This window comes from Odocoileus virginianus, chromosome 2, assembly GCF_023699985.2.
Source record: "Odocoileus virginianus isolate 20LAN1187 ecotype Illinois chromosome 2, Ovbor_1.2, whole genome shotgun sequence".
Taxonomy (NCBI): domain Eukaryota; kingdom Metazoa; phylum Chordata; class Mammalia; order Artiodactyla; family Cervidae; genus Odocoileus; species Odocoileus virginianus.
Genome location: NC_069675.1, coordinates 45,514,566 through 45,586,654, shown reverse-complemented (window position 1 = coordinate 45,586,654; position 72,089 = coordinate 45,514,566). Strand labels below are relative to the sequence as shown.

At 43.6% G+C, this 72,089-nt stretch overlaps 1 pseudogene; it reads left to right on the top strand.

Annotated features, from left to right (window-relative positions):
• The first annotated feature begins 36,879 nt into the window (after nucleotides 1-36,879).
• Nucleotides 36,880-40,541, top strand: LOC110134803 (thioredoxin-dependent peroxide reductase, mitochondrial-like; annotated as a pseudogene).
• The last annotated feature ends 31,548 nt before the right edge of the window (nucleotides 40,542-72,089 follow it).

The window sequence follows — 72,089 nt, the reverse complement described above, 5'->3', positions numbered from 1 at the left end:
AGCTAGCTTTGGTTTCTGGCCAAGTCCACGGTGGGCTTCCCTGCTTTGATGTGGTTTTGCAAGGGAAACATCCGCAGATGAGCAACAACCAACACATTTTTTCTTTTCTCTCTTAGTCCACATTGAGTTTTTCAAAAGCAGTACTAATTAGCTTCTTGGAGCTGGTGGAAGCTGGGAGGCCACAGGCCCTCTATAGGAGAGAGAGAATGGATACAGGTCTCAGAGTCTGAATATCAGCAGAAATGTAGATTAATTTAGGATATCATGTACAGATGTGAGAGTTAGATCATAAAGAAGGCTGAGAACTGAAGAACTGATGCCTTCAAACTGTGGTGCCAGAGAAGACTCTTGAGAGTCCCTTGGACTGCAAGGAGATCAAACCAGTTAGTCCTAAAGGAAACCAACCCTGAATATTCATTGGACGGACGGATGTTGAAGCTGAAGCACCAATAATTTGGCCACCTGATGGAAAGAACTGACTCACTGGAAAAGACCCTGAGGCTAGCAAAGATTGAAGGCAGGAGAAGGGAGTGGCAGAGTATGAGATGGTTAGATAGTAACACCGGTTCAATGGACATGAATTTGAGCAAACTCTGGGAGATAGAGAAGCACAAGGAAGCCTGGTGTGCTTCAGTCCATGGGGTTGCAAAGAGTCAGACACAACTTAGCAACTGAACAACAACAAAGAATTTCCAAACAGTTATTCAAATGTATGTCATTGGTGGAAAGGGGGAAGAGGGGGAAATTTGGAATCAGGAGAACTGGGTCCTGAATCACTCATGCTCCACCTCTTAGTGAAGGTGTGTGATTTTAAGGTTTGAGCCTTTGTTTTCTCATCCATAAAACAGAGATTCTGATTGAAGGACTGATAGTCTCCAGGGAAATGATGCCTGTGGAAGTCTGTGTGATCTGTAAACTCCATGTCAAGTATTAATCAGGGAGAAATACCAGTCCCCAAAGAAAAGAATTGTTCATTGATATTAAAGGCAAAAGACATTGATGAATTATTTTTGAAAAAAGCTTTTAGTTGAATACCACATCCTTTATACTGCAATGGCACCCTTGCCTATGGAAATAGGTTTAAAAGCATATTCATAGTGTACACACACATGTACCGTGCTGCGCTTCATCACTCAGTTGTGTCCGATTCTTTGTGATCCCATGGACTGTAGCCCACCAGGCTCCTTTGTCCAGGGGATTCTCCAGGCAAGAATACTGGAGTGAGTCTCCATGACCTCCTCCAGGGGATCTTCCCCAACCCAGAGATTGAACCCAGGTCTCCCTCATTATAGGTAAATTCTTTACCATCTGAGCCACCAGGGAAAGTCCATGAATATTTGAATGAAGAGCCTATACCTTTTCCAGGGGATCTTTAACCAGGTTCTTCTGCATTGCAGGAAGATTTTTTATCAGCTGAGCTACCAGGGAAGCCCTAAAAGCATATTAACTTATCTTTTTATTTTATTATTTATTTTTGGCTGTTCTGGGTCTTTGCTGTTGCACTCAGGCTTTCTCTAGTTGCAGTGAGGGAGAACTATTCTCTATTTACAGTGCTTGGGCTTCTCATAGCAGTGGCTTGTCTTGTGGTGTAGCATGGGCTCAGGAGTTGTGGCTTAGGGGCTTAGTTGCGCCATGGCATGTGGGATCTTCCTGGAACGGGGATGGACCCATGTCGACTGCATTGGCCGGTGGATTCTTAACCATTGGACCACCAGGGAAGTCCATGTCTTTTTTTCTTAATTGTAGGGAACATATCTTATTTTGAAACAATTGTGAATTCATAGGATGTTGGGGAAAAAATGAACAGGCAGGTCTAGGCACCCTTCTCCCAGCTTCCCCCAGGGGGAACATCTTGCTTGCCTATAGTACTGTATCAAAACCAGTAAATTGATATTGGTATAGTGCACGGAATTTATTTCACCAGTTTTACAAATACTCTTCTGTGTATATGTGTAATAGTTCTGCATAATTGTATCCCACATGTAACTTTGTGTAACCACCTCCACAATCAAGATCCAGACTTGATCTTGGGACTGCCCTGGTAGTTCAGTGGCTTTGACTCTGAGCTCCCAATGCAGGGGCCCAGGGTTCGATCCCTGGTCAGAGAGCTAGAGCCCTCATGCCACAACTAAGACACAGTGCAGCCAAATAAATAAACGTAAAAAAAAATGAAGATCCAGAACTGTTCTAACACACCAGGGCTCCCTCATGCTGCCCCTTAACAGACTCACACTCTTCTCCACCCAGTTCTCATCTCCAGGCAACCACTCATCTGTTCTCCATCACTATAATTTTGATATTTCAAGTGTTATATAACTGGAATCATATGGTATGTAACCTTTGAAATTGCCTTTGTTCACTTTATTCACCCAACTTAGTTCCCCTAAGCTCCCATACTCTAGTACAATTGCCTGGAAAATCCCATGGACCGAGGAGCCTGGTAGGTTGCAGTCCATGGGGTTCTTAAGATTCGGACAAGACTGAGCGACTTCCCTTTCACTTTTCACTTTCACATATTGGAGAAGGAAATGGCAACCCACTCCAGTATTCTTGCCTAGAGAATCCCAGGGACCAGGGAGCCTGGTGGGCTGCCGTCTATGGGGTCGCACAGTCAGACATGACTGTAGCGACTTAGCAACAGTAGCAAACTCCCACGCAAGTTGTTACATGTATCAACAGTGTGTACCTTTTCTTTGCTGGGTAGTGTGGATGATGTGGGTATACCACTATTTGTTCAAGCATTCAATCTCTGAAGGACATTTGGGTTGTGGTTATTCCTGATGAGAGAAGAGAAGCATTTGTTGGTTCCCATGGGTGTGCTAAGTCTTTAAGTCATGTCTGACTCTTTGAGACCCCATGGGCTGTAGCTCACCAGGCTCCTCTGTCCGTGGGATTTTCCAGGCAAGATTACTGGAGTGGATCCCCATTTCCTTCTCCAGGGGATCTTCCCAACTCAGGTATTAAACTCATGTCTCCTGCATTGGCAGGCAGATTCTTTACCACTGAGCCACCTGGGCAACCCATTTATTGGTTCATTCAATAAATTTAGAGGAGTTGCCCCATGTGCCAGCTTCTATGGTAAGTATTGGTGATGCAGCAGTAAATTAGAGAAAGATGATCAACCTGTAAATATAGAGGATGATTGCAGGGGTGATAAAGGATGCAAAAGGAATAAACACTGGCAGCCAGAGTGCGTGTGACTCCTTTAGAAAGGAGGCTGGCAGAGGCCCCTTGGAGGAGGCAACGTTGAAGTCAAGACCTGACTGGGAGGAACCAATAATTCAAAAGCCCCAGTAAAGAGCCTGTAAGACATCAGGCAGCGGGAACAGCAGGTGCACCCTGAGGTGGGCACAGGCCTGGTTGCTAGAGGAACAAAGAGGAAGCCAGAGAGGCTGCAGCAAACGTGGAGGTTGGGGAAGGAATGGTGGGAGAAGCAGGCAGGGCCCGTGGGCTGCAGGGAAGAATTGGGGTTTTAATCTAAGGCTTTCAGGCAAGGGGAGGCAAGATCCCATTAACATTTTAAAAGAGCACTCTAGAGTTGAGACAGTGGAGATATCACTTTGCTGACAAAGGTTTGTATAGTCAAAGCTATGGTTTTCCTGGTAGTCATGTAGAGATGTGAGAGTTGGACCTAAAGAAGGCTGAGCACCAAAGAATCAATGCTTTCCAATTGTGGTGCTATAGAAGACTCTGGAGAGTTCCTTGGACTGGGAGGTAGGACATGTAGTGTCCAATTGCAGCCTCAGAAGTGGGGAGCAGTCTTTTTGTTCCTCTGAACCTAGGGTCCTCATCAGTGGCCTGTATTTTCTGGTCAAATGATACTTTCCAGTCCCAGGACAAGTCAGTTCAGGGCAAAGAAGCATTTCTCTAAGTCTGACTTCCCAGAGTAAAATTGAGGAGGGAATTTGAGGCTCAACAAATTCAGGGACTAATTACCTCCTTTAAAATAGTCTGGGGAAAGGACTTTCCTGGTGGTCCAGTGGTTAAGACTCTGCACTTCCATTGCTAGGGTCATGGTTCAATTCCTGGTCAGTGAACTAAGATCCCACAAGCTGTGAGGTGGCCCAAAAAAGAAAGAAAGAAAAAAAGAAGTGGAAGGGAAGAGATTTAAACCAAACAATCTCTAAAATCCAACAATAGGAACTGACTGTATGCAGAGAGGTTATGCAAAAGCATCTGATGCTGGAGCAACACAGATTAATAAAACTTGATATGCTCATTTTTAAATAATTCAGGAGTGGAGAGGCAGGGAATCAAAAGATGACTAGTATTTTATGACATGTGAAAGTTACCAGAAGCTCAAATTTCAGTGTTCATAAAGTTCTATTCGAACCTGTTTATTTGCTGACATCCTGTCTATGGCTGGGTTGGGAAGATCTCCTAGAGGAAGGCATGGCAACCCACTCCAATATTCTTGCCTGGAGAATCTCCATGGACAGAGGAGCCTGGCAGGTTGCAGTCCATGGAGTCTCAAAGAGTCGGACATGACTGAGGGAATAAGCATGCTTGCATGCATAGCTGATTTTGCATTATGATGGCAGAGATAAGCGGTTGTGATAGAAATGTGTACTCTCTAGGGTTTATACAGGTTTGATCACCCCTGTGGTGAACAGACTCCCTCCCCTAGCCACCCCCCACCTTGTTGGCCGCTACATGGTATTCATGCCTCTGTGGATCCCTCCCTTTGAGGGAGGGTGAACCTTATTTCTAACCAACAAATACACTGAAGGCTGTCACTCCCATGAGTGACAAGGCACTGTGACTTCCATCTTTCTAGCAGACTCTCTCTCTCCCTTTTCTCCTTTGGCAAAGCCAGCTGCTGTGTTATATGCTGTGCTATGAAGAGACCCATGAGACAAGAAACTGGGGCTATCTGGATCACTGCCAAGAGGAAACTGAAGCTTTCAGTCTGGCAACCTGTGAGGAACTAAATCCTGCCAACAACCACATGAACTTGGAAGTGGATCTTTTCCACCTGGAGCCTCAGAGACCCAGCCTTGGCAGACGCTTACTTCATTTGCAGCCCCATGAGAGACCCCACAGTAGAGAGCCCAGCTAAGCCATGTCCCATCTCCTGACCCACAGAAATTGTGAGGTAAGAAATGTGTGAGTTTTTTTCTTTTTTTAATTTGGCTGCACCAGTTCTTAGTTGAGGCATGCGGGGTCTTTGTTATGGTGTGCGAGTTTTTTTGTTTGTTTGTTTGTGTTTTTCAGATGTAGTATGTGAGCATGTGAGATCTTTTTGGTTGTGGCAAGTGGGATCTTTAGCTGCAGCATGAGAAGTCTTATTTGACACATGTGGGATCTAGTTCCTCGACCAGTGATTGAACCAAGCCTCCCTGCCTTGGGAGCTCAGAGTCTTAGCCAATGAACCACCAGGGATGTCCCTCAAATGTGTGTTGTTTTAATTGCTAAGTCTGTTGTAGTATCATTTTGCAACCATCGATGATTACAAAACTGGGATTCAGACTTCCTCAAATATGGATGGTCTATGGGATTTCTTCCACACAGAGAAGATTTCTCCATAGTTCTTCAGGAGCAAAGCAGAGGAGTGAAGCCAGGCTATGGCAGCCTTGGAGTTGTTGGAGGACCAAGTGGATGAAGATGCTTCACCAAAGACCCTAGGACAGCCAGAGATCCCAAATGCCCCCATTTAAATGAATCACCAAAAAGCCTGTTACTAAATGGAGCAACGTGAAACCCTTAGATGTGTTTAGGATCCTGGGGTTCTGTGGCCCAGAGGCACACTGGCCGCTTGAGTTAGAATGGTGAGCTGGGATGAGACTTGAGGACCCCATGTGGCCTCTTACTGTAGGTCTTAGGCTGGAGTAGGAATCATGCTGTCTACACCATGGCTGCTCACATCTGTTCCCAGTGGTCATCCCTTAATCAGGAGGAAACTCCTCCCCAGCCCACCCTCAACCAGACAGTCAATACCTCAGAACCATCTAAGGCAAGAGAACAGAGACCAGGATGGCCTAAACGGGAAGACAGTCCGTGGAAGAGGGGGTGTATGTATATGTTTAGCTGATTCGCTTTGGTGTACAGTAGAAGCTAACACAGTGCTCTAAAGTAAGTCTACTCCAGTAAAACTTTTTAAAAAAAGAAAGAAGGAAAGCAGAGCCCAGAGAAATTGAGGGCAAGACGTAGGGAGCTTCGGCCTCTACTTAGAAGTTAAAGGACATCATCCAAACATCAGGATGCAGAGAATGATTTGATTATGAAATTCAGGACATACAATGAAAGATGAAGTAGATATTCTTAAAGGAAAAGTTCTAAGTCTTCTTTAACCCTTGGCTTAGTAAACATCACCATGGAAGTGGAATCAGGACCAATCGCCAGAACATCTAGAGGAAGTCATATATGGTCATTTTTGGCACACTGTGTCCTTTTGCTTTAAAACTCCTGAGCCAGCGTCACCAGGTCAAACTGTTTATGGTGAGTGTGACTTAGAATCTAAACAGAATTTTCATTCATTTCTTCAATTGATATTTCCAAAAAAGTTCATTGACCCTCTTCTGAGCTCCAGGCACCCTTAAATGCTGGAGGGACAGAAGCAGACAGAATGGACTTGCTTCCTCACCAGCTGAGGCAGCCTCAGGGAGTTTCAAATCACACAACAGCAGGAATAATATCTTTTGTTATTAGGAGTGTTATCCTCATTATAACTAGTAGTGTAGGTCTTCAATAACTGTCTTTTCTGTTCTCTTCTTAAAATTCAAACACCTGTTAGAGTTCCCCATTAACACAATTAACCATCAGGCCTCATGAGCCCCACCTGCCACGTAGTGAGACTGCTTGTGGATCTAAGAGAGGCATCTCTGTAAACTGTAATGTACAGTCTCTGAGGATGAGATAGATACTTCAGTGAAGACCAAGTTAGCATACACTTAACTGGAACTTTGAAATGTTTGGGCTTTGAAATCAATACAATTTTCTGGTAATGCTTTGGTGTATATATATTTTTTCAAGCAAAATGTTTCTTTACTACAAAATAAAAATCTGTAATGTAAAAGTGAAAGACTCCTATGATCTTTCCAACTTTCTGCATTGTGAAAAAAAAAAAAATCAGGGAAGTGCAGAGAGTAAACCTTTCTTTTACTCATAACCCTTGACCTTCCCTACTTCTCACACACATATAAAAGATCACCTCTATTGATAAATATTTTGCGCATCTAAAACACACACACACACATATATATTTCCAAAATTAAAATAGAAAATTATATCTACCTTATAAAAAATGTATTTCACTCCCACTCAACACTACATGACTCAGCCAAACAGGATACATATGACTCCTATGAATATACATGAATCACCTACTCTGTTTTAGAAGCTGTGTAGACAGACACAGAAAATAGACTTGTGGTTGCCAAAGGGGAGTAGGGGTGGGGAGTGATGGATTGGGAATTTGGGATTAGCAGATGCAAACTAGTATTTATAGAATGGATAAACAACAAGGTCCTACTGCATAGCACAGGGGACTAACTATATCCAATATCCTGTGATAAACCATCATGGAAAATAAATTTTTAAAGAATGTGTGTATATGTATGGGCTTTCCAGGTGCTCAGTGGTAAAGAATCCACCTGCCAATGCAGGAGCAGCAGGAGACGGGTTCGATCACTGAGTCGGAAAGATCCCCTAGAAGAGGAATATCCCCCGGAGCGACCCATTCCAATATTCTTGCCTAGAAAATCTCATGAACAGAGGAGCCTGGCGGGCTATAGTCCATGGTGTTGCAAAGAATCGGACAAGCATGAGCATACACACATATCATTATTGGTATTTTTCCCTTCCACAGACCGTCAGCTTCTTGACAGTATAGACCCTGTTCATTTTCACATTCTCAGATATTCAGTGAATGAATCAAAGAATCCATCCATTCATTATCTCTATACGATCCACCTGTTAGACTTTAGGGACAAAGTTGTCTGGGACAGACTCTTAGAGTCCTCGATGAACCAAAATAAACTTGCTAAGCACGTAACTTCCAAAGCAACTCCCGAATCAGGGGCACCCCAAAACCCAGGGAATCATGCCTCAGTGTGTGCAAGTGAAATCCACTTGCCACCTTTACTGTCACTTCTTGACTCCTATAAGTTTGTAAATAGTGAGGAGTTGCTTTGAAGGAAAAGCACTAAACACGTAGGAATGGGTGGGGATGTTATTACTATTGCCCTTTAGGTGTGTGAGCTGGGTTTCATAGGGGTTATGAAATTCCCTATGTGATTTTAATTAACTTTAGTTTTTAGACTCTGCCAGAATATTCTGGGAATAAGATGATTATAGGTGCCAGGGCTGAGGACTCAAGACAAACACGAGACTTTGCTGGTAGATACTCTGGAACTTGTCTGCAAATACCCAGAGGGCTCCTGGCCTAGACTTATCCTGGGGCCTTGGAGGCCATGAGAGACCAAAGAGAAGAGTTTATCCTAAGAGGGGAGCCTCCATCACTGGAAGTACAATAAGTCTCCTACATATGAATGTGTTCTGTTTGAGAGCGCATTCATAAGTCTAGCAAAGTTAGCCTAACGACCAACACAACCAACACAATCGACTATATAACGCTGTACTGTAATAGGTTTCTAATACTTTTTACACAAATAATACAAACACAAGAAGAGGTTTTTAGCCTTAGAGCACAGTACCTTGAAAAGTACAGTAGTCGAGTACAACAGCTGGCACACAGGGGCTGGCATCGAGTGAAGAGGCAAGAAGAGTTACTGATGGAGGAGGTGGGAGATGATAGAGCTGAAGGGTCATCAGCAACAAGAGATGGAGGGCAAGCTGCAATTTCACTGATGCCTGATGCTGATGGAATGCATGTTCACATCTTTGAAAGTTCACAATTTACAGTTTGTATACAGGGGAGTTACTATATTCAAAGAGAGGCAATTGAACCCCTGTAGGGCTCACAGGAGAAGTTTCCAGTGGGAAAATTGCCACCAGGAGTCTGTGATGGAACTTCTTCTCTGAGAAGCTATCAGTCTGACTCAGAAGGTGGCCAAGGACTCTGCCAACAACGTGCTCAGCACTGCGGTACTGCCTCACTTTGGAAATTCACACTTTAATGTTTCTGAAATTTTGCAATCCATGAGGGCATTTGGCATGGTCTGTCTTCTACATTGTACTTTCTGTGGAATGATGGATCAGTCTCCATCAGTGCCCAGATGCCCCTGGCAGCCCCTCTCCACACAGAGCCCAGGGGGTCCTGAAATCAACTGGATAAACTCTGAGCACACTATTTAAAGTGGATGACCAACAAGGACCCTGTATAGCACGGGGGACTCTGCTCAATGTTATGTGGCAGCCTGGATGCGAGGGGAGCTTGGAGGAGAATGGATAAGTGTCTATGTGTGGCTGAGTCCCCTTGCTGTTCACCTCAAACTATTACAGTGTTGTTAATCAGCAATAACCAAATACAAAACAAAAAGTTAAAAAAAAAAAAAAACCTCTGAGCATATCTTCTCTTTATGGGAAACTGAGGCCCAGAGCAGGTGAGTAATGAATCGAGCATCATGCCTCCAGATTAGACATGAGCAGAGCCTCCCAGACCCAAGTCCTCTCCAGGATTCCTGAGGGAGTAAGGCTCTCATCACCGGGAATAGAGGTAGGGGTGCAGAACTCTGCTCCTTTCGGCCTTCTTAGGGGGTCAGACCTCAAGCAGTTGGAGAGGAGACCTGGGCTAGTCATCAGAACCCTGAGCAGCCACAGCGGTAACATCTGCCAACAACATGCCAGGCACGGTGCTGAGCTCCTGGCACTCAACTCTCAGAGGTAGAGACACAATCATCTCATTTTACAGAGAAGGAGTGTAAGGCTCAGATCAAGGATGTGTCTTGTCCAAGGTCACACAGCCAGGAAGTGGTGGAGTCAGGATTTGCAGCCAGTGCTTATCCCAAAATGTCATCAAAAACAAGAGGGCAACTGGGGGGAAGGATATGGAGGAGGGATAGTTAGGGAGTTTTGGATGGATGTGTACAACTCTTATATTTAAAATGGATAGCCAACAAGGTCCTACTCTATAACACATGGACCTCTGCTCAATGTTATGTGGCAGCCTGGATGGGAGGGGAGTTTGGGGGAGAATCAGTTCAGTTCAGTTATTCAGTCGTGTCCGACTCTTTGCGACCCCATGAACCACAGCACGCCAGGCCTCCCTGTCCATCACCAACTCCCAGAGTACCCCCAAACCCATGTCCATTGAGTCAGTGATGCCATCCAAACATCTCATCCTCTGTTGTCCCCTTCTCCTCCTGCCCTCAATCTTTCCCAGCATCAGGGTCTTTTCAAATGAGTTAGTTTTTCACATCAGGTGGCCAAAGTATTGGAGTTTCAGCTTCAACATCAGTCCTTCCAATGAACACCCAGGACTGATCTCCTTTAGGATGGGCTGGCTGGATCTCCTTGAAGTCCAAGGGACTCTCAAGAGTCTTCTCCAACACCACAGTTCAAAAGCATCAATTCTTTGCGCCCAGCTTTTAAAGTCCAACTCTCACATCCATACATGACCACTGGAAAAACCATAGCCTTGACTAGATGGACCTTTGTTGGCAAAGTAATGTCTCTGCTTTTTAATATGCTGTCCAGGTTGGTCATAACTTTCTTTCCAAGGAGTAAGCATCTTTTAATTTCATGGCTGCAATCACCATGTGCAGTGATTTTGGAGCCCAGAAAAATAAAGTCAGCCACTGTTTCCACTGTTTCCCCATCTATTTGCCATGAAATGTTGGGACCGGATGCCATGATCTTAGTTTTCTGAATGTTGTGCTTTAAACCGACTTTTTCACTCTCCTCCTTCACTTTCATCAAGAGGCTCTTTAGTTCTTCACTTTCTGCCGTAAGGGTGGTGTCATCTGCATATCTGAGGTTATTGATATTTCTCCCGGCAAACTTGATTCCAGCTTGTGCTTCTTCCAGCCCAGCGTTTCTCATGATGTACTCTGCATAGAAGTTAAATAAGCAGGGTGACAATATACATCCTTGATGTACTCCTTTCCCAGTTTGAAACCAGTATGTTGTTCCATGTCTAGTTCTAACTGTTGCTTCCTGACCTGCATACAGGTTTCTCAAGAGGCAGGTCAGGTGGTCTGGTATTCCCATCTTTTAGAATGGATACATGTATATGTATGGCTGAGTCCCTTCACTGGTCCCCTGAAACTATCACAACATTGTTAACTGGCTATACTCCAATACAAAATAAAAAGTTAAAAAGAAAAAAAAAGCAAGAGGGAGATGATATGCATCTTTGTGGTTGGTCAGAGGCTAAAATAGCTGAGGTCAGGAGAGGTGGTTTGTGAATGAACCATCATGAGGTGGTTTGGACTACTCATTCTGGTTAGTGTCCTGCCACTGGGCCTACACTCAGCCCTCCCAACCTGGGAGCCCCCACTCAGCCAGGGCACCCCAGCCCAGGCCTCATGGGCCACAAGCCTTAGTTAGACCCACGTTCTCTAACTCCAGCACACATCAGAACCACCTGCAGGACTCATTAACACATCGAGGCCTGGGCCCCACCCCAAGGTTTCTTTTTTACCTTCTTTCTTTTTAAAGTTATGAGAGTATGAAAACATGTTTACAGGAGACTTGGAAAATACAGAACAAAGTTACATATAGTTCCACTGTAGATTACAATTATTTTTTAAGTAGGTAAATTAAGCTTTTTTAGTTGGAGTTTCAATATTAAGCTCTCAAAAATTGCTAGAATGAGTAGAAAGAAAAGTAGGATATAGTAGACCTGAAAAGCCCTATGAACCAATTCAACATAATTAAGACTTATACAATTTTTCACACAACAGCAGGATATAGATTCTACTCAAGTTCCCGTAGACTATAAACTAGGAGACACTGGAATATAATCAGGGTGCAAAACAAGGTGCAAAAATTTCATGATCTAAAGATGTTGAAATCACATAGAGTTTGTTCTCCTATCACCGTGGAATTATGTTAGAAATCAATATCAAAAGATATTTGAAAAATAACCCACATATTTTCAAGTGCAGTGTGACATTTACCAAGAGAGATCTTTGACTAAGCCATTGATCGCCTCTATAAAGTTAAAAAAGACTGAAAAAACATAGAAGGTGATTACAGAGAAAAAAGCATTTAAATGAGAAATTAATCTCAGAATGAGAAATTAATATCAAAGGTACTTTAAAAACCCCATTTATTTGGAAATTAAATGTCCACTTCTAAGTCCCATCCCAAGTCTCTGACTCAGGAGGTTGGTGTGGTGGGGGGGGGGGGCGGTGGTGCCTGAGACTCTGCATTTCTAGCCAGGTCCCAGGTGATGCCGAGGCTGCCAATTTTGGACCACACTTTGAGAACGACTGTGATACATCATGCTTCTCCCCCTCCGCCCCCCACCTAAGCCCCATCTGGGCTAAAAGAGGGAGATTTAACCAACAGCAACCTCTGGGATTGAGATGAGAAACGACTTTCAAGTCACACTAACTGGGTTTTGATTTTCCTATTGGCTTTTTAGCCCCTGTGTGAACTTTGTTAAGTTACCTAACTCCTCTGAGCCTCTGAGAAGTCCCTAGAAAATGCGGATGCTAAGACCAGCTTCATAGAGATGCTGAGACTGTAACTATCAACCCACTTGGCACATAGCAGGAGTGCAGCTAATAACAGTTATACTGAGTCTGGCACACAGGAGTTTCTTTCTTGTTTCTGCTTCTCCATCAGGCCTCTGGCCTCCTGGGTCAGGATGTTCAAAACCCTGGAGGCTGACTGTGTTCATTAGAAATGAATCCTAAAGGTATCACCAGCCCGATGAAAAGGCCGTAGCAATCCCAGAGCCTCCAATGGACCAACCAGCCAGGGAGAGCAGGAAGGCAGCAGACAAAAAGGCAGAGGAGACAGCTGGGTGCAGAAGAAGGAAACTGCCTGGAGTTTAACCCCTTAGTGCCCCAAGGCAGTGCACCCTAATCCCTGACAGCTGTAGGCTCTGGGCTCTGTCACATGGGAGGAAGCACCTGGCTCCTGGGTCCCTACTTGTCGCAGCAGGGCCAGCTGCCTGGCGCACAGGTGCTGGGGCTGGGGTTTGATCTTGCATGGAGCCTGGCAGCTTGCAGATGGGGCCACCAGCATCTGTTCAATGGACTGGGTACATGCCCATTTCAATCTACTCACGTGACCTCTGCCGATGTTCCCTCTCTCTTGGGGGGCTGCCAGAGGGTCCCTAATGGCAGGCTGGCTCCTTCCTGCCCAAACTCCAGAGAGAGACTCATGGGCATGTCCCAGTGTGCCCACATCCTTAGCCACTGTATGTCTTTAACTTGGCTTGGAGTTTCACTCCTTCAGGGTCCATCCCATAGACCTGTGCAAGAACCTCTCCAATTCTGAACCAGTCCATTGTTCCATGTCTGGTTCTAACTGCTGCTTCCTGACCTGCATACAGGTTTCTCAGGAGGCAGGTAAGCTGTGCAAATATTAAAGTGCTTGTTCTGAAACTGGATTTCTAATAGCTGGTATTCATAATTCTCTTCTTCCACTGTCCATTCCATATCCATCCACCCTGGGCAAATACCTTGGGTGGTTGAGGCTCCTTGCTTAGGAGGCTATTGCTGCTGTTGTCGCTCAGTTGCTCAGTCGTGTTTGACTCTGTGCGGCCCTATGGACTGTAGCCTGCCAGGCTCCTCTGTGCATGGGGTTCTCCAGCCAAGAATACTGGAGTGGGTTGCCATTTCCTACTCTAGGGGATCTTCCTGACCCAGGAATGAACCTGGGTCTTCTGTGTCTCCTACATTGGCAGGTGGATTCTTTACCACTGAAACACCTGGGAAAACCCTGGGAGGGTGACCTGAACATTTTTCTTCCTGAAGGGCCTGGGTGGATAGCAAATCTGCCTGCTCTGGGCTGTTGTTGTTTTCTGCTGAATTTTATCACAGCCTATAGGAGGCCTAAGAGGACCCCAGGGAAACCCCTGCATTCCATACATATTCCCCCTGACCTCCACTATGTGGCTGCAGCCTGATTACCTCTTGAAGAGTCAGGATCAGTCACTCCAGAGAGTACAGTGACCTCCTTTCCTGTTGATTCACTGGAGGGAGGAGGCAACGTGGCCAGGTGGCCATCCTGGCTTCCTCTCCAGTGGCCCCTGTGCCATGTATCCTATGGGACATCTCCCCCTGGGGACTGACACCTCTTCACCAGCAAGGCCCAGAGACGTGGAGGTGGGAAGCCAAATGCTGGCTATGGATCAGCAGAGTTAATAATGAGAGGAGCCACTCCCATCCCCTGCCCCGTGGTCCCCTGACTGAGGATCCCGGAGGAACTGCAGTGTAGTGGGCCACTGATTTTTGCCACAGCTACAGGGTTTGAGAACCAGCCCATCATCTGCCTTTCATCTCTGGGCTGTCTGGAAGGGAGATCTCTCGCCTGTCTGTCTGTTTCTCCCTCTCTCTGGATGGAAATCTTTACTCAAATATTGGGCAAAACTCCAGGGGCTCATAGGCCTCCCCTCACAGCTGAGAATCACTTCCCTTCCTTAGTTTACTCTCATGGTCACCCTCTGATGGAGGAAAGAAGGAAACTCAGTTCTTTTATTTTGTTTGTTTTTGTTTTTTGTTGTTGTTTGTTTTTCTTTTGTTTTGTTTCTTAATTTGTTACTTTGTTTTATAAACAAAAGAGTGCTCTTGTCTCTTACATCTCCTGCATTGGCAGGCAGGTTCTTTACCTCTAGTGCCACCTGGGAAGCCCAATCAAGCAACAGGTTCGCTGATGTACTTGAGGTTACCTAGCCAGCTGGCGGGCAGCAGGGGTGTGGCTGTGCAGGGGAGGGGGGAGCGGTGTCTTGCTTGCAGGGCTTCTGACCCCTAACTCGGCAGTATCTTTCTAGACAACAAAGGACTTCACTGCTTCTGGAACTTTTGCCATCAATAACAATAATAACATTTGCTGACAATATGTGGTTCAGGACCCCATAGTCTCTCTCTCTCTCTCTCTCTCATTTTCTTTGGCTCTGCTAGGTCTTTTTTTCATGCGCAGGCTTAGTTGCACAGCATGTGGGATCTTATTTACCCAGGGACCGAACCTTCTTCTCTCTCCTTGGAAGACAGATTCTTAACCACTGAACCACCAGGGAAGTCCTTGGATTGCATAGTCTGATTTTGCACAACCAGGTGTCTCCTTTTTCTGACACCTCCCTCAGTTGGTGAGTCATGAACTAGATTTTCTTCCCAGCCTGGCCTTGTAGTGTAGCCAGAAGAGTGAGAGATTTGAAGTCAGAGTCTCCCCCAACTTTCCGTGGGTGAACTTTGGGGAATCTCTTTTCTTCTCTGAGAGTGGATATTTGTCCATAAAAATGGCAGAGATGGTGCCGTCTGCATTAAAAGGATTTGGAAAAACTGAAGAGAAATGGTGGATGTGAGAGGGTTTTGTAAATTTATAACTCTTGTATCAGTTATTGCTTATTGCCAGCATGAAATGCTTATGTTGTGAGGAGCCAGTAAGTCTGCTCTGAGCTGCATGCGGGGTTTGCAGAATGGAGTCATGTGGGTTGGCAGTCTCTTGGAAAGGGGCATCTTTGGTGATGTGATGATCAAGTTGTTTGGGGCCAATGGGCTCCAAGTTCATGTGTGCTGCTAACAATGAGAGAAAAGGGCGGGGGCAGGGGTGTTTACAGAACACCCAAGGTATACCAGGACCCTTCTGTGGTTTCTAACATTTTTCTCATAACATCCCCTATTCAGACATTCCTTCAACAAAACATGATTTTGTTGGGCACCTGCCCCAGGTGGGGGTCAGTACCAGTTCAAATACATCACGGATGCTAGGAACAAAACAACAAGCTTTACAGACACCATCCCAAGTCCCAAGGAATGCAGACCCTAGTGAGGAAGATGGGCTTTACACAGCATGGCTGGCTCCATTCAGGTCTCTCTTGCTGCCTTCGTAAGGGCACCGCAAGCCCTCTCCCTAAGTCCCCACCTCTCCCTTCTCCAGAGACGTCTTTCTCTTGACTATCACTTTCCTTCATAAACTTATCATTATCTGAAGTGACATTTTTTATTTGATTAACATGCTTGGAAGCTTTTGTCTCCCTTGAGCCAGGGGAACCCAAGCTCCCTGAAAGTAGGAGTATTGTTTGTCTTGTTCAATGATGTATCCTTTGGGCTTAAAACAATACTTGGCCAGAAACAGGTGATCAAAAACTAGTTTGGGAAGGAATGAATGGCAGAAGAAAGGGAGGCATTTTCCCTGCCCTCCTCACAAAGCCTCTGCTGTGTCCCCTGTGGAAGCGACCCCCTTGACTAGTGGAGGAGACGGATAAGTGAGTGAGGCAAGCACAGTTGGGGTTTGGTTGGCAAGGTGGTGCAGGGGAAGGCTCCCCAGGGGGAGTTGTATGCTTGGCTCTGAAGGAGGAGTCTGTCAGTTTCCAGGGGTTGCTATAACCAAATACCACAAACTGGGCTGCTTAAGAGAACTACATTCCCTTATAATTCTGGAGACTAGAAGCCTGAAGTCAAGATTTCCACATGGCCCTGCTTTGGGTTAATGTTTGCATGGTATTTTGGAGGTATCCCTTTTTTGTTTTTGTTTTGTTTTTAACCATAACTAGTGGTTGTAGGATCTTAGTTCCCCAACCAGGGATCAAACCTTCACCCTCGACAGAGAAAGCAAGGAGTCCTAACCATTGGGCTGCCAAAGAATTCCCAGGGCATTGTTCTATATTCGACCTACCTATATCATTATATTTGAAGTGAGCTTCTTGTAGACAGCATAAAGTTGGGTCATATATATTTTTAATCCCCTGGATCAATCTCTTTTTTAACTGGTATATTCAGACCACTTATGTTTATTGTAATTATTGATATATTAGAGCTTATGAATCATTTTTTGTTTTTGGCTTATTCCCTCTGTTTTCCATTCTTCTGTGTCCTTTTTCCTGCCCCTCTATGGATTATGCATATATATTTTTTAAATTTCATTTTCATATATCACCAGTGTTTTTGGATGTATCTTTATGTATAGTTTTTTTTTAGTAGTTGCTTTTCATATTACACACACACACATATACATATATATGTAATATTGCAGTCTACTAGTGTAAGCATTTTATTGCTTTGTTTGTGCGAAATATAGAAATCTTATGTCCATTTAGGTCCCTTTACCTTCTTGCATGTATAATTGTTTTAGATATTTACTATATATACTTTGAGAAACAGATCACACAATGTTATAATTTTGTTTCAACCATGAAATAATTCAGAAAACTCAAGGAGGGAAGAAAATCTTCTGTATTTATTCACATTTTACTTTTCCCATATTCTTTCATCTTTCTTGGTGTTCTAAGAGTCCTTTCTTTGTAGAGAACATAGGTAAGCTATCTCCTAAGGTAGGTCTGCTGGTGACAAATTCTCTTAGTTTTTCTCCATCTGAGAATGTCTTAATATCCCTTTTATTATTGAATGATATTTCTGTGGACATAGAATTCTGAGTTTTCTTTCATCATTGTAGATGAGAAATCTGTTGTTGAACGTGCCATTTCTCACTTGATACTTTCAATATTGCTTCTTTGCTTTTAGTTTTCAAAAGTTTAACTATGATGAGTCTTGGCATTAACTTCTTTGGGTTTGTACTGTTTGGGGTTTAATCAGTTTCTTGAATCTGTTTATGTCTTTTGCCAAATTTGGGACAACTTCAGACATTATTTTGTAGAATATTTTTCAGCCCCCTACTCTTTCTCGTCTTGTGGTACTCCAATGACATCAAATGCTAAATCTTTTGTTATTGTCTTAGGGACTCCTGAAATTCTGTTCTTTTTCAGTCTATTTTCTCTGTGTTGTTCGTATTGGATAATTCATTCTATCTTGAAGTTTACTGATTTTTTTTTCCTTTGTCACAACATTATGCTATTGAGTCCATCTAGTGATTTTTTCCTTTAGTTATTTTATTTTGTTTTTAAATTTCCATTTGGTTCTTCATTTTATACATTTTCTATTTCTTTGCTGAGGTGTTTTTCATTTGCTTCAAGTATGTTCCCAACTGTGTGTTAACACAAACACATGTGTGCTTAGTCACATCTGACTCTTTGTGACTCCGTGGACTGTAGTCCGCCAGGCTCCTCTGTCCATGGAATTTTCCAGGCAAGAATACTGAAGTGGGTTGCCATTTCTTCCTCCAGGGGATCTTCCCCTACCCAGGGGTTAAACCTACATCTCCTGCATCTCCTGCATTGGCGGGCAGATTCTTTATCATTGAGCCACCAGGGAAGCCCAATTTGTATAATTAAACCCAGGGTTTTTAGCTATATGGGAAAGAGGAAGAATCAGTCTATTCCATCTTTACTGAAACCAGAAATCTCTGTATCATAACCTTAAAGAGTTACTGTCAGTTTTTTTCCACCTTTAGTGAGATATAATTGATATAGGTTAGTTTTCATTAAGTGTAATAATGAAACTATTTTAAAAAATAGTCATTTTAGAGGTGCATACTGAAATATATACATATGAATAATATTTGGAACTTATTGCAAAATAATTCAGTGGGCTGGAGGTTGGTAGGGATATAGATGAAACAGTAGTGTTCAGAAATTGGTCATTGTTGAAGTTGAATGATTCATTCAAAATTGGAATTTATTCTACATCAGCTTGAATCAATAGAAATTTAAGGTGAGCCATATACATAATTTAAAATATTTTAGCTACATTTAAAAAGGAATGGAGGTAGGATTTCTATTGTGGTTCAGTGGCTAAGACTCTGTGCTCCCAATGAAAGGGCCCAGATTCAATCCCTGGTCAGGGAAGGTGATCCCACATGCTACAACTAAGCATCCGCATGCTGCAACTAAGACCTCGTACAGAAAAATAAATATTTAGGGGGAAAAAAAGAAAGGAATGGGGCTTCTCTGGTGGCTCAGTGATAAGGAATCCACCTGCCAACACAGGAAACACAGGTAAGATCCCTGACCAAGGAAGATCCCATAGGCCTTGGAGCAACCAAGGCCATATACCACAACTATTAAGCCTGTGCTCTAGAGTCAGGGAATCGCAACTACTGAGTCCCTGTGCTGAAACTACTGAAGCTCACATGCTCTAGAGCCCATGTTCTGCAGCAGACAAGCCACCACAATAGAATCCTGTGCACCGCAATGAAGAGTAGCACCTGCTCACCAAAACTAGAGAAAAGTCTGCACAACAAAAAAGACCAGCGCAGCCAAAAATAAATACATTAAAAAAAATATTTTAAAAATAAAAAGGAATGAAATGTGTTATTAGTTATAGAAATACAGGTTATTTGCTCCACCATACCAAATGTGGTTAATATAAAAAATTATTAATGAGATATTTTATGTTTTTTAAAAACTAATTCTTTGAAATTGGTGGGTATTTTACACTTACAGAACATCTCATTTCTGACTAGTCATGTTTCAAGTGCTCCATAGACACATGTGGTTAGTGGCTGTGGAATCAAACAACACAGTTTTATATTCTCTTCTTTTGTTAATATTTGGAATTTTCATAATGAAAAGTTTTTTTAAAAAAATCTAGGTCTGAATTCAAACCTCATTTTCTTGACACCTACTCTCTCCCATTCCTGGCAGCCTTGCCCTGTAATTCAGGGGTCTCTTGGGCCTTGCCTAGTAAAGGGTGACAGACATAGTTCTTGGAGGAAGCATCTCCACCCTCTGGTTTCTCTGCTGCTGCTCCTTGCATGATCCATCACCCAGCGCTGTCCTCGCTGTGTTTTTGAAGGTCAGATAAGGCAGATCCAGGTGCTGGTTACCCTTCAGCACCTAATACAATACTCGACACATAGTTCATGCTCCATAGATATTTGCTAAGTAAATAAGTGTCAAGAGGTGATAAGAGATCCTACATATCGTAAAGTGGGTGACAGTAGAAGGATATTGAACACTTGGAATGTGTTAGGCAGAGTCACAGGTGTTGTCTTATTGAACTCTTGCTAAAAATATGTGCCTCAAGTATTACTGTTGTCACTCTGAAGATGAAAAGATAACTCAGTGTCTGAGTAACTAATCAGTAAGTGTTAAACCCACACTTCTAATTCAGATCTGCTTGATACCAAACCACATCACACCATCTTCCAGGAATTTGCCCAACAGCTAGAATGAAATGCGGGAACTGACCAATTTTCCATATTGATGGGCCCTCTTATGCCTTAGTTTCCCCCAAGGAGACTTCTACATGCTTGTGGTGGGCAGAATAAGTGTTAGTCGCTCAGTCGTGCCCGACTCTTTGCGACCCCAAGGACTGCAGCCCACCAGGCTCCTCTGTCCATGAGATTTTCTAGGCAATGATACTGGAGTGGGTTGCCATTTCCTTCTCCAGGGGATCTTCTCAACTCAGGGATCAAACCTGGGGTTCTCCTGCACTGCAGGCAGATTCTTTACTGACTGAGCTACAAGGGAAGCTGAGTGGGCAGAATATTGGGTCCCAAAGACATCCATATGCTAATCCCCCAGAACCTGTGACTATGTTAGGTTAGATGATCAAACAGAATTAAGCACAGATGGAATTAAGGTTGCTCATCGACTGACCTTTAAATAGTGGGATTGTGCTGTGCTTAGTCACTCAGTCACGGCCGGCTCTTTGCAACCCCATGGGCTGTAGCCCGCTAGGCTCCTCTGCCCATGGGGATTCTCCAGGCAAGAATGCTGGAATGGGTTGCCATGCCCTCCTCCAGGGGATCGTCCCAACTCAGGGATCGAACCCAGGTGAACCACGTTGCAGGCAGATTCTTCACCATCTGAGCCCCCAGGGAAGCCCTAAAATAGAGAAATTATCCTGCATTATCCAAAGTCATTCAGTCATGTCCAACTCTTTGGGACCCCATGGACTGTAACCTGCCAGGCTCTTCTGTCCCTGGGATTCTCCAGGCAATAATACTGAAGTGGGTTGCCATTTCCTTCTCCAGGGGATCTTCCCCACCCAGGGATTGAACCTGGGTCTCCTGCATTGCAGGCAGATACTTCACCATCTGAGCCACCAAGGAAGTCCTTGTTAACAAGTGTTCAGTTTGAATTCCCGCAACGATCTGACATGTATACCACCATTGTGTCTACTTGGCACAACACAGGGCTGTCTGCCTCCTCTTGGGACAGAACCATTCCTTCCCCTGTAGAACTGTGTAGGGCGGGAGAAAGGATTTGATAACCAGTGTCAGGAGACCTGGTCTCATGTTCTAGAATCACGTGACCCAACCACCTCTCCATTATCCTCCCTCAGGTAAAATGGGGATGATTATAATAGCATTCTTCTCACACGATTCCAAGTTTATTTCTAACTCACAAACACTTAGAGTTAGTATAACAGTGATTGATTATTACTGAGCGCCTAATGCTCCAGATAGAGTGCTAAGCATTTGACCTATTGTTTAACTTAAGTATGTTATATAGTTAAGGAAATCAGACAAGCAGGAATTTTTTTGAAGATAGGAATACTATGAGCTGACTATGCCCATGCATCCTCTACAATTTTGTTCTGATGTACTTTGCTTCAATTAAGAAACCATGCAAAGAGTTGATCTGTGTACAATTAATTCACTTATTGAATTGATTACTGGTAGAATTTACCTATACAAGTTATAACCAAGAAATAAATCTGACATCGACTAAAATAGAACACATGTGTGCCCAGCTGTGTCCGACTCTTTGCAACCCCATAGACTGTAGCCCATCAGGCTCCGTGCAAGAATACTGGAGTGGGTTGCCATTTCCTCCTCCAGGGTCTATTCCTGACTCAGGGATCGAACCTTAGTTCCTGTATCGGAAGGTGGATTCTTTACCACTAGCGCCACCTGGCAAGCCCCAAAACAGTGAACTCTAAAAACTGAATCATGACACTGGGAAAAAAAAAAAAAAAAAACTCCTCTGTTTTCTTCTACTGCAACACACTTCACAGAATGCTTCATTTCTGGGCACCGCATAAGTGGATTTTCCACCAAGCAATTCTGTAACCCCTACAAAATAAGGATCTGCAACACCTACAACTCAGTGTTCTACAGTTCAATTTAATATTGATGCTAACTGGAATTAGTGCAGACTCCCCAGGTTAAGGGCTCAGTCCCACAGGCCTGCCTCCTTCCAACTTCAAACACTAGTCACAAAGTGGTGGGTCCCCATGTCTCCCATAACTTGCAAGACAAGGTCCAGAAGGATTCTAAGCACAGGGGCATCTGTCCCCATGGAGTCAAGGTTCACCCCTCTTGTGTCACATGGATGTTTCTTGTTCACCAACCCAGAAGTTTGCCAAACTCTATCTTTTGGAGTTTTTATAGAGGATTTAAAAAAAATTAATTATTTATTTTTGGCTGTGCTGGGTGTTCATTGTTGCATGTAGGCTTTCTCTAGTTGCAACAAGTGGGGGCTACTCTCTAGTTGCAGGGCTGAGGCTTGTGTCTTCCCTTATTGTAGGCACAGGCTCTAGGGAGCGGGCTCACTAGCTGTGGCACACAGTCTTACTTGTCCTGTGGCATGTGGAATCTTCCTGGATCAGGAATCAAGCCCATGTCCCCAGCACTGGTAGGCAGACTCTTAACCATTAGACCATCAGGGACGTCTCTATAAAGGCTTTATTATTTAGGCATGGTTACTTAAATCACTGGCCACTGATGATTAATTCAACAACTGGCTTCTTTCCTCTCTCAGAGATAGGAGGAGAGGCTGAACTTGCAACCCTGTAATCACTCGATTGGCTCCTCTGGCAACCAGCCCCCATCTGCGGTTATCTAGGGGCTTTCTAAAAATTATCTTATTAACATAAACTCAGGTGTGGTTGAAGGGCGGTTGTTATCACAAATAAAAGACATCTATTTATCTTTAGCTCTCTGAAGCTATTTTAGGAACTGAGGACAAAACCCAAGTATTAAAACAAAAGACGCTCTTAATCACCCTAATAACTTAGGAAATTACAAGGGTACGATGACTAAATATATTTTAGTCTTATTGCTTATGTTGCTTATTATATCACAAAGTCACACATATGTTGTGGGTAAACATCAGAACTGCAAAAATTTGATCCAAGAAAAATTAGTCTATGTAAGAATGTTCAACATGTGCTTAAACTGTCAACAGATAAAGCCATATATGGTGAAATTTGTTATGGATTAAAAACTGACAGGAGAATTAAACTTTCCTGGCAAAATTGAAAAATTTAGACTCTCACTAGGAAAATTAGATTTGGTAAAAATAAAATCACAAAACAAAGATGATAATATTAGAAGATTTGGTCAGTATGATTCAATCTGACTAAAATAAATTCCTGATTGATAAGCAAGTCATCTTTCATTGTTAAATTTTATAGTATAAACAGAAAAAAACATGATCCTGATTAATTTTTTTCAGTAAAATAAAAACAGAAATAAGAAGGAAAACCATATACCTGTGTTGTAAGCAGATAGGGTAGGGAGTCCCTAGAGAAAGAGAACCAGGAGCACTTTCTTTAATTTTTATTCATTTATTTACTTATTTTTGACCGTGCTGGGTCTTTGTCGCTGTGTGCAGGTTTTCTCTAGTTGTGGTGCACAGGCCTCCTACTGCGGAGCACGGGCTCTAGGGTGCAAGGACTCAGCAGTCGTGGCGCATAGGCTTAGTTGCCCTGTGGCATGTGGGATCTTCCTGGACCAGGGATTGAATCCATGTCCCCTGCACTGGCAGGCAGACTCTTAACCACTGAACCGCCAGGGAAGTCAAAAGCATGGCTTTCTTGACATTTGTTGTTCAGTTGCTAAGTCGTGTCCGACTCTTTGTGACCCCATGGACTGCAGCATGCCAGGCTTCTCTGTCCTTCACTATTTCCCCGAATTTGCTGAAACTCATGTCGATTGAGTCAGTGATGCCATCCAAACCGTCTCACCCTCTGTCACCTCCTTCTCCTTGACACAGGAGAAGCCATTTTTGGCTTAAGGCATTTTGTGACCTAAGCCTGGCCACAGTGTTTGCCCTTGAACAGGTCTCAGTAATTAGGGATCTTAGGGGAAGAGAGACAATGCAGGAACAAAGGAAAAGCCTTGAAGAAACAATAGTTCAGTGATAAAAGAGTCCTAGTTCCTCCTCAAGGGACATACATTACAATCTGATACTTATCTTTGAGTTCTCCAGGGAAACTCCACCCAGGTGGAGAATGGAATGATGATGTTGATCTTTTCTGATCCTCGTGACTTCAGTCAACTACAGTTTGGACTCTGGCAACCTTTGCTCCAATTCTGTGCTAAATTCTCTTCTGCTCAAGCCCCTTCATGAATATGCACGTACCCTTAGCTTAAAACTTCCCCAATTTAGATGTTCTGGGAGACACTGCTTTGGGAAAGATCCCACAGCAAGTCCTCCTTACTTGCTGTGAGTGATGAATCCTTTCTTCTCCTGATCTTTGGCTTGGTTATGTCTTGGCCTGACACCTACATAGAGATGAGCCCAGTTTTCAGGTGACAGCAGCAGGTCCCTGTAGCTTTCTGACCTCTGGATTGTGACCTGCAGAGGCAGCCCGACCAAAACATAGATGCTGGCCCCAGGCTTTACTCCTCACTTCAAGTACCTCATTCTCTGCAATAAACCCATCTTTCTTGAATTCTCTAAAGTGTTTTTATTTTCCATTTTGCACTGAACCTCAGATGAAATATCATTGTATTGACCTGAAGTTATTTGGACTCTGGATCTAGATATATAAAATTTAAAAAATAGAATCATACCAACATTAATACACCTCAAGAGCATTTTCAGGAGCAAATTTCATTAAGCTAAGTTAATGAATCAATTTTCTAGATCGATTTTCTATACAATGCTGTTAGTGTTGGTTGCTCAGTCATGTCCCACTCTATGTGACCCCATTGACAGTAGACTGTCAGGCTCCTCTGTCCATGGAATTCTTCAGGCAAGAATATTGGAGTGGGTTGCCATTTCCTTCTCCAGGGGGTCTTCCTGACCCAGGGATTGAACCTGCGTTTCCTCTGTCTCCTGCTTTGGCAGGTGGGTTCTTTACCACTATCACCTGAAAACTGGGTTCACCTCTTTGTAGGCATCAGGCCAAGACACAACCAAGCCAAAGATGGGGAGAAGGAAGGATTTATTATTCACAGCAAGTAAGGAGAACTTGCTTGCTGTGGGATCTTTCCCAAAGCAGTGTCTCCCAGAACATCTAAATTGGGGAAGTTTTAAGCTAAGAGTATCTGTATATTCATGAAGGGGCTTGAGCAGAGGAGATTTCAGCATAGAATTGGGACAAAGATTGACAGAGTTCAAGCTGTAGTTGACTGAAGTCATGAGTATCAAAAAAGGTCAACATCATCATTCCATCCTCCATTGAATTCCTGCAGAACTCAAAAGTAAGTATCAGACTGTGATGTATGTTCTTCCAGGAGGAACTAGGACTCTGTTTTTTCACTCAACTATTGTTTCTTGACTGCTTTTCCTTTGCTCCTGCATTCTTTTGTTCCCTTAAAATTGTTAATCACTGAGACTTGTTCAAGGACAAGCATTAAGACCAGGATTCGGTTCAGTTCAGTTCAGTTGCTCAGTCCCGTCTGACTCTTTGTGACCCCATGAATGCAGCACGCCAGGCTTCCCTGTCCATCACCAACTCCCAGAGCTTACTCAAACTCATGTCCATTGAGTTGGTGATGCCATTCAACCATCTCATCCTGTGCTCGCTTTGGCAGCACATATACTAAAATTGGAACAACCATCTCATCCTCTGTCGTCCCCTTCTCCTCCTGCCTTCAATCTTTCCCAGCATCAGGGTCTTTTCCTATGAGTGAATTCTTCACACCATGTGGCCAAAGTATTGGAGTTTCAGGCTTCAGCATCAATCCTTCTAAATAATATTCAGGACTGATTTCCTTTAGGATGGACTGGTTGGATCTCCTTGCAGTCCAAGGGACTCTCAAGAGTCTGCTCCAACACCACAGTTCAAAAGCATCAATTCTTTGGTGCTCAGCTTTCTTTATAGTCCAACTCTCACATCCATACATGACTACTGGAAAAACCACAGCTTTGACTAGACGGACCTTTGTTGCCAAAGCAATGTCTCTGCTTTATAATATACTGTCTAGGCTGGTCATAGCTTTTCTTCCAAGGAGCAAGCACCTTTTAATTTCATGGCTGCAGTCACCATCTGAAGTGATTTTGGAGCCCCCCAAAAATAAAGTCTCTCTCTCACTGTTTCCATTGTTGCCATTGTGGAGAAGCAACATTTAGAACTGGACATGGAACTGTTTTGCCCGATGTCCGAATCCCCGAGTGGGAAGAGAGAAGGCTTCCAAGACAATGCAACTCACAAAAAATAAAGGGAAGTTTATTACTGACTCGAGCCAGGGCTCCTGCTGCATCCAACGCAGTGGTGCAGGGTCAGAAAAGCCCCGAGCCCCAGCTGTTACATAAATTTATAGGGTGAACATAAGCAGTTGGTAGCTGGCTTAAGCGGATTGGTTACATGTTTGCAAAGCAATTTTATTGGTACAAACTTCCGCAGGCTTTTGTTCAAACTTAGGTGTTCGAGGGCTTTTCCACTTTCCCTCATGTTCCCTTTGTTCCCTTTTGGGCACCTGTTGATTGGCTGGCTCCAGGCGGCCTGATGGGGGTGGGGAATCTTACCAATTCAGGGGAAACTGAAACTTAGGCCCGGGCTGCCTGTTAGCCCTGGCAGCCTCACAGGAACAACAGACTGGTTCCAAATTGGGAAAGGAGTACATGAAGGCTGTATATTGTCACCCTGCTTATTTAACTTATATGCAGAGTACATCATGAGAAATGCTGGGCTGGATGAAGCACAAGCTGGAATCGAGATTGCAGGGAGAAATATCAATAACCTCAAATATGCAGATGATACCACTCTCATGACAGAAAGCAAATAACAACTAAAGACCATCTTGATGAAAGTGAAAGAGGAGAGTGAAAAAGTTGGCTTAAAACTCAACATTTGGAAAACTAAGATCATGGCATCCAGTCCCATCACTTCATGGCAAATAGATGGGGAAACAATGGAGACAGTGAGAGGCTAGGATTAGATCATGAAATGCCTTAAGCCAAAAATGCCTTTTCTTCTGTCAAGAAAGCCATGTCTGGTTCTCTTTCACAGGGGCCCTCACCTCTATCTGCTTACAGTGCTGCCAGGACAGCTGACATAAGAGGTTGGGAATCTAGCAGCCACTGTAAAACTCACATCTGCAGAAGTTTATTCTTCTGTCCCTGGTGTTGGAGGGAGGATGTCTCTGCCTTGCTTCCAGATCTCTTGCAGTTTGATCCATTGGCAGAACCTGAACCTTAATAATATCCTTGCTGGCACAGGAGTCTGGGAAACACAGCTCTCAGGTTTGAGTCTGCAGTGTACTTAAGAGGCTAGAAGTGGGAGGGAATGGATGCTGATTACCTTTGAACAATATCCAGCTTTGCAGGAGAGTTGTGATGGTTCATTTCATGTGTCAACTTCTCTGGGTCATGTGTCACCCTTGTCTTTATATTCAGTTCTTGTTTAGTTGCTAGGTCATGTCCAACTTTTCTTACAAGCCCATGGACTGTAACCTGCCAGGTTCCTCTGTCCATGGGATTTCCCAGGCAAGAATACTGGAGTGGGTTGCCATTTTCTTCTCCAGGGTATCTTCCTGACTCTGAGATTGAACCTGCAACTCCTGCATTGTAGGCAGACTATTGATGAGCCACAAGGGAAGCTTTACATCTCTATACCTAATGAATATATTTGTTCTGTTTCTCTGCAGAACCGTAACTAATAGGAGAGTCAAAGCACCTTGTGTCCTGAGAAGAGTCTTAAAGGGGTTAACTTGACTCCCACTGGGTGAGTCACTAAAAATGCAAAGCTGGGTGGGGACAGCACCTCCCCTCCCAGAGCTCACAGGATGGAGGGGACACACACAGAGACAGTTTCCTCTGTTGGAAGAGTGTACAGCTTCCTCAGTTCAGTCTCACTGCAGCAAAGATTTGAAATGACAGATCAATGCTACAGCTCAGTTACAGCTCAGAGTTTTATTTGGTAAACAGAGGATAGTACACCCTCCAAGGCATGAGGGCAGTCTGACCCTGGAGGAGAGGCCTCAACTCATCTTGTCTCCTTCTTTTTATACTTTTTGTCTCCTCCCCCGACCCCAGCTTGCCCTATGCAAATTAGGGCTAGCCCCCATCATCAATCAGGAAGGGTGCATGTTTGTTTCACCTGAGGTTCCCACTCAGGTCCATGGATTTTTCCTTTGTTCCCTTTTCTCATGCTTTATCTCACTGTTTGTCTTTTAGCTGCTGCCAATGTGGATTCCTTTTCCTATACTAACTACCTAACACCCCTAAAGTATGACCCTGTTTGCAAAGAAAACTAAACTCATGGTGAAGTAGCAGGGGAGGAATGATTCACATGGCCTGGAGAGTTGGAGTCAAGAAAAGGTTTGAAGATCAATAACCTTTATTTTTGGTGTTGAAAGGTAGCTGCAGTGACTTCCCTGGTGGTCCAGTGGCTAAGATTCCGAGTTCCCAATGCAGGGGGCCTGGATTCAACCCCTAATCAGGGAACTAGATCTCACATGCTGCAACTATGAATTCACAGGCCATGACTATAGATCCCATGTGCCACCAAGTAAGACCCAGCACAGCCAAACAAATTAAAAAAATATATATATTTTTTAAAGGTGACTGCATTCAGATGGTGGGGAAAACCAGGACTTGTTCAGAAGAGAAAACAGCCTAAACAAGGCCTGGCAATACCTTCTGTATTTGGAAACACCTGTGGCTCTGAGTACAGGGGTACCTTGTTTTATTGCACTTTGTAGATATCATTCTTTTTAAAAAATGGAAGGTTTGTGGTGACCCTGTGTTGAGCAAGTCTATTGGCACCATTTTTATAATAGCATTTTGTCACTTTGGATATTTATCATGTTTTGGTAATTCTCACAGTATTTCTAACACATTTTTAGGGTTTCCCTGGTGGCTCAGATAGTAAAGAATCTGCCTGCAATGTGAGAGACCTGGATTCAATCCCTGGGTTTAGAAGATCTCCTGGAAAGGGAATGGCTACCCACTGCAGTATTCTTGCCTGGAGAATATCATGGACAGAGAGGGGTCTGGGGGTGGTGCAGTCCATGGGGTTGCAAAGATTTGGACAAGACTGGGCAATTAAACACTTACACTTTCAAACTTTTTCATTGTTATTACACTTGTGAGGGTGATCTGTGATATTGATCTTTGATGTGACTATTGTAATTGTTTTGAAGCCATGAACCACGTCCATATAAGGAGTGAACTTAATGGATGGATGTTGTGTGTGTGTGTGTGTGTTCTGACTGTTCCATTGGCCAGTCATTGTCCCTTTCTCTCCCTCTGTCTGGGTCTTTCTGTTCCCTGAGACACAACAGTATTTAAATTAGGCCAATTCATAACCCTTTAAAGGCCTTTAAGTTTTCAAGTGAAAGGAAGAGTCATACACCTCTCACTTCAAAGCAAAAGCTAGCAATGACTAAGCTTAGTGAGGAGGGTATGTTGAAAGCCATGATAGTTCAAAAGCTAGGCCTCATGGGCCAAAGGAAAAGTTATTCAAGGAAATGAAAAGCATTGCTCCAGTGACCACACAAATGATAAGAAAGTAAAATAGCCTTATTGCTGATGTGGAAGAAGTTTTAGTGGTCTGGACAGAAGATCAAACCAGCTCTAATATTCCCTTAAGTCAAGGCCAAAGCCAGAGCAAGGCCCTATTGCTCTTCAATTCTCTGAAGGCTGAGAGTGGTGAGGAAGCTGCAGAAGAAAAGTGTGAAACTAGCAGAGGTTGGTCCATGAGGTTTAAGGAGAGATGACATCTCTGTAATGTAAAAGTACAAAGTGAAGCAACCAGTGCTGATATAGAAGCTGCAGCAAGTTATCCATAAGATCTAGCTCAGATCATTAATGAAGGTGGCTATGCCAAAAAACAGATATTCTGCGTAGATGAAACAGCCTTCTGTTGGAAGAAGATGCCATCTAGGACTGTCATAGCTAGAGAGCCGTCAATGAGCTAGAGAGTCTATGCCTGGCTTCAATGCTTCAAAGGGGCTGACTCTCTTATTAGGGAATAATGCAGGTGGTGACTTGAGGCTAAAGCTCATTTATTGATTTTCCAAAATCCTAGGGCCCTTAATAATTATGCTAAATCTGCTAAATAGAACAAAACTCAGTACATCTGTTTGAAACATGGTTTATTGAATATTTTAAGCCCACTGTTGAAATCTACTGCTCAGAAAAAAAAAAAAAAAGATTCCTTTCAAAATATTCCGGCTCATTGACAATGCACCTGATCAGCCAAGAGCTCTTACGGAAATGCATAATAAGATAAATTTTGTTTTTCTACCTGCTAATACAACATCCATTCTGCAAGGAGTTATTTCTACTTCTGAGTCTTATTAGTTACGAAATACATTTCATAATGCTGTGGATGCCAGAGATAATGATGGATCTGGGCATAATCATTGGAAAACTTACTGGACCTGGAGAAGGTAATGGCAACCCACTCCAGTATTCTTGCCTGGGAATTCCCACAGACAGAGGAGCCTGGTGGGCTACAATCCATGGGGTCAAAAATCCATGGGGACATGACTTAGCAACTAAACAACAATAGCAATATTTATTATTTTATTCATGTGGAATAAGTTCTTAAAACCAGAGTTGATAGGTTAAGGAGCCTATGTACTGGTTATTTTGGTAGATATTATGAAATTTATTTTCCATTTGAAGTTGTTTATTTTTGGCATTTTGATAGAGGAAAATACATCTTGGTGCTTTTTCTCTTATCATGAATATTTTAATCTTTATCTTATTATGCATGAATTGATATATATTAATATGTTTAAGAGTGAAAAAAAAAAGCCTACTGGAAAGGATGAACTGTTCTTGACTCTATTAAGAACATTTGTAATTCTTGGGAAGAGGTCAAAATATCAACACGAATAGGAGTTTGGAAGAAGTTGATTCCAATCCTTATGGATGACTTTGAGGGATTCAAGACTTCAGTAGAGGAAGTAATTGCAGCTATGATGGAAATAGTAAGAGAATTAGAAGTGGAAACAGAAAATGTGACTAAATTACTGCAATCTCATAATAACACTTGAACAGATGAAGAACTGCTTCTAAAAAATGAGAAAAGAAAGTGGTTTCTTGAGGTGGAATCGACTCCCAATGAAGATGCTGTGAAGCCTGTTGAAATGATAACAAAGGATTTGGAACATTTCATTTACTTATTGATGAAAAAGTGGCAGAGTTTGCGAGGACTGACTTCAACTTTGAGAGGAGTTCTCCTGTGGGTTAAACACTATTGGAAAGCAATGCATGCTACAGAGAAATCATTCATGAAAATAAAAGTCAATTGATGTGGCAAATTTATTATTGTCTTATTCTAAGAAGTTGCCACAGCCACCCCAGCCTTCAGCAACCACCATCCTGATCAGTCAGCAGCCACCAACATCAAGACAAGACCCTCCACCAGCAAAAAAATTATGATTTGCTGAAGGCTCAGATGATGGCTAACATTTTTTAGCAATAAAGATTTTTTCAATTAAGGTATATACCTTAGTTTTTAGACATAATGCTTTTGTACTCATCATACAAGAGTCTACTAACAGAACTTTAAAAGAATAACTTTATTTTTGGCTGTGCTGAGTCTTCACTGCTGCGTGGGCTTTTCTCTAGTTTCAGCGAGTGGAGGCTACCCCACTAGCCCTGTAGTGCTAGGGCTTCTCATTGTGGTGGCTTCTCTCGTTGCAGAGCAGGAGCTCCAGGGCACGCAGGCTGCACTAGTTCTGGCACGTGAGCTCAGTAGTTGTGGTTCCCGGGCTCTAGAGCACAGGCTCAGTAGTTGTGGCACACGGGCTTGGCTGGTCCGAGGCATGTGGGGTCTCCCTGGTTCAGGGATTGAAGCCTTGTCTCCTGCATTGACGGGCAGATTCTTTACCACTGAAGAACAGGGAAAGTGTGTTAGTCACTCAGTAGTGTCCTCTTTGCGACCCCATGGACTGTGGCCCACCAGGCTCCTCTGTCCATGGAATTCTCTAGGCAAGAATACTGGAGCTATTCCCTTCTCCAGGGGATCTTCCTGACACAGGGATCCAACCTGTGTCTCCTGCATTACAGGCAGATTCTTTACATCTGAGCCACCAGGGAAGCAGAAACCCAATATAACTTTGAAATGCACTGGGAAACCAGAAAATCAGCGGGACTTGCTTGATTACAGTATCTGTTTTATTGCGGTGGTCTCAGAGGTGTGTTTGTAGTCATGGCCTTAGGTGCTCAGTAGCTGTGTGGTCAGAAAAGATGCAGCATAGTTGGCAGGCCAGATCGTGACTGACAGGTGTCCCTGTCAACCACCAGCAGTGGAAGGGAGCAGTAGAGTGGCCCCTGGGGGCCCCTTTGGAACTCAGTAATGTAGGGCTTGGGGAGCAGTGCTGCGCTCAGGAAACAGGCTGGAGAGCAGCTTCTAAGCCAGGCTCTCCAGGGGAATGACTTCACAGGGTTTACTACAGTATCTTCCTCCCCGACAGACGTTCGGTCCTTCAGTGTAGTTAATCCACTTCCTCATACCACTTTCTGCTTATTGCCTCTCATATTCTAAACTTCCAACAAGTAAATGATTTTTCTCATTTTCCAGATTTTCCAAATCCATCCACCAAATTAGCAGTTCCTAGGATGTGGCTGTCCTAGCTGGCACAGCACTGAAACATGGATTGGATTTTTTTCCCAGGGATCATTTACAGTTCTGAGCAGATCCTATCGGTGACCAGGCCCTGACCCTGGCTGACTCAAAGTCCCCACTGATTTCATGTGACCAGAAGTTCAAAAATCCTGAAGAAAAACAGGCTCAATTGTAACTGAAAAATGAAGGTAAAACAGATTGTTCAAGGTGATGACTGCAGAGAACAGAGCCCACTAAGGCCATTCACCGTGAAAAACCCTGGGAAGTGGGTATGATCATGCCCATTTTACAGATGACACTTCCGAGTCCTACTTAGGTAGAAAGTGATCTGACCCTATTTGCTTCCAAGTCTAATGCTCTTCCCAGTGATCTACATGGCAACCCCCACATGTGGTGGCCCTTGTTCTCTGTCTTCTTTGATGCTTATTCTTGGAAGAAAATCCAAATAGGGACACTTTTGATGGTGACCAGGGCTTCTCTGATGGCTCAGCTGGTTAAGAATCTACCTGCAATGTGGGAGATCTGGGTTCGATCCCTGGGTTGGGGAGATCCCCTGGAGAAGGGAATGGCTACCCACTCTAGTATTCTGGCCTAGAGAATTTCATGGACTGTATAGTCCATGGGGTCACAAAAAGTCAGACATGACTGAGTGACTTTCACCTTCACTTTGATGGTGACAGATAGTAAAATGTCAGGATCGTAGATGTAAACCTGACTGTCTCAGTCAAACTGGGCTGTAGGGTCACTCTGTAGTAAGCGGAGTTTGATATGCATGGGGAAAAAGAAGATATTTGCCTGTCAATTACCTAAAAAAGTATGAGATTTGTCCTAGGAACAACCTGGGGAGAGGAAATAGACTAGCTCTAGACACCCCAGGGAAGGGCCCCCCTGCATCACATACTATTTCCAAATAAGTGGTTCCAGATCATGTATGGAAAGATCCCACCAGGATGCCAAGCTTCCTGCCCAGCAGCCCCCTCCCTCTCTCAGATCACTTCTTCTCCCTGCTGTAATCTCCATTAATATTCTGGTCTGAACTGTGTCCTGAAAGGAGGCAGCAGAAAGCTCTGCCTGGATTAGCCAGGCGGAGTGAGACTCTCAGGGGACAAAAGACATCCAAATCTCACAGGTGTGGGCTGAATCCCAAGTCTGCTTGGCAGGAGCAGAGCTCTAGAGGTTTCCAGGGATACCTACATCCTCTCTCTCTCACACACACACACACACATACACAGTCACACACTCAAGCACAAAATTTCCCCTTTAAGTTTGAGAAGTCAGTTGCACAAGAACATAATGGAGAATATCAAACCTCATTGGAAAACACATGGAGATTCCCATCTCGTTCCTTGTATAACCTGAGCTGTCTGGGTGATATGTTTGCTAAAAACAGTAATGACAGGATGTTCCCTAATGGTCAATGGTTGAGAATCTATCTTCCAATGCAGTGGATATGGGTTTGGTCCCTGGCCTGGGGAATTAAGATCCCATAGACTGCCGGGCATCTAAGTCTGTTTGCTGGATCCCAGGTGCCAAAACTAGAGAGCCTGCGTGCTACAGCTAGAGAAGCCTGCACCACAATGAAGAGCCATGGACCACAACTAAGGCTGGATGCAGCCACACTAAAAAATAAAAAATAAAAAAAAACACTCCCCCAAAAAAACCTCAAAACAGTAGTGTCATCAAAGGAACCGTCCTAAGATTTGTCATCAGGAAACCTAGGTTAGGTTTCTGTCTTTGATGCCTCTATCTGTGCCAGTCTGAGAAAGTCAGCTTAGTTCTCTGAGATGCAGTTTCATCATTTATAAAATGAGAAAAATATTTAGTTCACTAATTGTTGAAGGATCTACTGGCCACACCTGTAAGAATACATGATAAATTCTAGTATTAACTCATGTGTGTGATGCAGTGATGAGGATGATAATGATAAAAGATGATAATGATGGGGTATTCCCTGGTAGTCCGGTGGTGAGAACTCCCAGCTTTCACTGCTGAGGGCTCAGGCTCAATCCCTGTTTGGGGAGCTAAACTTCCCTCATAGCTCAGTTGGTAAAGAATCCGTCTGCAATGTAGGAGACCCTGGTTTAATTCCTGGGTTGGGAAGATCCACTGGAGAAGGGATAGGCTACCTACTCCAGTATTCTTGGGCTTCCCTGTGGCTCAGCTGGTAGAGAATCCTCCTGCAATGTGGGAGATCTGGGTTCGATCCCTGTTGGGAAGATCCCTTGGAGAAGGGAAAGGCTACCCACTCCAGTATTCTGGAATGGAGAGTTCCGTGGACTGTATAGTAGATTGAATGGCAAAGAGTTGGACCCAACTGAGTGACTTTCACTTTCACTTTGGGGAGCTAAGATCTTACAAGCCAAATAGTACAATAAAAAAAAAAAAAAAGAGTTGATGACTAAAGATGATGGTGAGGAAGCTGTTGCTGATGATGATAATAAAAGATAATGGTGTTGGTGGCAATGATGAGGAGGATGATGGAGAGAAAGGTGAAAATGCTAAGGGTTGAGGAACCACTTGAGAGTCATTTTCAGACAGTTGAAGAACTTTCAGAAGTATAAAGAGTAGGTCAATCTGTTTGACTCTAGATGAACACAAGGGAAGGAAAGCCTACATTTCTTGAGCACTTGCCGTGTTCCAGGGTTGCCGAGAGCTGTCACAAGCTTCCCTTGCTTCACCCTCACTGTGACTCTGCAAAGTCTCCACATCAGTCTTAGCAAAGGCAAAGTGATTTGCCCAAAGTCATACAGGCTAAAAAACATGGCAGAACCTAGCTTGACTTCGAATTGGTTTTGTCAACTCTTAATCTTTATGTTTGGGCTTCCCAGGTAGCAGTAGTGATAAAGAATCCACCTACCAATACAGGAAACATAAAAGAAATGGGTTTGACCCCTGGGTCAGGAAGATCCCCTGGAGGAGAAAATGACACCTTACTCCAGTATCCTGCCTGGGAAATTCCATGGACAGAGGAGCCTGGTGGGCTACAGTCCATGGAGTCACAAGGAGTCGGACATGACTGAGCGACTGAGCATAATCTTTATATTCATCACTTCCTCATATAAGGAAGACTGTCTTCCATGCCATTAGAATGAGTATCCTCAAGAGGAATAAGGAAAACATCACTGGAGTATCTAGAAGCTATTCCAACATCCACTTAGGAGGGCTATCACCTGGCAGGTTGAGCCAGATCACCTTCTGATGCTGTCTGCTCTGTGACTTTAGAACATAAATGTATGCATATGTACATAATGCCCTACTGACACTCTGTACTCTGAACTGACCAGTTGCTTTCATCTGTTTTGGAAGTATAAAATGATGGTTAAGATCAGAGGTTCTGGAGTCACAGAGATCTGGGTGCAGGTTCCAGCTTCGTAATGTATAGATAGATATGGAAAGGCCCAGAGAGGGTAAGAGACTTACCCAAGGATGCATAGTGAGTCAGGCAGCAACACCTGGTGCAGAATCCAGGTGTCCTGATTCATCACTTTCTTCCCTAAGAGACCAAACCCTCCTTCACTGATGTCAATAGATGCCGTCTGCACTGCCTCTCAAAGGACACACTGACTCACGTTTACCCAGCTCCTCCCTCCTCACCTAGCCAGTGGGTTCATGGTCACATGGGTGCCCAGACACCCTTATCGATTCCATCTGCTTCAAATAGCACATCATTGGCTTGGCTCCTTTCTCCGAATCAACCAGAATCCTGGGAAACTGACAAGGGTGCTCTGAAGGCAGACAGTAGTGTGTGTGTGTGTGTGTGTGTGTGTGTGTGTGTGTGTGTGCTGAGATTGTGGTGGCAACTGGTCTACCCAGGTGATCTTATTGACATGTCAACCACAGCTGGGCAGAGCAAGTCGGGTGGGGATAATTATCTCTTGTTGACAGATGAAGTCACTGAGGTTCTCTGGGGTTATGTGTCTGTCCCTCCCCTTTGTGGGCCTCGGTTTCTTCCCCTGGTCCTAAGGTCTTTTTCAGCTCTAACAATCAATTCCTCTATAATTTGCCCAAGTTTACAAAACTATTTAGAAGCAAAGTCAAAACTAGGAAAGAAGTCTTGGGTCTCCTAGACCAGCAATCTTTTTAATGCTAATTGTAGTAGTTTTGTTGTTGTTTAGTCACTAAGTCATGTCTGATTCTTTTTGTGACCCTGTGGATTTTAGCCTGCCAGGCTTCTCTGTCCATGGGATTTTCCAGGCAAGAATACTGGAGTGGGTTGCCATTTCCTTCTCTGAAAGATCTTCCTGATCCAGGAATTGAACCCATGTCTCCTGCATTGGTAGGTGGATTCTTTACCACTGAGCTGCCTGGGCTTTGTTTAGGGTTGCTGTGAAAAAGTCGCAAAATGGGCAGCTTAAAATAAGAGAAAGTTATCTTCTTATAATTCTAAAGGCTAGAAGGTTGAAATCAAGATGTTAGCAGGGCCATGCTTCTTCTTCAACCTCAAGACAAAATTCCTTCTTGCCTCTTCCAGCTTCTGGTAGCTCCAGAGTTTCATTGGCTTGTGCCAGCATCACTCCAATTACTCTCTTTGTCTTTGTATGGCCACCTTCCCTCTAGGTTTGTGTCTTCACACAGGGTTCTTCACGCTGTGTCACATCCATGTCCAAATTTCTACTTTTCATAAGGACACCTGCCATATTGAATTAGGGTCCATGCAAATGCCCTCATCTTAGATTGATTACATCTACAAAGACCCTATTTCCAAATAATTTCACATTCATGGGTATCGGGAGTTAGGACTCCAGCATAACTTTGAGGGGCCTCAATTCAATCCATGACACTAATAATAGCTCACCTTGAAAAAAAGACTTTCCCTTTTGCAAGGCTTTTCTACATGGGTTATCTCACTTAATATAAAACAGGCATTTCTGACACTGAAGATGGTGGCCATGCGGGAAGGTAGCTCTGGGTTTTGATTGTCAGACCTGTGGGTGCCATTCCTTGGGGCATTTCTGCTTCTGCAGACATTATACCATGCTCCTGCTGTCACCCAGCATGCATCCTACTGTAGGGGTACAGCTGTTATCAATGGAGCATTCAAAGAACTAAGCCTTGATGACTTTAAATTTTTTTAATAAATTAATTAATCAACTTTTGGCTGTGCTGGGTCTTCATTGCTGCTCATGTGCTTTCTCTAGTTGTAGCAGCAGGGCCTACTGTTCATTTTGGTGCATGAGATTTAGTTGACCAGCAGCAGGTGGAATCTTCCCAGAGCAGGGATTGAACCCATGTCCCTTGCATTTGCAGGCAGATTCCTAACCACTGGACCACCAGGGAAGTCCAAGCCTTGATGACTTTAAGGGGAAATATTTGGTGCTCTTCTTCAATCCTTCGGATTTCACCTTTGTGTGTTCTATAGAAATTACTGCTTTTAGTGACAAAGCCAATGAATTTCATAATGTAGAATCATTGCAGTGTCAGGTAGATTCCTACTTAAGCCACCTGGCCCAGATAAATACACTGAGGAAGAATGGTAGTTTGGGCCACATGAACATCATGCTCTTGTCAGATATGACTAAACAAACTTCCCAAGACCAGGGTGTGCTATTTGTTAGAAGGTCCTGTCCTTGCACTAAGAGGTCTCTTCATAATTGACCCCAATGGAGTCATCAAGCCTTTGAGTGTCAGTGATCTCCCAGTGGTTCCAAGCATGGGAGAGACCCTCAGCTTGGTGAAGGCATTCCAGTTTGTGGAATCCCATTGAGAAGTCTGCCTAGCCAGCTGGACACTGGATTCTCCCATAATCCAACTCCATCCGATTGCTTCCAAGAAATACTTTGAGAAAGTTAATCAGTATACCATCCCATGTATGCCTGTAGCTTGTCACACCAGAAAAGAACTTAAAGCATTTCAAAGAATATTATTTATAGAAGGCAAGAGTCAAATCACACTTGTAGTCACAAATATTACTCTATATGTTCTGTTTTGATAACATGACCTAGGTTTTTTTTTGATGGGGCTTCCCAGGTGGTGCTAGTGGTAAAGAGCAAACCTGCCAATGCAGGAGACATAAGAGATTTAGGTTCCATCCTTGAGTTAAGAAGATCCTTTGGAGGCGGGTGTGACAACCCACTCCAGTATTCTTGCCTGGAGAATCTCACGGACTGAGGAGCCTGATGGGCTGCAGTCCATAGGGTTGCAAAGAGTTAGACACAACTGAATTGACTTAGCGTGCATGCATATAGGTTTTTAAAATGTGGTTATTTATTAAGGCAAGGAGTGCCTTATTGGCAATGTATAGATTTCTGGCTGGTTTCCATAGAATGTGTAGTTCACCTATTTCTTGGATCATGCCTTCCTTGGGAAAAAGAATCAAGTCTTTTTTCTCAACCTTACTTGAATCTTTGTGTATACCGAGAGGTACAACTGGTGTGGAATACTTCTGATCAGGGTCTTGACATTTTCTTCTTAAATTTCTTTGTATTAAATTAGATTTTCTTTTAAGATCATAGGTTTAAATTGTTGGCATCAGTGGTCTAATTTAATACCTGAAATGAATGTGTGTGTGATTGAAGCAAATGTGAATCATGCTTCTTAAAAAAAAAACACAGTGGCAAAACAACTTAACTGATCATTCATGTTTCTCATTGTTGAGATTTACAGTATATAGAGTTACTTTACTTATTTTGTTAGCTGAGTTGTTGTCTACATACATTTTTACTATTGATTAGATGTAATTACAAAGGTTTTTTTTAAAATTTGAATCATTTATGCACTTGAATCATTGCAATTACTTCCTTTCCTGAACTGCCCAATGTAAAAAATATAATAATTTTAAAAATTACTAAAAAGAAAAAGAGAGGACTTTTCTGGTGGTCCAGTGGTTAAGAATCCACCTGCCATTGCAGGGGACATGGGTTTGGTCCCTGGACCAGGAAGATTCCACGTGCCATGTGGCGCCCTTGTGTTGAAGCTACTGAAGCCTGTGTGCCTAGAGCCTGTGCTCTGAAACAAGAAAAGCCACCACAGTGAGAAGCCCAAGTAACCCAATGAAGAGCAGCCCCCACTTGCCACAACTAGAGACAGTCCATGTGCAGCAATGAAGACCCATCAAAGCTAAGAAATTAATAAATAAATTAACTATAAAAAAGAGTTTTAAAAGAAGTAGTCATTATTATTATTTCCCTTTTACATGTGAGGAGACGGAGCAGAGAAGCTGAGAGACATGGTCAAGGTCAAATAGGTGCTGAGGGGCAGGGCTGGGGCCTGACCCTGCCTTGGCTGAAGGCCTCTGAACCCTCCTCCACCAGGCCAGTTCACCTCTCTGTCTTCTGAGGCCCTGTGGCCCCTGAGCTTGTGGTTTCATGTGGGGGTGGCTGGAGAGAAGCCTGTGTCTGTGAGGTAAAGAGGACCAAACATGGCGGGCCTGGTAATTTTGTTTTCTCAGCTGAAAACGCCAACACACAGTGAGTGAGTCGCTATTGAGTCTGGCGTCTACCCCTCCATCCCCTGAGTCGCTGTGGTTTCCCAGGGCCTGAGGTGAAGTCCCACAGAGGGAGTGAGCATGACGTGAGTCCCAGGGAGACTGGAACCCTGGGAACTTTACCTCAGCTTCTGACTTGGGTGCTGGAGGGGGTGTAGAATGCAGTCCCAGCTGAGCAGCCCAGGGCGGCTCAGCCTGAGTGGGGAGGGGAGGTTGGGGCAGGGCCTGTGGGTTTAGATGGCCCCAGAGTGAGATCCACACTATGAGCTGTGTGACCTCAGGCAACTCACTTACACCCTTTGGGCCTGACTTTCCTCAACTGTTAAAGCAGGTCTGAGCTGTCTCTACTTCAGACAGTGATGAAGACACATGGGGATAATCCACGTTCAGAGCTCAGCCAGAACCTGGCCCAGAGGAAGTGTAGCCAACGCCTATACATGGTAGCTGGTATGACAGATTTTGGGATGTGCCAGGAGATGGGAAAGAAAGAGGAGTATTGATCTGTTCAATGAATTTACAGACAAGAAATTGGCCTTACTACATTGAAAGAAAACTCAGATTAAATTAAAGTTAATACTTGGTGTTGATAGGGAATCAATAGAGAGGGTCCATAGAGAAACGGAATCCTCAGAAGGATTGAAGGAAGGCAGGAGGGAAGACTGGAACAGGGGGCCCTATAGAGTTCAATGGCTAATGGTTCTAGAACCTTCTGCCATCAGAACTGGCCCTGGGTGATATGCATCTCTTATGGAGACCTTGTCCCAGATGTTTCCTAGGATATCCAAGCTATTCCCTCCCCATCTCCCTTCTTATAAATCACACAGTATGTCACCCACAACAGAAGAACACATGTGCATGCACACACACACATACACACACACCACCTCTCCACACCACTTTTTATTTGAAGAACCACCAAGCTTGGATTTTCCCTGAGAAGGGCTTGTCAGTCAAGAAGTGTGTTACCCAGAGCTAATGAGTAACTCAAGAGAGATCAAAAGATAGAAGTGATGCCTTTTATTAAGCTCACAGATTTATTATAAGTGAGTCGGCAGGACCACACAGGCCTCTGGTCCCAGAGCAAGAAAACTGAGTGTGTGTGTGGTCTGCAGCAGTTGAGAGGCAGGGAGACGGCGGTGTGAGCCTAATAAAGGCTGTAATTGGCACTTCTTTCCCCTGAAAAACCAAGCAACCACCTTCTCCCATTGCCAGGTTCCCTCCTTGTGTGGAAGGGTATACATGGTGAGGGGAGAAAGGTGGGGTGGGGGGATGGAGTTTAGCCAGCGGAGGAGTGGGAGATGGGTAGGCAAAGCTTGGCTGGGTGGCCATGGCTTGGAATACACAGGTAACAGAGCAGGGGTCCTTCTTACTGGGAGACTCTCCAATGGGCAATCAGGAGGTGGGTTTTGAAGGGCCCTCCATCCCCCCTGGCTAACCACAGGCATTTAATTCTTACCCTTTTTATGGAAGGATCATTTCCACAGATTGGTGTCTGGTTCATTATTAGTCCCTGGAGAAGGTAATGGCAATCCACTCCAGTATTCTTGCCTGGAGAATCCCATGGACAGAGGAAGCCTGGAAGGCTACCGTCCATGGGCTCAAGAAGAGTCGGACACGACTGAATGACTAACACACTCATTATTAGTATTACTATTTCATTATAATAAATACTGTAAATATTTGTTGCAATAGCAACAAATTGTTTTTAAAAAACTCTAACAGTTGACTTCAGCTCTCATAACCCAAAAGAAAGCAATAGTGAGTGAGTGTGGGTGTGTTGGGGGGCCCTCTCTGCCCAAGGGTGATGGACAAGCAGGTAATGTTGCCTTGGACATTTACAAGATGAACTGAGCAGTTTCTGGACATCTGTTTCTATTTTGGCCAGGCCAAGACACTGGACGGTATACCCTCTTTGAATGACCCTTATGATGTATGAATGGTTGCTCAGTCTTATCTGACTCTATGCGACCCCACGGACTGTAGTCCTCCAGGCTGCTCTGTCTGTGCTGTTCCCCAGGCAAGAATACTGGAGTGGGTAGCCATTCCCTTCTCCAGGGGATCATCCCAATCCAGGGATCAAACCAGAGTCTCTTGCATTGCAAGAGGACCATGTCTGAACCACCAGGGAAGCCGTGAATGACCCTAGGAAGAGCCATATTCAAGGAGGCTCTTCCTTCACAGAACATGGACAGGTCTGGACACGTCTGCACCACACCTTTGTCATCTGTACAGTGAGAGGGCAGAACCACCTGATGGTGAGGCTCTTCTCGCTTCAACAACTGAATCAGGGCTGTACAGCAAGGCCTCTCTGTAACTCAGGTACACAGTTCTGGGCTCAGCACCCTTCCCCTCCCCATCACGACCCCAGCCTATATTTGCTGCAGTTCTTCCAAGCCTCCCCTGTAGCCCCCACCCACTCCCTGACTCCTTCCTCGCTCTCAGCCGTCTCCCCATCTGCCCGGCGCCCACCACATGCATCAGAGCCTGGCTAATTCTGCTTTGGCAAACCATCACCCCTGATAATTCCCCCCAAGCATTCCTTGGCAGGCTCCTCTTCTCCTCAGCAGACTTAAGAGCCAAGAGCAGCCGTGAGCTCATGTTCTGCTTGGCTTTATTACTTCTAGAAAGCCGGCTTCATGGACTAATGTGCTATTAATTATTGCTGCAAGTAATTGAATCCAAGTTGAATATTCTGAGACAGCTTGAAAAAAAAAAACCTTCAATGCAGGAGATTGACTTTGAATGCTTTTTTATTGCTTGCTCTGCCTTCAGGTAAAAAATAGAAGGTTGTTGCTGATTATTAAACAAGGGGGCTTGGTAGACCAGCAGGGCGTTAGGAAAGCCTCCAGTGATGGAAGGGATGAAGAACACTAACGTGAACTAGGACTTCATATTTGTTAGCTCATTTAAACATCAGAACAATTGACTTTTATTATTTCCAGCTTCCAGGGGATGGGACTGAAGCTTTAAGAAGGTAAGTCCTGGATATCACTGTTGCTTCAGTGGCTAAGACTCTGCACACCCAAAGCAGAGGACCCGGGTTCCATCCCTGGCCAGGGAATTAAAATTCTGCATGCCACAACTAAGACCCGGTATAGCCAGATAAATAAAAATAAATATTTTTTTAAAAAGAAGAAGAAGGAGATGGTAAGTCCTACAATTAGTGGCAGAACTAGGTTTGGAACCAAGTCTGTCTCACTTCAGACACTGTGTTCTTCCCTGATGCCTATGACCTTTATGTTATGCAAATATAAGGACGAGGACATCAGCTGACAGTAAGTACACCTACGAAGGCTTTTTCCTGATTGTGAGTGGCAGTACTGACCATTTGTTTCATCCAAAAGTAGGGATGGCTGAACATTTTGAGGCTTTAGAGAAAATCACTTAACATTCTGCATAGGTAAGAAAAATTAAAAATCAAATCTAAGTATTATAGTTAGCAAGAAATGATTTTTACTTAGTAATACAGTGATAGAGAAAAATGTGGGAGGGCACATACTTTATGGAGCTGCATTTTTAAAGAAACGTTTTATTTTTAATTTTAAGACCCAATTTTATTTTATTTTATTTATACTTTTTGGCCACATGACATGTGGGACCTTAGATCCTTTGTCTGGGATTAAAGCCAAGCCCTTTGCATTATTGGAAGTGCAGTCTTAACCACTGGACCACTAGGTAAGTCCCAACAGAGCTGACTTTTAGAAGTCATTTATTCTCCCATAAGTCCTATTGCCTCTGCTATCTCTTTTTCTTAAGAATCTTACTCTAGAGAAAGCTCTGAATGTTCCTTAATCCTTCAGTTACAGGAATGTGAACATGTGGTTAAGGACCAATTTCTAGAATGCAAATGCAAATGTAAGTATTTGTTTGAGAACAGAAGGAAATGGCAGCCCACTCCAGTATTTTTGCCTGAAAAATCCCATACATAGGGGAACCTGGCAGGCTACAGTCCATGGAGTAGCAAGTGTTAGATACAACTTAGCAACTAAACCACTATCAAGGTAGAAACTAAGAGGAACAGTATGAATGTTACAGGATAACATTTGAACTTTGTAGGGGTAAAAGGAGGAGTGTAGAGAGAAAGAGAAGACAGGAGGGAAGGGAAACTTAGAGACTTGCTTCTTTTGGTAGTTTCAACTCACACTTTAGATTCAGTTCAGTTACTCAGTTCAGTACTGACTCTTTGTGACCCTATGAATAGCAGCATGCCAGTCCTCCCTGTCCGTCACCAATTCCCGGAGCTTACTCAAACTCATGTCCATCGAGTCAGTGATGCCATCCAGCCATCTCATCCTCTGTCATCCCCTTCTCCTCCTGCCCCCAACCCCTCCCAGCATCAGGGTCTTTTCCAATGAGTCAACTCTTCACATGAGGTGGCCAAAGTATTGGAGTTTCAGTTTCAGCATCAGTCCTTCCAATGAATACCCAGGACTGATCTCATTTAGGATGGACTGGTTGGATCTCCTTGCAGTCCAAGGAACTCTCAAGAGTCTTCTCCAACACCACAATTCAAAAGCATCAATTTTCCAGCGTTCAGCTTTCTTCACAGTCCAACTCTCACATCCATACATGACCACTGAAAAAACCATAGCCTTGACTAGACGGACCTTTGCTGGCAAAGTAATGTCTCTGCTTTTTAATATGCTGTCTAGTTTGGTCATAACTTTCCTTCCAAGGAGTAAGCGTCTTTTAATTTCATGGCTGCATTCACCATGTGCAGTGATTTTGGAGCCCAAAGAAATAAAGTCTGACACTGCTTCCACTGTTTCCCCATCTATTTGCCATGAAGTGATGGGACCAGATGCCATGATCTTAGTTTTCTGAATGTTGTGCTTTAAGCCAACTTTTTCACTCTCCTCTTTCACTTTCATCAAGAGGCTTTTTAGTTCCTCTTCACTTTCTGCCATAAGGGTGGTGTCATCTGCATATCTGAGGTTATTGATCCACACTTTAGATTAGGCATCAGCAAACTTCAGCCTGTGGACCAAATCCCACCCTCTACTTGTAATTGTTTAGTGTATAAGCTGAGAAGGGCTCGCCAGGTAGTACAAGTGGTAAACAACATGCCTGCCAAGACTGGAGGAATAAGGGAAGTGTGTTCGTTCGCTGGGTTTGAAAGATCCCCTGGAGGAGGGCATGACAACCCACTGTAGTATTCTTGCCTGGAGAATCCCATGGACAGAGGAGCCTGGTGGGCTACAGTCAGACATGATTGAAGCGAATAGGCACACACATAAACTAAAAATTGTTACTGTAATTATTGGAAAAAAAAAATCAACCATTGAATGAACAACTCCAAGAATAAATCATACTGTATGTCAGCTATGGACTCTGTATGATAGTGATGTGTCAGTGTAGGTGCATCAGTTGTAACACATGGACCACACTTGTGGGGGATGTTGATGATAGAGGAGGCTGTGCATATGTGGGTAGTGGGGTATATGGGAACTCTCTGTACTTTCTTCTCCATTTTGCTGTGAACCTAAAACTGCTTTAGACAAAAGGAAAAAAAAAAAAGAAAATCTTATAAAAAATCAAAAGTAGACGATTTTGTGACACATGAAAATCATGTGAAATTCAAATGTCAGTGTCCATAAATGAAGTTTTATTGGAACACAGCTGTGCACATTTGGTTGTGTATTGCCTGTGGCTGATTTTATACCGCAATGTCAGAAGTGAGAAGTTTCTACAGAGACTGAAATATTTACTATCCAGCCCTTTAAAGCAAAACGTTTGCTGACACCTGCTTCAGAGGGTTTCTGCTCTTAACCATGTCCCCCTTTCCCTTTCTCTCTCTATCTTGCTCATCCTTCTACTTCCCTACCATCCCCTTTACCATTAGGAAAGAAAAAGAAGGAAGGAGCTGCAGATTGCATTCAAAGTGAGAGGGTGTTGAACTTGATAATGCTTGATTTCTTTTTTTTTTTTTTTAATTTTTTGTTCCTTAAGCAGAAAATTTTAGTCATCTGGAAATTTCATATTCTGATTCAAACTCTTAGCTTAGATAGACACTGTGTTCATCAGATCCACATTCATCCCTCACATGGTCATGCCAGATAGATGATGTTGTAATGAATATGTAGATTTCAGACTCACCTAGATGTACGAGCCAAAGACTGAACAAAAAAGTCAAGGTAAAATAATCGTCAAAATAATTTGAGCTCCTGTCTCAAATCTTAAGAAAAGAGAAAAAGAGAAGGAAGAGGCAGGGCCGAATAATCTGCAGAGATGTCAGATTACATCATCATTCTATGACCCTTCTGGGGTTGGCAGAGCCTTCCCTGGGGGACACTGATGGACACTGCAACTTGAATCTGTGCTGGAAGAGAATCTCTTTTCATTTACAATGTACTGTGGTTGTCACTGCTTTCAAAGAACTATAGCTCTGTGTGTATATGTGCCTGTGTGTGCTCAGTCCTGCCTGACTCTTTGCAACCCCATGGACCGTGACCCATCAGAGTGTGGCTCCTCTGTCCATGGAATTTTCCAGGCCAGAATACTGGAGTGGGTTGCCATTTCCTCCTCCAGGGAATCTTTTTGAACCAGAGATCAAACCCATGTCTCTTGAATCTCCTACATAGGTAGGCAGATTCTTTACCACTAGGCCACCTGGGAAGCTCATCCATGTGCTACAGTTCTACTGCCTGTCTTATTCCTGTCACTGGGCAGGGGTACCGGGACAAGTGTGAGGAGCGAGAAGACCATTCTGGTCCACTAACTCTAGGAGAAGAGCCACTCATATGTCCTTCTCAGGGCCCAACACTCTGAGCTGCTTTTCTGCATGATGATGGTTGGATGGCATCATTGACTCAATGGACATGAGTTTGAGCAAACTCCAAGCTTCCCTGCTGGAGTCCATGCTGCATGGACTTGGCATGCTGCAGTCCATGGGGTCGCAAAGAGCTGGACACGACAGTGACTGAACAGCAATGACAACCCAGTTCGGTTTTCACCGTGTCTCCTTAGCTTGGTTGGCACTCCAAGAGTCCCACCTCTTATTGCTTCTCAAGGACTTGAGTTCCTTCTGATGGTTAAATGACTTTGGCATTTTAGACTTTCTCCCTCATCACCTGTGGACCTACTCTACTGGGGCTTCTTTCCTCCCCAACCTCCACACGATAAAAATCCTCAGGTTTCATCTTCACTCTCACAGAGTTTTCCTGGGAGACTCCCTTCTTCCAAGAGTGAAAATATTTATTTTATTCCGATGACTCCAAAAACTATCCTACTTAGTCCTGGTCCTTCTTCTCTAGGGCAACCAGTATATGTTTCCAAAGCTCTTATATATTCACTTATTAGTTATTCATTGAGAACTTGCCCTGTTCTATCACTATATTGAACACCTTGGCCCAGTGTTACCCTATGTAACTATGTGGCTATGAGTAGCTACAGTAGCTATAAGCCCTGTCCTCAGGGAGAAAGAAGACAAGAGATACCCAAAGGATGACACAAAACATAATGATCACGGTGATAAATGCCTGGAAAAAGGTACATGGTGCTGTGAAGGTGCATAGCAAGAGGACATAATATTGGACTGTCCTGGTGGTCCAGTGGTTAAGAATCTGCCTGTTAATGCAGGGGACATGAGCTTGATCCCTGCTCTGGGAAGACTCCATATACTATGGGGCAACTAGGCCCATGTGCCACAATTACTGAGCCTGTGCTCCAGAGCCTGAGAGCCACAACTACTGAGCCCACATGCTACAACTACTGAATCTGTGCTCCCTACAACAAGAGGAGCCACTGCAATGAGAAGCTTGTGACCTCAACTAGAGAGTAGCCCCTACTCGCCCCAGCTAGAGAAAGACCTCACACAGCAAGGGAGATCCAGTGCAGCCAAAACCAAAATAGGTAAACAAGAGGCATGATATTATTTGGAGGGGGTTATGGGACTTACTCCTTGGAAGGAAAGTTATGACCAACCTAGATAGCATATTAAAAAGCAGAGACATTACTTTGCCAGCAAAGGTCTGTCTAGTCAAGGCTATGGTTTTTCCAGTGGTCATGTATGGATGTGAGAGTTGGACTGTGAAGAAAACTGAGCACTGAAGAATTGATGCTTTTGAATTGTGGTGTTGGAGAAGACTCTTGAGAGTCCCTTGGACTGCAAGGAGATCCAACCAGTTCATCCTAAAGGAGATCAGTCCTGGGTATTCTTTGGAAGGACTGATGCTGAAGCTGAAACTCCAATACTTTGGCCACCTCATGTGAAGAGTTGACTCATTGGAAAAGACCCTGATGCTGGGAGGGATTGGGGGCAGGAGGAGAAGGGGATGACAGAGGATGAGATGGCTGGATGGCATCAAACTGACTTGATGGACATGGGTTTGAGTAAGCTCCGGGAATTGGTGATGGACAGGGAGGACTGGTGTGCTGTGATTCATGGGGTTGCAAAGAGTCAGACACAACTGAACAACTAAATCAAACTGAACTGAGGGGACTTTACCGGAAAATGAATTATAAGCTAAAATCTTAAAAACTAAAAAGAGTTAACAAGATAAAGTGGAGAATGTTTGGGCTAGTAGGAATAAAGTGAGTAAAAACCCAGAAGATGGGAAGGAGCATGATGGACTCAGGGAATTAAAAGAAATCCATGGTGGCTGGTAGCTGGAGAACTTTGAAAAACGGGAAAGAGTTTTCAGTTGCTGCCAGAAAGACAGGCTACAGAAAGATAATATGCAGTCTTCCTTTGATCAATTAGATCAGCTTTGATCAATTAGATCAATTTTGATTGGCTACGCATAACAGAAACATCTTAAATTGGCATAATAAAAAAGAAAATGTACTGTCTTATGTAACTGGAAGCCATATGCACAAACAGGCTTGAGAATTGACTTCATCTAATGGCTGTGTTAGTTAACAATTGCTGTATACCAAATTATCCCTGAAATTAGGCAGCTGAGAACAGCATTTATTATCTCACAGTTTATCTGGGTTAAGAATCTAAGAGTGGCTTGGTTGGATGCCTCTGACCTTTCATGGGGCTGCAGCCAGGGTACCAACCAGGGCTCCAGTCATCCCAAGACATGACTAGGACTGAAAGATCTTCCAAGATCAACCGAGTGGCTTTGGCAGTGGTTATTCAGGTCTCCAAGGCAGTTAGACTGAGAAACTTAGTTCTTCACCATCTGGGCCTCTCCATAGGTTTGCTATTATTGTTCAGTTGCTCATTCTGACTCTTTGCAACCCCATGGACTGCAGTTTACCAGGCTTCCCTGTCCTTCTCCATCTCCTGAAGTTTGCTCAAACTCATGTCCGTTGTGTTGGTGATGCCATCCAACTGTCTCATCTTCTGTCATCCCCTTCTCCTCCTGTCCTCAGTCTTTCTCAATATCAGGGTCTTTTCCAGTTATTCAACTCTTCACATCAGGTGGCCAAAGTATTGGAGCTTCAACATCAGTCCTTCCAATGAATATTCAGGACTGATTTCCTTTAGGATTGACTAGTTTGATCTCCTTGCTATCCAAGGGACACTCAAGAGTCTTCTCCAACACCATAGTTCTAAAGCATCAATTCTTCAGCACTCAACCTTCTTCATGGTCCAGCTCTCACATCTGTACATGACTACTGGAAGAACCATAGCTTTGACCATATGGACCTTTGTCAGCAAAGCAATATCTCTGCTTTTTAATATGCTGTCTAGTTTTGTCATAGCTTTTCTTCCAAGGAACAAGAGTCTTTTAATATTGTGGCTGCAATCACCATCTGCAGTGATTTTGGAGCCCAAGAGATTTGTGTGTAGCATGAAAGCTTGCTTCATCTGGTGGAAGTGAGAGTGAAAACCTGAGGTAGAAGTTACAGTCTTTTTATCATCTAATATCAGAAATGATACACCAGCACTTCCACCCTATTCTGTGCATTAGAAGAGAGTCTCTAGGTTCTGCCCATACACAAGGGGAGGAGATTACCCAATGGCATGAATCCAGGAGGCAGGGACCATGGAAGGGGTGCAGCTCAGAGGGCTACCCACCACAGGCTCCATCTATGCTTTTAGTTCTGCTTCTACACTTTGCATCACTGCTTATCAGGGTGGAAACAAGATGGCTATATGATTGAAGAGCTTTATGTCCATGCAAGACTGCATCCTAAGGAAGAGAACAAGATCACTTGCAGATGCTGCCCAAGAAAATAATCACTTTCCTAGAAGTCTCCTCCAAACTTCCCTCCATGTCCCAGTGGTTCACTTGATGAATCATGACTGATTTAAGTTAGTCATAGTAAGGCCATTTTCCTTTGCCATATTTTCACATTACCAGGTTCTACTGTACTTATAAAGGGCCCAGTGATGCAGTATCGATGTGTGACATGTAAGAGAAAGTCTGCTGGGAGGCTTTGGGGGGATATTTATTTGCTTATAAAAGGAGATGATCAGACTTCTCTGGTGGCCCAGTGAATGAGAGTTTGCCTGCCAATGCAGGGGACATGAGCTTGATCCCTGGTCTGGGAAGATTTCACCTGCCGAGGGGCAACTAAGCCTGTGGACCACTATTGAAGCCCGAGTGCTCTAGAGCCTGTGCTCCGTAACAAGAGAAGGCTGCACACAGCAACAAAGAGTAGCCCCTGCTTGCCACAAGTAGAGAATGTCATACAAAACAATGAAGACCTAGCACAGCCAAAAATAATATAAATAATTATTTTAAAAAAGAAGAAGACTATCATTTGAAGCAATGCCCCACTCACCAACTTCCCCAGGCTTCCTACTTTTAAATATGGTTGTAACATCTGATGCTATAGCAGCTTTCCTGTGCTCATGAGGAGACAGATGGGAGGGCCAATAGCCAATATGCTGAAGATGAGAGCAGAAGGATCATGGGTCTTTGACAACACTGTAGAGCAACTACATTAAACAAGGAACATGTATGAGTTGATTAAGGTTCTTTATTGTTTAGGCTACTATGAGTCAGGTGCTCTATTGCTTGAATCTCAACATAGCCTGTGTGTGTGCCTAGTTGCTCCTTTGTGACAGTTTGGACGGTAGCCTGCCAGGCTCCTTTGTCCATGGGATTCTCCAGGCAAGAATACTGGAGTGGGTTGTCATGCCTTCCTCCAGGGGATCTTCCTGACCCAGGAATTGAACTCATGTCTCCTGCATTGCAGACAGATTGTTTACCTGCTGAGACATAGAGGAAACCTTCATTTCTCATAGGTGTGAGGTAGAGGGTTGCTAAGCAACCAAGAATATCCTTCAGAGACCATGTTAAGAACTGAGGTCTTTATTCTAGAAACAGTCAGATTCATGCTTTTGAAAGATTAGAGGGTAATTGGAGAGGAGGGCAATGGAACAGAAGCAGAGAAAGGGTAGAAGGTGATTAGAGTATCCAGGAGAAAGGTCCTTGTCTAATGTTTGGGGCAAATGAAAGCAGGACTTGCATTGGAGGCAGAAAAGGGATGGAGGTAAATGACTGGGGTTAAGAGGAGTGGTTAAGAGGAGTTTCCATGTGGGAAACTTTAGGAAAGTCCTAATCTTGCTGTAATGATTCAGGATCTGTTTCTTCTTTTTTCTGAAAATATTTGAAACATACACATCCCGTAACTTTTTGCTTTTGAGAAGTTCTATTTAGAAGCTTTCAAATACTTAGTTTCACTTTGTTTTTGGCAAATTCTATGTGTCTCTAGTGATTTCCCTATGAAGGCAGGAGTGGATGAATTGGGAGGTGAGTTGAGGATAAATTCTTCTTCATCATTAAATTTGTACCTTTGTTGTCATGTGATGGTAATAAATTATCATTTAGAAATTAAACACATAATGTATTTCAAAAGAGCCTCTTGATTTTTAAAGTACTTGTAGGGCATGACGTGCTTACTTCTGAATGGAATATCTCAACTTTGAAGAAGCTCTAACTCTTGCCTGTGCTTAGATTTGCTTAGATTTTAAGAATTGCTTAGATTTTTAGGAAAAGCAATTAAGCTATAGATGGTTCAAGATGCCCATTCTGCCTTATTATAAAACAACACTGAATGGACTGAATCTGCTTGTCTGATTCATTCTTGAAGTGTGAGTAGAAGCAGGATTAGTTTAGTGATGGAGGCCCCTGGTTTGGAGTTAGCCCATCTGGGTTCCCAATTCTGACTGTTACTAGTTCTATGACTTTAAGAAAGTTCTTTAATGTTTCTGAGTCTCAGAGAAATTTCCTGAAACACTGGTGGTATTAGTGTGTGTGTGTGTGCGTGTGAGTCTGGGTGGGGCATCCTTCCAAGGGTTTCAGGGAGAAGAGCACATGGCAAGGTGCCTGGAGCCTTGTGGCTGATAGGACACCATACGATAAATGGTAGTTGATTATTAAAATTTTTAATAAAATCACCATGGGAACATCTTATTAAATCTCCTCTGCTCCAGGCTAAACACATTAAACATTTCATGTGGATAATTCAAAGAGCCCACCGTGTTTACACTAGGTTTTCTTTGACTTCAGAGAAGAAATGAGTCTGGCAATTCTTCCCTCTCCCCATGGGAGACTCAATGCCTTTGGTGGGTGTATGGGGCTGGCGGGCCTCCCTTTAGCTGAGAACTGAGCCCACCGAGTTGGCTGTCCTGCTCATCCACCAAGCATCTGCTGAGAGGTCCTGTGGCCCCTAGCAGGGCCCCCTGCAAGGGGAGAGCTAGAGAGAGCTAGAGAGGATTCTCGCAGAAGAGACCTTCCGGGACTACCCCCTGCATCTCCCCACCCATCGCCCCAAGGTCCTGGCCATCTTGCTTTGCTCCTTCAATCTCCACCCTCGACTAGTTCCCTGACCTGTGCAGTCCCCTCCTTCTTCTCTGCCACCTGTTGCCTCTGATAGATTTTCTCTCCTCCTGTTTTACTACAGAAGAGATGGCAGGGGGCCTTAGAAGAGGCTCCATGCATCATGGCCCCAAGCAAAACCCCAGTCCTTTGAGAGTTCCTAAGGCTGGTGATGGCCGGTTATAGAGATGGTAACCCTGTGGGCTGCCAAGGCTAAGTTCTCCCATTTCCTCTCTTCTCCTTCTCTCCCCATCCCTCCTGCTTTCTTTCCTTCTTCCCCCCCTCTCTCTCCATTTCCTCATTCTCCTTCTCTTCCTTCTTCCTTCCTTCCCTCCTTCCCTTCCTCTCTCTTTCCTCCCTCTGCCTCTGTGAGGAAAGGCAGATGTGTATCTTGGTGGTGATGATGGAGAGATGGCTGAAAGATTCACTGGAGAGAAAAAACAGATACTTGCATCTCTCAATATCTTTAGCCCGGGAGCTGGGAAGGGAGCCTGGGAGTGAGAACAAGGGTGGGTCTCTCCGAAGGTGGGAAGCAAGAAGGGGTGGTGGATGTCATCCATGGAGTCTCCTTGGCAGTGATGTGGCCATGAGAGAAGGTAGGAGAATGACCCTAAAGTTTATGTTCCTGCCTCTGTCTTCCATCCAGTCACCAGAGGCCCCCACAGCCCCCAGCCCTGCAGTGACAACCTAAGAGAAGAGAGACAAGGTTGTTCCCATGGTGGTGGGCCTGCAGTTACAAGCAGGAGGGGAGGGACGTGCCCAAGCTGGTGGGGAAGGAGTCGTGGAGGGGCGGTGTTGTCAGTCAGCTGGATGGACAGTCATGGGGTCCAGGCTGCACCCACAGTGGGGTTGTTGGGGACCCCATCTACCCAACACCTTCATATGCATATGCATTTACATATATGGGGGTGTCTACTTTGCACCCCAAACTGGATCTACACACAGAATGGATGAGTGGGTTTTGTTATTGCCACTACCAAGTTGCGGCTGGCAACAGAAAATCAATCTCACAACAAGCTTCTGCTTAAGTGTTAAATGTTAGTTGCTCAGTCATACCCGACTCTTTGTGACCCCATGGACTGTAGCCTGACAGGCTCCTCTGTCCATGGGGATTCTCCAGGCAAGAATACTGGAGTGAGTTGCCATTCCCTTCTCCAGGGGATGTTTCTGACCCAGGGATCGAATCCATGTCTCCTGTGTCTCTGGCATGGCAGGCAGATTCTTTACCATCTGAGCCACCTGGCTTACCTTTTCAACGAGTTCGTCCCTCACAAACCTCCTTAAAATGCCCCCTCTCCCAACTTCTGAGTCCCTGCCCATCTCCCTTCTTTAGTTGTTTCCCCACAGTCCTAATTAGTATCTACTCTGCTTCTTTCTCTCTCTCCCCCAGATAGAATTTAAGGCCCCAGAGGGTAGAGACATTGTTTCATTCACTGCTACATCCTCAGCTCTAAAAAGAAGGCCTGGGGAATTCCCTAGGTGGTCCACTGGTTAGGATTCAGCACCTTCAATCACAGGGCTTAGGTTCAATTCCTGGTTGGGGAACTAAAATCCCTCAAGCTGCGTGGTGTGGCCAAAAAAAAGCGGGGGATGGGGGGTAAATAAAAATTAAAATGATGTCTCACTTGCAGTAGATGCTCAGTAAATATTTTTTGAAAGAAGGAAGGAAGAAGGGAGGAACAGGGGAAAGAAGAGGCAAAAGGAGAGGAAGAGAATATGAGGGGGCAGGAGAGATGGAAGAAAAGAAATACAGACTGTGGTCCAAGCCCAGGAGTGTCTGTCTGGCCCTGGGCTATCTTTTATGATTCCCAGCACATAATTCTGCATTGAGGACAGCTCAGATTATCCCCTAGCAGAGGCATGCAGGACCCTGAGTACTGGTCTTGGACTGATCAGGAGCCCCATGGAGGCAGGCTTTTCTGACACTACCAGATGATGCCTCCTCCATGGCCTGGAAATGTGGTCCATACATTATTGAATGTAAGCTTCATAGCATCCCTGTGAGAAGAGTGTTGTTAATATCCCACTGTTATAGAAAAGTAAGGTCAGTAGAGGTCAGATGACTTATCTGTGCGAAGTCACAGAGGTGGTTGGTGGGGACTCTGAGCTTTGACCCACATTTGATGGATCCCAAGGCTTCTCCCTTCCTGCCATGCCACGGGTGCGCTCACTTGGCCTCCTGGGAAGCAGCCCATCCTGCAAACCTCTGCCTCTTCCCTGCCAAATGTAAATTACTCTGTCCTCTGGTTTCTGATCAACCCATTCCCACAAAGGCGCCAGCTGCTGCTAACAGCTGAGCTGTTGCTCTGAGGGCAGTGAATAAGACAGCCCTGTAGTGCTTTTGCTGGCCTGCTTCAAGTGGGAAACAGATGGAAGCTAATAATCCGTCTGCCAATGCAGGAGACACGAAAGATGTGGGTTCAGTCCCTGGGTCAGGAAGATCCCCTGGCGAGGGGGCACGGCGACCTATTCCAGTACTCTTGCCCGGAGCATTCCACGGACAGAGGAGTCTGCGGGCTATAGTCCATGGGGTCACATGCTTGAGTGACTGAGCACACACACACAGTAATCATAGTAGAGCCCAGCATGTAGTAGGAATCCAAGAAGTTTCTGAGGCTGTTGTAACTGATTCTGAGTGGTGTAGGAAACCAGGGCCCTGTATATATATATTTTTTTAATTTTAATTTTTAAAAATTGAAGTATAGCTGATTTACAGTGTTTCAGGTGTAGAGCAGAGTGATTTAGTCATACATGTGTGTTCACGCTAAGTCACTTCAGTCTTGTCTGACTCTTTGCAACTCCATGAACCATAGCCTGCCAGGCTCCACTGTCCATGGGATTCCCCAGGCAAGAATACTGGAGTGAGTTGCTATTTCCTTCTCCAGGGGATCTTCCTGATCCTGGATTCCAACCTGCGTCTCTTACATCTCCTGCAGTGGCAGCTGGGAAGCAACTCAGCCACGTCTGTGTATGTGTGTGTGTGTGTGTGTGTATGTGTGTGTGTGTGTGTGTGTGTGTGTGTGTGTATTCTCTTTCAGATTCTTTTCCATTATAGGTTATTACAAGATAGTTGAACATAGTTCCCTGTGCTGTGTGGTTTGTCTATCAAAATCCTGCATTCTCCACCTCTTCTCTCTTTAATTCAGATATACTTATTGCCTCCCAGCTTTGAACAATCTTTCACAGTTGAAAAATTTCTCTCACACCCACCCAGGATCTCCTTTGGGCTTTGCAATAAAGCCCATGAGGTGGCTCAATAGCCCTATTTTTCAGATGAAGATACTGAGCTTCCCAGGCTAGGGTTGTTCCTACAGCATTACAGCCCCACTTTCTTTCTCCTCCTTTCCTCAGTCCAAAAAGAGTCATCAAACACTCTTTTGGATACAGAGAAGAGGAACTATGAAATATGCCTCTGTCCTTTCTGTTTTCCTTTGTGTTTCTGAGGTGCCAGGTGTGGTTTCCAGGTCATGTATGACAAGAATCATATTATTTGCACAAAACAGGAAAATCTCTGCCAAGCACCCTGGCAGATTTCTAACTTTCACTCTGAAGATAGTGGAAGATGTCACAGTCCAGCCATGTGTTTCAGGACTTGACTTGAAGTCCCATTTTTTTTTTTTTCCCAGGAAACTCATCCAGGGGATGGGGGTGAAGATGGGAGCAGAGGGTCAGAGGGGTGTGTTGGCATGACTGGGGGCTTTGCACTTGATGTCTGTGTTGTTTGAACTTTGATCTACTTTTTAATCTTATGATGTGATTGGTCCTGGAGCATGATGCACATTTGTTATTCTGTAGTGATTTGTGGACCCAAGAGCTGGCAGAGAAGTAGAGTAATTGCCTTGTACAATTACTCACAGTTAATACGCTGTGGCAGCTGAGAGTTGCAGGGAAGGACAAGGTATTAACAATACGTGGCAACTGACTTTAACATGTACAGAACATGTTAGGGCTCCATGTATGCAACAAGCTGCTGGACTGCTTGCTCCTCCCAGAAATCCAACCCGACAGAACTTATCTTCTCTCCCTTAACACCTTCTCTTCTTTTATTATTTTTTAAAATATGTATTTATTTGTAATGCAGACTAGTATTTGCCGGGGGTTAGGCAGTTATTGGTGGTGGACTGATGGACAGTGACTACTCAGTGGGTACAGGGTTCCCTTTTGGGGTGATGGTCATTTTTAGACTAGATGGAGGTAATGGTTGTCCCACATTTTGAATGTACTAAGTCCCACTGAATTGTACACTCTAAAATGGTTAATTTCTTACTGTGACAATCATCTCACAATATATACATCCTCTGAATCATCACATGCATACCTTAAATGTGTACAATGTTGTATTTATATTAATAAAGCTGGGAAAACAATAAAATGTTTAATTAAAAAAAATACGTATTTATTTATTTGACTGTGCTGGGTTCTAGCTGCAGCTCTCAAGATCTTCGATCTTCATTGCAGTGTTTAGAAGCCTTCAGTTGTGGCATGTGAACTCCTAGTCATGGCATGTGGGAGCTAGTTCTCTGATCAGGGATCAAACCCAGACCCCTTGCATTGGGAGCATGGGGAATTAGCCACCCACCTGGGTAGCTCCACTTTCTCTCCTTTCTGATTCCTCTTGCACCCTCCACCCAGGAAATCAGCCTAGGAACCTGGGCATCATTTCATCTCTCGATCCCACTCACTCCATTCAAGCTATTACCAAGTCCTGTAATTTCACCTCCTAAATATTTCACAAATCCACCATAACCTCTCTCTGTCACCTGAGTTCAGGCCACCACCCTGCTGTAGATATATGCAATATTCTTTCTTTCGTGTTTATGGAAGAATTGTTGATTTACGATATCGTGTTAGTTTCAGGTGTAACACATAGCGATTAAGTTATACACACTATCTATACTTTAGATTCTCTTCCCCTATAGTCTATTACAAAAATATTGAGTATAATTCCTTGTGCTATGCAGTTACAGCAATCTTCTTATCTCACTACTTCTGCAAGCGTCCTTTCAGCCAATCCGTCACACAATTGCCATTAACCAAAACCTAGAGGTGATGCTCTGATGTTCTTGCTCAAAGCCTCGCAAAGTTACCCTGTTGTCTAGATAAAAAACTTCAGCACATCATGGTAGACAAGGCCTTCCAGAAGCTGCTTCCTGTTAACAACTCTTCTTTCATCGCTTCTTGCCATTACTCAATGCCTGAGAACCATGAAACTGAGCTGCCATGGTTTCCATTTTTCGGTTCACAACACTTTTGGGAGCAGGAATGTCCCCATCTGATGCCATTCTCTTCATCTGGCTACTTTTAATGTGTCTTTTAAGACTCAACCCGTGTTCCATCATCTTCCTTTCCTGAGGATGGGGCTATCCATGGTTACCCTGGGTAACCATGGGTTCTCTTGGATGGCTTCACCACTGCTTTCATCACACAGTTGTATAACCGTTTTGTGTGTGTCTCCTCTACCAGAAGGCAGGGGCCCTATCTTATTCATCTTGGTATTCCAAATGTGTGATATATATAGTAGATGCTCAATAAATGTTCCTTCTATAACTGACCAAAAAGTTTGAGTTGGTACAACAGATCTGTATGCCACCATTGGCATGCAGTGTTGCAGCATAAAATAGTTTCATTTATTTCCCTTCATTTTATCATCGCATGGACGGGGGATGAGCAGGCCACACAATGCCCATTATAGATGAGAGATTGAGTTTCAGGGGACCTAAGTGGTATACCCAGTGTCAAATGTCTTTTATACGGTAGAGCTCTCTCTCTCAAACCTATATCTTTTGGCTTGTGATCCAGGCATTTATCTCTGATAGATATCCATCTTTATTTTGGTTGGTTGTTTGGCCAAGTGTTGGAGGTGCACTTCATGGACAGCAGATATTTTGTTCACTGTCATTCCAATGCATAGAACCCATGGTAGGTACTTTATACACGTTTGTTGAATTAACTAACTAATCAGAATTAATTAATTCATTTGTTTAATTAATTAATCAGACAGTCTCAAGTCAGTTTTTGTTGGTTGAGGTGAAGAAGCCAGGCATTTGAGAGTTCGATAACAGTGTATAAAAGAAATATCAAAGTGTCCCTCAGTTCTAGATTTAGGAGGTAGAGAGAGATCACTTTCTCTCCTAAACTCAGATAATAGGATGTCTTTAGGGTCTCTCAGGGCTGAAACCCCTGACATTTCAGTCTCCCTGAGCAGGTGAAAGGAAACATTATCAGTCAGGCCGCTTCTACCACCCCAGGTTCTTGGAAAGGAATTATCCCCCGTGACTGTCAGGACTGGGCTGGAGCTTACTGCCTTCCAAGAATGTGACTGATGGCAAATTCAAGTTCAAAAGAAGATTGGATTTCAAGGCAACTGGAAGCTATTCAGTCAAAGCCAAGTTTTACAGGGAGAGTTTCCTCCTGTCTCTTCTCTTCTCCTCCTCCCTACAGGGCAGCACAGGGCTTGTCGAGACCTGAAAAAAAGAACTGACAGTGCTCGACTGTTTCCCTAATTGAGAAAAGGAGAGACAGAAAACCAGGCTCTGGACTCATTCAGAAATCCAGGGAAGATGCAAGTAATATGTCTCCCCGGGTGCCCTGGTGAGATGGCTGCATGTACGCTCAGTCACTTCAAGTGTCTGACTCTTTGCGACCCCACAGACTGCAGCCCACCAGGCTCCTATGTCCATGTCTCTTGGCAAGAATACTGGAGTGGGTTGCCATACCCTCCTCCAGGGGATCTTCCCAACCCATGGATCAAACCTGTGTCTCCTGCGTCTTTTGCATCTGATTCTTTACTGCTGAGCCACCACTGAAGCCCTGAGATAGCTACTTGGATTGAGTCCACCATGGTGGCCAGTGGGTGCCTAGGCTGGACTTGAGAACCCTGTCCAGCATTCAGCATCCTCTCTCAGGAAGAGAAAACTTCCCCATGTTCTCTGTTGAGTATAATGGGAAAAGAAGGGGGCAGTAAGGACACATTGAAATCTTACTTGTGTTCAGAACTTTTCCAGTCTCCTATCCCAACAACTTGGCAAAGCAATTACACAGGATGCCACCAACATTTTGCAGATAAGAAATCTGGGACCAGGAGAGGTGAAAGGACTCAGTTATGGTCCCACAGCCAGCAGATGGTGGTGCAGGCTTAAAACCAGACCCTTGATGGAGACAGCCACCAATGCCTGAGCACCTCCTCTGTACCTGGCACACATCTTAGCACATTCATGTATTATGCATTTCATCCTCACAGCAACACTATGAAGTAGATGTTATTTTTATTCTCATTTCATAGAAAAGGAAACAGAAACACGGAAACATTAAATGAATTGCCATTAATAGTGGAACCAGAATCTATTTTTTCGAGCATGGGCAGTCTGGCTCTAGCATCAGTTATGTGACCACTTGTTGTTGTTGTTTAGTCATGAAGTCATGTCCAACTCTTTTAAGACACCATGCACTGTACCCTGCCAGGCTCCTCTGTCCATGGGATTGAATTCACATGTTCTGCGTTGGCAGGGGGGTTCTTTACCACTGAGCCACCTGGGGAGCCCCTATATAACCCCTGGTGGTTCAGTGGTAAGGAATCCACCGGCAATGCAGGAGTCACAGGAGATGCGGGTTCTAGCCCTGGGCTGGGTAGATCCCCTGGAGGAGGAAATGCAGCCCATTCCAGTATTCTTGCCTGGGAAATCGCCCTGGCAGGGGACAGTCCATGGGGTAGCAAAAGAGTTGGACACAATTTAGCAACTAAACAACAATATAATCACTACTTGATTGTGAATTTCCAAGTTCAGAAGACAATCTGGCTTTGAGGGAGATTCCCATGTTTGAATGTTCTCTGAAGATGTTGTCACAATCATAGCCTTCTTGATCCTCAGCAAATCCTCACCAAGGCGGCTGCCACACTTGCTGGGGGAGGGTCCCACACAGAAGGTACCAAACAGACAAATGCAAGACCCGGGGCATAAAGGTCAGAAGGCAGGTTGACAAGTAGAAATCAAAGGAATAGAGTTACTGGAGAGCAGAGCAACGAAGGACGTACAAAGCTCACATGGCCAGTCAACCACCAAGAAGTCTGGAGGAGAAAAAGACACAAGTCAGGGGCAATGGAAACACACATTCAATTGTCTTGTTGATTTCAGATGGAACTTTACTGAATGTTTATTTTGTGCACCATCCTGTCACACAACTTCAAGTAAACCTCACAGCAATGCTATGAAGACCCTGAGCTCTGAGAGACTGAGTTACCATCCACTGTTTCTGCTGGAGTGTTACTTGACCTCCTTGCTGTCAAGAAAAGATGATCTAAATTCTAAACCATCCTTATAACTTCCCAAGTTTTCCCCTATTCGTGGCCCTCATGAGTCCATTCCATGAAGAATCTATAGTGGTTTAGCATTCGAGACTCTGCAAGGAGTGAAAGGAACATAGCATATGGCATCCCTGTTTACTGGGAGCTGGCAAATTCATCCAGGCAAGACTCCCCTCAAGTTCATCTTTACATCCAGCTGTCAACAGTGGGGAAAATGGTGCTTTGTTTAAATAGCAAAGAAGAATGTTCTAGGCATGGAAAACTCTAGATATGAAGCACAAAAACAAAACAAAACACAACAAACAAATAAACAAATGAAAGTCACTTTTCATTCCCTCATTAGCACTGACTTTAAAACATCTATTAATAGTAATAAAACAAGTTTACTTAAAATGTATCCCTCATTATGAAATAAGGAAAAGCATACACTGTTCAAGAGCCTAGCAGAGAAGTGGGGACATGCCTTTGCATAAAAGTGATACCATCCTCTAACCGCTGAGTTAATTAAACTTAATTTTATTTATGAATTCTTCCTGGCCTTTCTCTTGTTTGGGTTCTCGTCCTGTCTAAACTCATCCAGTTCTCTCCCATATACTTGGTCAGTTTTTCTCCTTTCTCGAAGCTCCTTTGGATCTTCCAGAGAAAATATTCTCTTATTCTTCTCAAGCCCAGTCCCAGCAGTAACTGCTTAAACAAGCAAACAAAACCCATCCTACTCATCTTGTTTCCCAAGATGTTACATGATGAGATAAAACAAGAACTCATAGCGGACTTCCCTGGTGGTCCAATGGTTAAGACTCCGGCTTCCACTGCAGGGGGCTCAGGTTTGAGCCTTGGTTGGGGAAGTTTTGCATGCCACGTGGTGTGGCAAAAAAAAGAAAAGAAAGAATTCACACAGTAAATGCTGTTCTACACCTGAGCTTCTATAGCTTTCTCTGTTCACAGAACCCTCAGTGTCTCAGCCATTTTTTCAAGGTGCCCTTAAGCCAGAAGAAATACCAACAATTCCATTTACTAAGTAATTAAGCAATTAGGTCCAGACAACTTAATAAGTACTTATGGCTTAATAACTTAGTAGCCACTTGCAAAATTAACACTCAAAAGACAGAAAGAAAAAATATTTGTATTTCATTACTAAATAATTACAATCCTCTGCACAACCTTTCAGACCTTGGAATCAGGTTGGTTGAAAACAATACTGCCACCCTTATTTCCTGTTCGGAACTGATTGTCATGTGGAACACTGTAAAAAAAAAAAAAAAATCACAGCAACTGTAAAAATAGATCATCCAAAGGATTGCAGCACAATCTAACACGGACACTGCACTAACTTGAGCTAGCATTTTGCATGTATTTGGACAGATGGTTCTCTGAGAAAATCTAAAATATCAGCAGCACCCTATGAACTTGCTGCCGTGCCCTGGGTCCCTCGGCACACAGTTTGGGAACCACATGCCTGCATGCTCAATCAGTTGTGAACCACTGTTTGTGACCCCATGGACTATAGCCCTCCAGGCTCCTCTGTTCATGAGATTTCCCAGGCAAGAATACTGGAGTGGGTTGCCATTTCCTTTTCCAGAGGATCTTCCCAACCCAGGGATTGAGCCCACATCTCCTGCATTGGCAGGTGGATTCTTTACCACTAAGCTGCCTGGGAAGACGAGTTATGGACAATAAATGCCATGAGAATTCAAAGGAGGAATAGTACATGTCCCACAAAAATGGTTCACAGACTGCAAGTCACAGTCCAAGGATTAGGGCCTGGCTCACCCTCCCTGGCTGGGGACCATCCTTCATCTTCCTCCCCTGACTGAATTCTTACCAATTTATCCTCTCAACCAGATTGACAGCTCTGAGGGCAGGGACTGTCTCTATTTTCATCTTCCATACCAAGGAGCACAGAGCTTTCTGCAGAGTGTTCTTCCTGTTAAGTATTGGCATATTGACATAGCCCCTTGCTGGAAGGCTAATCTCTGGGCTTTTGCAGACCAATGGCATAACCAAAGTGATAAAGGGAGTGTCCAGGGTTTCAGTGCCAGGCCAGCTGCTGAGTAAGTGTGTAGCATTCATTCTGGCTACATACTTCCAGGGGCTTCCCAGGTAGCTCAACAGTAAATAATCTGCCTGCCTATGCAGGAGACTTGTGTTCAATCCTGGGTTGGAAAAATACTATGGAGAAGGGAATGGCAACCCACTCCAGTATTCTTGCCTGAAGAATCCCATGGACAGAGGAGCCTGGAAGGCTACAGTCTATGGGGTCACAAAGAGTCGGACAGGACTTAGTGACTAAACAACAACATACCCCCAGATGGCTAGTTTGGCAGAAAGATTTGATGAGGGAATTCAGCCCTGTGTTGTTTTCGAGAACAGCCTTCTGGAGAGTGCCAAGAGGGCTCCTGTCCAGATCTCTTATCAACTGCATCTCCAAAGTTTTACCAGGAGGGCTGATCTTAGGGGAATGCAGCTGCTACCAGCCAAGCCTCCCGAACACGCCTATGTTCCCATGAGGCAGCCCAGATGTGACAGTAGCTCATCAGAGAGCTGTTTATGTCTTTCTTATTTACAGTGTAAACAGCAGTTAGGCTACAGCTTTGGAAGGCCTCCGACTATTTGTTTGGGTAAATCCACAGCCCTGGATGTGGTTTCCATGCAAGATCTCAGGCCATTAAGACACAGGAGGTTTTGCACAGTGGCTTCTGGATTGTTCCTCTTGGCCTGCCATCACAAGAAGAAGCCTCCATTGCTCCTGAATCGAATCTGTCTATTTACATTGCTCCTAAACAGATTCTCCCAGGAAGAAAGATGGGGCTTGCTTTCTGTACCTTCTCATACACCACACAACTTCAAATAACAAATCTCTCAAGACATCGCTTTATAACAGATTTCACTGGATAAAAAGCAAAGTTTTCTATAACAAAAGAACTCTTCGTCACCAAGGGCTGCAGCACTATCTACACCTGCAGCATGCAACCAAAACATCACTGTTCCTGATAAATAAATGTATCACTGGAATTTACTGGCTTCAGTATAAATAGCGGTAGGTTTGTAATTGGTGCTATCTTTTCCTTTGAGGAAGAGCTGAATTCTAGCAAAATGAACACACAGAGGATTCTGTCTCAAGAGAAGCCTATTGTCTTCCTGTTAATTCCCTTCGTAAGACTGAAAATGATTTCTCTGCTTCTCACCATCTATTAAAGTTCTGGGTTTATAAAGTAGCAATCAAGAGACATTTCAATTCCTTCTAGGTATTTTGTACTCAATTAGAGTAAATTACCACCAGTAGGATAGTCATGCTTCATGATTCAACCACCCAGGTTTCTTGCAGGGTCCTTGCCCCAGAAAAAAACTCATACTTTTCCTTTAAATGTACCTTTGCTAGTAAAAACTAAAACATTGATTGTGATGACTAGGAAACAGTCCCAAAGAGGTTAGTAAGAAAGTAAGTCCAGGTAAAATTTGGAAGTTTTCTCCAAATTCTTTTTGCTATTAACCAATACTGAAGCAAATTCTGACTTTTGTTTTCCTCCGGGGAGGAGTAAGTGTCTCTTAACTCACCCTTGACATTAACACTTCCTTAAATCAAAGCCTTTTCTATGACTGTTTCTGGTGACTGATGTCTTCATCCAAGTCGGGCATTAAAAACAAATATCTAGGGGCTTCCTTGGTGGCTCAGTGATAAAGAATCCACCTGCCAATGCAAAAGACATGAGTTTGATCCCTGGTCCAGGATGATCCCACTTGCTACAGAACAACTAAACCTTTGCGCCGTAACTATTGGGCCTGTGCTCTAGAGCCCAGGAGCTGCAACTACTGAGCTCATGTGCCACAACTACTGAAGCCCAAACACTCTAGAGCCCATGCTCTGCAACAAGAGAAGCCACTGTAATGAGAAGCCCATGCATTACAACTAGACAGCAGCCACCTGCTCGCCATAACTAAAGAAAGCCTATGCAGAAACAAAGACCCAGCACAGTCAAAAATAAATGAATAAAATAAAATGTTCAAAAATCTGAAAATTATTTTTGAAACAACAACAACAAACACTCTGGTTTTTGTTTCATATTCTAGTTTTCTGCTTTCAATGAACTCCTCCCTCCTCCCCACTGGAACATGGACTCCATGAAGGCAGAGGTGTTACCTATGTCCCTCTGGTTTATCCCAAGTGCCTCAGAGGAAGGCTGGGCACCCAGTTCATGCTCAGGAGAGATTTTCTGAGGAGAAGAAGGAAGGAAGCAGTAACTGGGAGTTACATTGTGAGACTGTTGAAGGGATAGATTGAACCCACTGGCGCTTGGCTCAGAGCAGGGCTCCATCAGTGTCCTTTTCTTTCCCTCTCCTCTCTGGTATTCTCTTAAAGACCTCCATCCTATTTGCCAGACCAGTCCTTATTCCAGTTACCACACCTCTGATTAAATACCACGGTGAGTGGACTAGTTTTCTGGAGTTGTTACAGAAAATCACTTCAATTTGGGGGCTGCAAACAACAGAATTTTATTCTCTCACAGCTCTGGGGACCAGAAGTCTGAAATCAAGATGGTGGCCGAGCTGTACTACCCCCCAAAACTCTATGGATAAACCATTCGTTGTCTCTTCAGGGTTCTGGTGGTTCTTGGCAGTCCCGATTCCTTTGGCTGGTGGTAGCATCACTCCAATCTCTACTCTGTCCTCATTTTGTCTTCCCTTCTTATAAGGGCACCTGGTGTTGGATTTAAGACTCACCCTCAATCTGAAGAGAACTTTTTCCCAAATAAAGTCACACACACAGGTTCTGGAGCTTCCCAGGTGGCTCCGTGGTAAAGAGTCCACCTGCCGATGCAGGAGACGCAGGAAATGTGCATTTGATCCCTGGGTCAGGAAGAGCCCCTGGAGAAGGAAATGGCAACCCACTTCAGTATTCTTGCTTGGAGAATTCCACGGACAGAGGAGCCTGGCAGGCTACAGTCCGTGGAATTGCAAATAGTTGAACACGTCTGAGCACACACATGTTATGTTAGCAGGCAGTTATAAGCATACTTGAGGCAAATGAAAAAATGCCTCAACAAAGAAATAGAAGATAAAATGAAAAACCAAATAGAAATTTAAAAACTGAAAATAAAACAACTAAAAGAAAAAAATCACTAGGAAATGTCAGTCCACTCCAGTATTCCTGCCTGGGAAATCCCATGGGACAGAGGAGCCTGGAGGGTTACAGTCCATGGAGTCATAAAGAGCTGGACATGACTTAGCTACTAAACCACCACCACCACCACAGGCTCTGCTAGATATGACTTTTAAGAGGTCACAATTCAATCCATTATAGTAAGATCCAACAAAGGCTTACTGGTGCCGACTGCAATGAAACCATTACCTAAAGATGATCTGATGACTTTAAACATGCTAAGACTTTTAAATGTTTCAATTGCCAAGAACATCACTGGCTAGAATTGATTTTGTGGTCAAGCAAACACGGATTTTATGAGAATGTTGCTAGATCAGGTCTCCCCAACTACATTTATGTCCCTGTTCATTGAGCAAAAAAAAGGTCATCTTTCTACCTATTAATTTCATGTGGAGAACATTTGCGACCTTGACCTCATCACCCAGCCCTATTGTCTAAGCTATAAGTCAATAAGGGAGCCAAGAAGAGATTAGTGAGGGGAAATTAACCAGTATTTTACCTCTTGGTGGACTTCCCTGGTAGTCCAGGGGTTAGGAGTCCGCCTGCCAAAGCAGGCACACGAGTTTGATACGTGGTTCTGGAAGACCCCACATGCCTTGGGGCAACTGAGCCTGTGTGCCACAACTACTGAGCTGGTGCTCTAGAGCCCACGAGTCAGCTATGGAGCCCATGTGCTGTGCGTACTGAAGCCCTGGCGCCTAGAGCCTGCGTTCAATAACAAGAGAAGCCATCACAATGAGAAGTCCTCGCACCCAAACGAAGAGCAGCCCCGGCTTGCTACAACTAGAGAAAGCCCGAAAGCAGCAACAAAGACCCAGCACAGCCATAGGTAAAATAAATAAATAAAATATATCTTAAAAAAAAAGAATTCTATCCCTTGGAAGCATTCATTTAATGGCTGTTTATGGTATTTTTGCACTGAGTAGGATGCTGCCTTGGTGGTTCTGAGGGATTCTAAGTTAGGGTAGGCTTGAGAGTGTACAACACTGTAGAAAGATCACAGAGCCATCATTTTTTAGATATGCTTGGAGAACTGAATTAAAAGCTCATGCTTTTATTTTATTCACAATAGTCTCATAAAAATGGAAAAGCAAAAGAAACCCCAAAACAGCTTGCCAAATACCTTGCTAAATATTAAGATACACTGCATCTACTAACCTAACAATTCAATAAGCAATCTTATCAGAAAGAGGCTTATTCTCAGTGAACTGATATCAGCTCCTAGTGATCACGATCAAAAGATTGAGCCTAGGGAGCTCCATGGTGGTCCAGTGGTTAGGACTCAGCACTTCAGTTGCCATGGTGCTGGGTTCAGTCTCTGCTTGGAGAGCTAAGATACCCACAAGCAGCACAGCCAAAAAGAAGGGGAAAAAAGAAAGATTGATTCTAAAATGCTGGTGATGACAGAGAGCAAAGTTGCCAGACAAAAGTTACTGGAATGAAACTTAAAACAAAAAGACATTTGCTCACCTCCTGTCAACTGACACTTTAACTTTCCAGGAATTCTTGAAGACTACTGATGCTCATGTGCTTAGTCGTGTCTGACTCTTTTTGAGCTTGAATGCAACCCACCAGGTTCCTCTGTCCATGGGATTTTCCAGGTAAGAATACTGGGGTGAGTTGCCATTTCCTCCTCCAGGGGATCTTCCCAACACAGAGATTGAACCCGTGTCTCCTGCATCTCCTGCATTCGCAAGTGGATTCTTTCACAGCTGAGCCTCCTGGGAAGTCTAAGGTAGTGACTTTTCTTGTAAGAATTGATTCACCTGTATGAAATAAAAAACTTTTCTGTACAATGAATCATGAGTGAATGTGTGTGTGTGTGTGTGTGTGTAACTTGCTTTTGTTTTGTCTAAATTCTCACAACAAACTTATAAGACCAGGGACTGCTGTTAAGCTCACTTTATAGATGAGAAAAGAGTTGAAACAAAACTGGGTGACAGAAGTAGCCTTTTATGAAAGCTGAACATTTTAAAAGAAGCACTCTTTTTGTGAAGATAAAGTTTCCGGTGCCAGAGAATGTCACTTCATCAGGATAAGGCCGCCCATGCCCACGGGGTCCCACAACGCTGCTTTGCGTTGTATAGGTGGTGACATCTGAATGGGGAGGAGTCACAGATGAATGAGAACTTATTGCTGAAGGTCATCAGTGTTTAAATCAGGACACCATACCATTTACCGCCATCTGAGCTCACATCTCAATCATGAAGCTATTCCTTCTTACTTAACACTCTGAAACATGAACTGAAAACACTTTTAGACAATTAATTCAGGTCAACAGTTCACATTTAAAAAATTATAAGAGAGAACTTCAAATAACAACAACTACAAAGTGATATGTAGGCCTTTCTCCAGATATAAAATATATAAACCATAGGACCTACTGTATAGCACAGGGAACTATATTCAATATCTTGTAATAGCCTATAATGGAAAAGAATCTGAAAAGAATACATGTATATATTCATATTTATATATGTATATACGTCCATAAGGGCTTCCCTAGTGTCTCAGAGATTAAGGAATCTGCCTGCAATGTAGGAGACCTGGGTTCAATCCCTGGGTCAGGAAGATCCCCTGGAGAAGGGATGGCAATCTGCCGAAGTATTCTTGTCCAGAGAATTCCATGAACAGAGGAGCCTGGTAAGCTACAGTCCATGGGGTTGCAAAGAGCTAGACACATCTGAGCAACGAACATACACGCACCATATATCTATATAAAACTGAGTGACTTTGCTGTATACCTGAAACATTGTAAATCAACTATACTTGAATTTTTTTAAAAAGTTCTGTAGAAGTGAGGCAGAGAATCAGCATTTTTTAAAAGCTTCTGACATGCTTTTAATTGTGCATAAAAAATTACCTAGGAGCTTATTGAAATATAAATGCCCATCTGTATGTCCTTTGGAGAATATCTGTTTAGGTCTTCTGCCCTCTTTTTCATTGTTTTTTTTTTTTTTTATTGAACTGCACGAGTTGTTTGTATATTGTGGAAATTAATCCCTTGTCTGCTGCTTCATTCGAAAAAATTTTTTCTCATTCTGAAGTTTGTCTTTTCATTTTGTTTATGGTTTCTTGTGCTATGCAAAAGCTTTTAAGTTTCATTAGATCCGATTTATTATTTTTTTAATTTTCACTATTCTAGGGGGTGGGTCAAAAAATATCTTGCTGTGATTTATGTCAGAGTGTTCTGCCTATATTTTCCTCTAAGAGTTTTTTAGCGCCCGGTCTTACATTTACATTTTTAATCCATTTTGAGTTTATTTTTGTGCATAATATTAGGAAGTATTCTAATTTCATTCTTTTACATGTAGCTGCCCAGTTTCCCCAGCACTACTCATTGAAGAGACTGTCTTTTCTCCATTGCATATTCTTGACTCCTTTGTCATAAATTAGGTGACCATAGATGTGTGGGTTTATCTCTGGGTTTTCTATCTTGTTCCCTTGCTCTATATTTCTTTCTTGATTACTGTAGCTTTGTAGTATAGTCTGAAGCCTGGGAGCCTGATTCTTCCAGTTCCATTTTTCTCTTTCAAGATTGCTTTGGCTGTTCAGGGTATTTTGTATTACCATACAAATGATAAAATATTTTGCTTTAATTCTGTGAAAACTGTCATTGGTAATTTGATAGATAGGGATTGCATTTAATCCTGTAGATTGCTTTAGGTAGTGTAGTCAGTTTCACAGTATTGACTCTTCCAATCCAAGAACATGGCATATCTCTTCATCTGTTTTTGTCATCTTTGATTTCTTTCATCAGTATCCTACAGTTTTATGAGTACAGATTTTTTGTCTCCTTGGGTAGGCTTATTCCTAGGCATTTTATTCTTTTTGTTGTAATGGGAAATGGAATTGTTTCCTTAATTTCTCTTTCTGATCTTTGTTGTTAGTGTATAGGAATGCAAGAGATTTCTGACTATTAATTTTGTATCCTGAAATTTTACCAAATTTATTTTTGAGCTCTAGTAGTTTCCCAGTGACCTCTTTAGGATTTTTTATGTATAGTATCATATCATCTGCAAACAGTGACAGTTTTACTTTTTTTCCAATTTGGTTTGCTTTTATTTCTTTTTCTTCCCTGATTGCTGTGGTTAGGACTTCCAAAACTATGTTGAATACTAGTGGATCTAAATGGGAAAGAAATCTAAAAAAGAGGGTATATATGCATGTGTAGGGTTTCTCTGGTGGCTCAGTGATAAAGAATCTGCCTGCCAATGCAGGAGAACTGAGTTATATCCTGGGGCCTGGAAGATCCCCTGGAGAAGGAAATGGCAACCCACTCCAGTATTCTTGCCTGGAAATCCCATGGACAGAGAGGCCTGGTGGGCTACAGTTCATGGGGTTGCAAAAGAGTTGGACTTGACTTAGCAACTAAACAACAGCAATACATGTATATGTATAACTGATTCACTTAGCTGTACAGAAGAAACATTGAAAAGCAACTATACTTTGATAAAAATGTTTTTTAAAATATCCAAATTCTAGGCCAGAATCTGGTCTAGAAAAGGGTCCAAGAATCTGCAATTTAACCAGCATCTTAATCCATATATGCATTTTAACATATATCTCCTTGGGCCACATTTTAAAAAACAACAGGCAAGATGCCCCTTTTTTGGCCTATTTTAGACTAAAATTAGTTCTCTTTGTCTTCTGTGTTTTCACGTTAAAGGGAAGATAATCCTTATTTCTAAAACACGTTTAAGTAGAGTAGGAGTCATATTAGTCAGGTGAGGCTCTTTTGCAGGAACAAACTCCCATATTTTGGAGGTTTTATACAAAGTTTATTTCTTTTATACAAATTTTATGATTCTCACACTGGGTGATTGGCTCCACAGGGTCACTTGGACCCAAGTTGATGGAAATACCACCATCTTGCAATACTGACATAGCAACAGCATGAGTGGCAGAGGGTAGAGAGAGTGTGAAAAACTCAAAATGGGGGACTTCCTCACTCAAACAGGAAGTGACAGAGGCACTGCTACTCACAGTCCATTGGCCAGAGTTAGTCACATGACCCTAGGGGGCTGGTGAGGGAATGAAGGGGAGCTTGGACAACCATTGGTAAACACTACCATCTCTTCCAAGAGATTGGAACAGTTGTTCCTTATCTCTGGCTTCTTTGATCTATTGACAAAGTATTATCTTTCTCAATCAAGCAAGCATTTATTAAACCCCAATTCCAGGATCAGCACCGTGCCAGAGAATATGGAAGTTAGGCTCCAAAAGAAATAAAAAATAGGCCTTCCAGTCTTCCAGATTCTTCAGGGAGATAACACTCATAGATAAGAAGGAATTAGTGAACAATAGACAATATTGATGGCCAAATTACATGGGCGGCTCTGATGCTTAGAAAAAGTGTGATCAAGAGGATGGTCAGGGAAGGTTTAATCTAGGACTTGGAACCTGGACTAGGACTTGAAGGATGTGTGTTGTTGTTTAGTCGCTAAGTCATGTCTGACTCTTTCGTATCACCAGGCTTCTCTGTCCATGGGATTTCCCAGGCAAGAATACTGGAGTGGGTTGCTATTTCATCCTCTAGGGGACCTTTCTGACCCAGGAATTGAGTCCACATCTCCTGCATTGGCAGGTGGATTCTTTACCACTGAGCCACCAGCGAAGCCCCTTGAAGGATGTTTAGGTAACAGCTTAGAGGTCTGGGAAGAACTGAAGATAAATCCTCGGAGAGGAGGAAGGTGATAGATGTCCACAGAACTCTGAGCTACTACTGAGCTTATTTTGGTTTCAACTAAAGCCCTTATGGCAGAAAGTGAAGAGGAACTAAAAAGCCTCTTGATGAAAGTGAAAGAGGAGACTGAAAAAGTTGGCTTAAAGCACAACATTTAGAAAACTAAGATCATGGCATCTG